This window comes from Nannospalax galili, unplaced genomic scaffold (genome assembly GCF_000622305.1).
Source record: "Nannospalax galili isolate Female #2095 unplaced genomic scaffold, S.galili_v1.0 scaffold752, whole genome shotgun sequence".
Classification (NCBI taxonomy): Eukaryota; Metazoa; Chordata; class Mammalia; order Rodentia; family Spalacidae; genus Nannospalax; species Nannospalax galili.
The window spans coordinates 1519261-1590494 of NW_008333404.1; the positions used below are offsets into that span (position 1 = coordinate 1519261).

General features: G+C 43.7%; 2 protein-coding genes across 5 annotated transcripts; one reads left to right on the forward strand and one right to left on the reverse strand.

Moving 5' to 3' along the window:
• The first annotated feature begins 4585 nt into the window (after positions 1 to 4585).
• Positions 4586 to 7560, forward strand: Cers2 (ceramide synthase 2). The gene is made up of 10 exons (XM_017796946.2): positions 4586 to 4762; positions 5145 to 5262; positions 5412 to 5530; positions 5703 to 5760; positions 5858 to 5908; positions 6083 to 6175; positions 6360 to 6488; positions 6660 to 6766; positions 6875 to 7028; positions 7216 to 7560. The coding sequence occupies exons 1-10, from the start codon at positions 4590 to 4592 to the stop codon at positions 7354 to 7356; spliced, it is 1143 nt and encodes a 380-aa protein (XP_017652435.1). The 5' UTR covers positions 4586 to 4589; the 3' UTR covers positions 7357 to 7560.
• Positions 7561 to 7785: 225 nt separating this feature from the next.
• Positions 7786 to 47394, reverse strand: Setdb1 (SET domain bifurcated histone lysine methyltransferase 1). 4 transcript variants are annotated; one of them, XM_029561191.1, is made up of 23 exons: positions 47218 to 47394; positions 45974 to 46242; positions 44391 to 44542; positions 36421 to 36455; positions 34628 to 34727; positions 33824 to 33949; positions 33462 to 33663; positions 32108 to 32181; positions 28545 to 28735; positions 26944 to 26997; positions 26656 to 26785; positions 25515 to 25662; positions 25272 to 25427; positions 23564 to 24196; positions 22445 to 22561; positions 14989 to 15158; positions 13278 to 13900; positions 11779 to 11807; positions 11381 to 11513; positions 10732 to 10897; positions 9583 to 9794; positions 9018 to 9106; positions 7786 to 8870 (listed from the first exon to the last, which is right to left on the reverse strand). In XM_029561191.1, the coding sequence occupies exons 2-23, from the start codon at positions 46231 to 46233 to the stop codon at positions 8753 to 8755; spliced, it is 3918 nt and encodes a 1305-aa protein (XP_029417051.1). In that variant the 5' UTR covers positions 46234 to 46242; positions 47218 to 47394; the 3' UTR covers positions 7786 to 8752. The 4 variants fall into 4 exon arrangements, with proteins under 4 accessions (XP_029417051.1, XP_017652434.1, XP_008826489.1 ...); XM_017796945.2 differs by having other exon boundaries at positions 25272 to 25430; positions 47218 to 47393; XM_008828267.3 differs by lacking the exon at positions 26944 to 26997 and having other exon boundaries at positions 8403 to 8870; positions 47218 to 47393.
• Between the last annotated feature and the right edge of the window lie 23840 nt (positions 47395 to 71234).

Here is a 71234-nt window from a genome sequence, read left to right on the forward strand (position 1 = left end):
AGGGCTAAGATTCCTATACCGTTATGGAGTGTGCGAGGCAGGCTTTAGGAGTAGCTGGTGAAACTGGCTTTCTGGGCGGTAACTTGCTGACTACTTGCCCAGAGGCCCTTTGGCTTGTTGGGTAACTGCAGGTTTCTAAGCTTGAGATTCGTTCCTGCATTGAAACCTGGTCTGTTATCTCAGTTGCCAGCCTCAGTAGTCTATAGAGGTTCTAAAGATCTGAGGTATGGAGCGAGCTGGTCTTTCCAGAGAACTGAGCTAGGGAAGGCCTCCACCGGTCCATTCCAGAGCCCAGGTGTCTCTGCCTGATTGCAATTGGTTAACCTTACTTCCGAGGAGCTCTTAAGGGTAAGGGTTTGTCTGCAGCCCTGCCTGATATGTCCTGGTCCTGACCATACAGTGTTTCTCTGTTTTCCAAAGTGTGTGTGTATGGCTTGGTCCTTGTCTCCATTGGTACCCCACACCCCTCTCTCCTCACTGGCCTCTGGCCAGATTTTGCTCTGGGAAGAAGGGTCTTTTTCTCTTGCCACTGGCCATAGGCTGGCTGATCCTGTACTGTGTGCCCTTCAACACCACCTCATCGACAGCTGCTGCTTCAACCCCTAAAACCCCTGTCCCTGGAGGCTGTATTCTTCAGTGTTTGGGTGGGTATGTGGGGGTTGGTCAAATATACAAGGTAAACTGTAGACCAGGGTTCTTTCTACTTTCCATCCTAATCATTCCTAGAATCTGACCCAAATTTTTGGACTGTGCTGCTGTCCGAAGCAGTGACACACCTCTTGATTTATTCTAATGCTTGTAGCATTCTTGAAGTTCATGACCAGTTACAGTTACGTCAAAAGAAAGCTTTCAGTGAGGAAGACTCTTCAGGACTCCTTTTTGGTAGTTTCTCAGACGAGTGGAAGCTGGCAGTCCATGAGACCTTCTCTCTTTCATTCTCTCAGCCCATGGCCTCTTTATGTTTCCTCCAAACTCTGAGCCACTAGGACTGTTGAGTCTGTGAGAAGTTTTTCCTCCCAGCTGAACTTCTACCTTTCCAACCTTTTGGGTCTACAAATTCCCGTGAGGCATCACTTTCCCATTACTTTTCATCCACTAGAGAGGGTCTTGGTGTGGGGGATCAGAGTTGGAGCAAAGGTTGGAGCTGGGCAGTGCCCTGCTCAAGTTGCTAGTAATACAATGCTTGTGAAATCCCTGCTCTACTGGCCCCCCTCAAGCTTATGCCTCAGAAAAGTGGCATCTGTCTCTGGGCAGGTGTAAGAGAGACAGACAGACAAAAAATGAACACATATTCATGTGTGCAGGTGGTATAATTTCTGTGAGTGGAAAAGTTATAGGTGTAATCAAGACTCTGGCCTTAGGGCTGAGGGTGATGAACAGGTGGGATCACCTGTCTATCCTGTGTGCACATCACCTTTTCTTGTCCTGATCTTTTGTTTATGGGATGCCTTGTTTGTCTTGGTGTGCTGGTGTGGTGCCAAGAAGCCACCAGGGCTGCAGCAGGGAGCGGACTCGTTCTGTGGGTATGTGTAAGAGAGTGGCTGGAAACCCTAGTCCCTTCCCCTCCTGTTGAGTCAGAAGTCCTGACCCTGCTGAATGTGGTATTTCTCTCTACTGGGCCTGGGTAGTGCTTCTCTGCCAATGGAAGTCCAGAACAGCAGGGGAGGGCTGTGGTCACAGAAAGCCTTAAACCCAGTGTGAGAGTCCTCATTAATCCCCACCTCCCTCTATCACATGCCTGTCTTCTTACTCTTCAATGCGTGGAGTCCAAGAGCGCTGGGCTGACTGCCTTGTTCTGGGGTTGAGATAGGAGACCTGCTGAAGTGCTTCCCTCAGCCATTCTGTGATACAGACTAGGGCTCCCTTCATTCTGTGACACCGACTAGGGCTCCCTCCAAAGCTCCTCACCTTTTTTGCTGGGGTAATAAAGGCACTAGACATTCCTGTGCCGGCAGGAGTCCAGGAGAGGCTCCACCTACTCTTTAGGCTCTTGGCTAGCCCTCTGAGCCCTTAACCCTCAAAATGCTCTAACAAGAGACACATCCCACTGATGGGATGGGGTGGGGTGGGATGGCCCAAAGTTTAGAACTGTCTGCTCCCTTGGTTTTAGGTCTCATTGGAGGAAAAGTTGGGCCACAAGAGATATAGTCAGATGATAGGGTCAGCTATTGCTCCTCATCTCCTATCAGGTTAAACACAAATGGGTGAGGAGGAAGAGGGGGAGGTGTCCTGCATTGCCTTCTCTGTCTTCAGTTTTTTTTTAACCTCTTTCCTTTCTCTATTCAATTTTCTACTTTTCTTTAGGAAGAATATGTGTTTGTGAGGGGGAAAATCCACTGTGGGAAGTTACTCAATTTTGTTCCGTTTGAGAGGCTTCCTTTTCTTTTAATGAATTAAATATTTATTCTGGCTAAGGTGGAGAGGCAGGGGCAGTGCTGGCTGTGCTGAGGCCTGGAATGTGTGACTAGAGGCTGGAGGGGGAAGGTGGAGCTTGAAGGTCCTTTATTGTCAGTGCTGACTACTGATTTCATCCAAAAGAGCAATGACCAGGAGTGGGGACGAGGGTAAAGTCCTTGAACTGGAATACTGACTGACCCCGTGACAGGCTGAGAAGGATTTCCCAAGTGCTTCTGTGGTGAGGAGGTGGAGCTGTTGAAAGGGCCAAGCACCCTAGGACCAGCCTAACTCAGCTGTGGGCTGAGGTTCCGCCTCCTCCAGCAGCTCCAGTTGGCATCCAGTGCCTGGTGCCTCTGTTCTCAGTGGCCAGCAAGCTACTGCTCTCTCTCCTGTCTCCCTGGGAGGAGACTACCTTTCTGTTGATGTACCTTCTTGTCTAGGTCAGTCTGAATGCTGCCGCCTCCACTCTGCCATCCCCCAGGAGGAGAGTTGAGAGGTGGGGAGCCCGGAGGATTTCCTTGGCTCTCCTGTTCATCAAGTTTTAGAACTGCAGGTGTTATGCTGGACCAGTGATCCTTCAGGGCCACCTGGCTGCTTCTCAGCTCATAGAAGCTGCTGTCGCCTCATGAGCTACAGATCATTCATTCCCTCCCTCTTTGGGTCCAAGTGGTCAGTGCCATTCTATTATCTTGCAGTGGAGGAAAGGTGAAAGGCAGAAGTTCTTTTCCTGGGCTGAGGGTGTTGGTTTCCTTGTAGATAGGTATTTTACGTTCTGGATGAGCCTTTATAAGAAATATGGAGTTCCAGGGTAACCAGGGGCTACACATTGAGACCGTCTCAAAAAAAAAAAAAAGCTATGTTATGCATGATGATGAGCTTATAGTTTTAGCACTTGGGCTGCTAAGGTAGTAGGATTGTGAGTTTGACACCAATCTGGGCTACATAAGTGAGACCCTGTCTCAAAAAAGCGAAGAAATAGCTGTACTAGATGTCTGCTGTCTAGATTCCCTGACCCCAGTCCTGACTGTATCTAAGGCTTCAATTTCTTTTTTTTTTATTATTATTTTTATTTTATGTGTATGCATGTATTGCCTGCATGTAGGTAAGTGCACTTGTGTCCTGCAATGCCCAAGGTCAGAAGAGGCTATTGGATCCCCTGGGACAGTTGTTAGCTGCCATGTGGGTTCTGGGATTCGAACACAGGTCTGCTGCAAGAACGGTCAGTGTTCTTAACCACTGAGCCATCTCTCCAGCCCCACTTCCTTCTGAGCAGAGGCTTATAGACTATGTTCTGCCTCACATGCAAGGACTGAGTGGCTTCGCATGGAGTGTCAGTCTTGTGTACAGTTGTTGGCTGCTCACTGACTGTTTTAGAGTTCAGCATCTTTGGGGACATGTGTTTCATTTTCTCCTGTGGATCTGCTAGCCAGTTGGGAAGAAGGTTTGCCTTGTCTGGTTTTGGGCTTATTACCTGCCTCCTGCCCCAAAGAAGCTTCTAGTTATGGGCCGGCTTTCCTGATTGTTGATCATAGCTTTTTTTTTTTTTTTTTTTTTTTTTTTTTTGGTCTTTTTGAGACAGGATCACCCTGTAGCCCCAGCTGGCCTGGAACTCACATATAGACCAGGCTGGCCTCAAACTCACTAAGATCTGCCTGCCTCTGCCTCCCAAGTGCTGGGATTAAAGGTGCAACCCTGGTTTGATCATAGCTTCTTAGTTCTGGTCTTGCTTGTCCTGCAAATTGAGATCTAAAAGGTAAGACTGATAAGAAATCAGGAGTGTGGCTGGGTGTGTTGGCCCATGCCTTTAATCCCAGCTCTTGGGAGGCAGAGGCAGGCAGATCTTTGTGAGTTAGAGGCCAGCCTGGTGAGTTCCAGGCCAGCTGGGGCTACAGGGAGACCCCGTCTCAAAAAGACAAAAAAAAGCAAGCTTTTTTTATTACAGGCAGTCAGGTCTGTGTGGTGTCAGCATTATCTAAGGTTGCTTTAAACTGTAAATGTTGAAACTGGAAAGCCACTGTATTTTGTATTACAGACAAGGGAACCACTCCTTCCAAGGCCATGTAGCCAGAACCAGAAGCCAAGGCTTGAGTCACTGGCCATTCTTTTTGATGTACCAAGAAAGCTTTCATTTTTGTCTTCCCTGCAGAGCTTTTCCACTTGACAGTCTCTTAACTTTCCCCTCCTCACTCAGGATGCTCCAGACCTTGTACGATTACTTCTGGTGGGACCGGCTGTGGCTGCCTGTGAACTTAACCTGGGCTGATCTAGAAGACCGAGATGGACGTGTCTATGCCAAAGCCTCAGACCTCTATATCACACTACCCCTGGCCTTGCTTTTTCTCATCATCCGATACTTCTTTGAACTGTGAGCATATCGTCACACCTTCAGTTGCCAGCTAGTCTATTGAATATGTTGGTCTCTTGATGTTCCAGTCCTGGACCCTGTTCTGGTTACCCAGGTCCCTGCCCACTATCTTTCTCCCCCAGGGCACCATTGTCTTCCTGAGGGCTCAGCACCCCCACGTTCTTCAATGGTTATTTGTTCTCTTCCTCCACCCGCCTCCTCTCCTGGCCACTAGTGAACATAGCAGCTTTGTCAGCTATGGGTAGCTCAGGAGGCTAAAGGAAAGGGGGTTACCAGAAAACTTGGGAAACTGAGGCCCAGAATTTGCCTGGGCCTTCTCCTCCCAGCTTAAAGGTTGGGAGTGCTCCAAACAAGCCAGACACTTCTCATGTCCCTTCCCCAGTTATGTGGCTATGCCACTGGCTGCCCTCCTGAACGTTAAGGAGAAGACTCGGCTGAGGGCACCCCCCAATGCCACCTTGGAGCACTTCTACCTGACCAGTGGCAAGCAGCCCAAGCAGGTATGAGCTGCAGACATGGCTCTGGGAGTTGTTTTGTGGGCCAGTTCTAGCCCTGGAGGGTAAAGGCATGGCAGTGGGCTGACTTGGGTTGTTATTGGGAGAGTTGGGGTGCTGCTGATCTTGAAATGGAATGACTCCATTATACCTAGGTGGAGGTAGAGCTTTTGTCTCGGCAGAGTGGGCTCTCCAGCCGCCAGGTAGAACGCTGGTTCCGCCGTCGCCGCAACCAGGATCGGCCCAGTCTTCTCAAGAAGTTCCGAGAAGCCAGGTTGGGGACATTGGGGCAATGAAACTGGGTTGTACAGTTCTGATGTGTCTTGCTGGGAGGGCAAGGTTGTGTGTAGAAGAATGTGAACTTAGTTATTGATGGTGCCCCAAGGGTACCTGGGGAGCTGCTGGAGGCTGTCCTCGCACCTAGCCTGCTCTGGTTCCTTTTGCAGCTGGAGATTCACGTTCTACTTGGTTGCCTTTGTTGCCGGCATGGCTGTCATTGTGGATGTGAGTGGGCATTGCTGGGAAGTGGGAGGACAAGCTCTGGTAAGGTGGGATAGGGCCACAGAATTTGGTCTTTCCTCCTTTCTTTTTCTCTCTGCAGAAACCTTGGTTCTATGACATGAGGAAAGTTTGGGAGGGATACCCCATACAGGTATGAAAAGAACCCCAAAACACAGAATACCAGGTTTCTTTCTTTGAATACAAGGCAGAGGTATTAGTCATGGAACTAAGAATCACTTGAGGGGGTAGAAGGGCTGAGTTTGGAAAGGTGAGCCCCCTTAGAACTAGTTGTTCTGGGGTCCCTTACCCCTCTTTCCTCTCCCAGAGCATCATCCCTTCTCAGTATTGGTACTACATGATTGAACTTTCCTTCTACTGGTCTCTGCTCTTCAGCATTGCCTCTGATGTCAAGAGAAAGGTAGGTGAAGAGTCTGTGCAATTAAGCCCAAGTACCAAACAAGGCCCTGGGATGAACCACCTTTCCTTTGTCTTCTGGGAGCCCAGGACAGAGCTGCTGGGATATAGGGCACAAAAGTGAAGGAGAGAAAAAGGAGCAGTGGGGAAACAGGGAAGAGTCCCTTGGAGCCGCATCTTTTCTGCAGGATTTTAAGGAACAGATCATCCACCATGTGGCCACCATCATTCTCCTCAGCTTCTCCTGGTTTGCCAATTACGTCCGAGCAGGAACCCTCATCATGGCTCTGCATGACTCTTCTGATTACCTTTTGGAGGTTAGGCTTCCCCCCCCTTTTTTTTTTGGCAGGTGGTGGTGGGGATATGAGTGGGCAATTGGCATTCATGGTACCACAGTGGGAAGGCAGTCAGTACTGGTAACTAGATGTGCAGATTATCTATATGGGAGAGTCAGGAGCCCATGATGACAGATGGGGCCATTTATGTAGTCAGCCAAGATGTTTAACTACGCTGGATGGAAAAACACCTGCAACAACATCTTCATCATCTTCGCCATTGTTTTCATCATTACCCGACTGGTCATCCTGCCCTTCTGGTGAGTAGGTGGCCAAACTACCCTCCCATCCTGATCTTGCCTTTGTCTCATTTACCATCATCTCTCACCCCAGGGTCTGTGTTTACAACTTCCCACTTGACTCCTCAGGATCCTGCACTGCACCCTGGTGTACCCACTGGAGCTCTACCCTGCCTTCTTTGGCTATTACTTCTTCAATTGCATGATGGCAGTGCTGCAGATGCTGCATATCTTCTGGGCCTACCTCATTTTACGCATGGCCCACAAGTTCATAACTGGAAAGGTGAAGGCTCTGCCTCCCTCCCTTTTGTAGGCCTCCCTATTCTTAACCCTAAGACTCCCCACAACTTTTTGTTGTGCCAGCAACCCTTAAAACAATTATGAGGCCCTGGGGATAGTATGAACACACACTTGAAGAAAGGCAGCTCTTGGGAATTTGAGGAAACAACTATTCTATCCTTTCTTCACAGCTGGTAGAAGATGAACGCAGTGATCGAGAAGAAACTGAGAGCTCAGAGGGGGAGGAGGCTGCAACTGGGGGAGGAGCAAAGAGCCGACCCCTAGCCAATGGCTACCCCATCCTCAATAACAATCATCGTAAGAATGACTGAACCATTGTTCTAGCTGCCTCCCACATTAATACACAAAGCCTAGAAACTAGCCAACCTTCCCTTTAGGGTCATTTTGAGCTCTGGGAAGAAAAGATAGAGAATCTACATTCTCTCTCCTTATTTGTCACCCAGTTTCTCTTAAAACAAACTCTAACCAGCCTATTCCTAGGTAGAGAGGAGGTTGGTTATATCCTCTTAGAGGGGGGATGATCTTATTTTCCCCTCTATCCTCCAAGCTACTCTATTAACTGAGACCCTTTCTCAGCTCTGAGGGTAGGGTTATAACTCACATTCCTTATTCTTAAGAATTTGGACCTAGCTGTTTGCCTTTGACTCCCTGACCTCAAGCCAGGGTTGTGCCTTACTGCCCCATCTCTGGGCCTCATTCTGCCAAAGCTGGACCAAGGTTCCACCTTCCTAAGCTCCCTAGCTCAGGCCAAACAACAAAATCTGAGCTACTTTTAACTTTTTCTCCTCCTAAGATACAGATGAATTGTGTGTAGGAGGATGTACTTACCCAACCTCTGCCAACAAGTGGGGACTATTCTAGGACCACTCAGCTGTCCCTAAAGCCACAGTTCCAAGATCTTACTGCCTTTCTCTGGCCTCTTCCCCTTTCCTTTTCAGCTAGACTAGCTGGTTTGGAATAGAATGGCAACTAGTTCTAATTTTTATTTATTAAACATTTGGGGTTTCAGTTGTAAAGCCAGAATTACAGCTAATACCTGGCATTTTGGTGAGGGACCATTTCAGACCAAAATGTATTGTTAATGGTTTTTTTTTTTTAATTAAAATATATTAAAGCTTAAATAAAACATGACAGTGTGTCAAACTATTAAATGAGAAAGAGTATCAACTAAATTAAGGTAGTCTTATGCCTTCCTTGTGGTTATGTAACATTTTCTGTTAAAATTTGCACATGACAAAATAGACGGTGCAATATAAACAATAGCTGCCCACTGGGGAATGGGAGCAGATCTCCCACTGAAAAAAAGAAAAGATGGAGTAAAGGGACAGAGGAGAGAAAACAAATCACAGTCGCCATATTATCATCTTGTTAAAAGCCTTCCAAGAAACCGTACAAACCAGGACGGTAGATACACAGCCCATGTTCCAGGAATAACAAGTGTGAGAGTCATGAACTAATATGGGGTAGGAAAGACCGCAGGCCTAGGTTAGAGTGGTAATCTCTACCCACCCTAGTGCCCTAGAAAGTCCACAAGGGACACTGCCTGCTAGCACCACACTGGAAGAGCTCTCCTGATCAGCACCCCCATATCTACTAGGAGCTGAGGAGTAGCTAGACCAGAGACTTGGGTGTCAGAGTTCAACAGTCAGGAAGACCCAGTTCCTGAAGGGGATAGTTCAAGGGTTCTGAAGTGAGGAAGGGATTCCTCTAAAGAAGACGCCCTCTGCACTCGATGGCCCCACAACAGCACAGCAGCTCTTTGCCTTCCACACTGCCCACTTCGTAGTTGTAGTCCCAAGTAAGTTCTGTTCCAGCCCGGATCCTCCTAAATAGGAAAAATGATGGGGTGTGGTAAAAAGAGCAGGTGACACAGGTATTTGGGGTTAGAGTGTATAGGTGAGGCTCGACTAACAGGAAGGAGGCCCCCTTAGAATTTCAATGGAACTTGCCCCTCCCAAATTATCCCTCTTACTTGCTGGCGAAGAAGGCCACCCAGGGGAAGCGAAGATCATGGGTATCCACAAAGACATTCTGGACAAACAGGTTGGGGCTGCAACTATGCTGTAAGTTTAAAGATAGCCGTTAACTTAGAATCAGGGAAACAATTTGGCTTTGCCTGGAGAGTTGGAAAATGGTATCTGACCCTCAACCCGTCATGCATTGAAGTAGAGATTTTTTTTTTTTTTTGAAAGCTATCTCTGGGGCTGGAGAGATGGCTCAGTGGTTAAGAGCACTGACTGCTCTAGCAGAGAACCTGGGTTCGATTCCCAGCACCCACATGGCGGCTACAAACCGTCCTTAACTCCAGGTCCAGGGGAATCTGAAGTCCTCTTCTGACCTCCACGACATTGCATGACACAGGTGCACACACATACATGCAGGCAATACACTCATAAAATAATAAAAATATTAAAAAAAAAAAGCTACCTCTTTAAAGATATTTTGAAATCAACCTACAAGAAAATGTAGGTTTAGAGTATGCTAAAGCTAGAAATCTGAGGATGGGATAATCCTGCATTAGTCGGGGAGTGTCTCACATTGAGGTAGCGGCCTAAGTTGCCTTCAAGCTTGGCATCAATGATGTAGCATGACTCTTCACCATCATAGAATTGGCGTGTGTTCTTGCGAATTGGTGCACTCTCTCCCTTGTCCACGGAAGCCATGTTGGTTGATTTAATGGCAATCCCATGGGTTGATTTAAGAGCAAAGCCTCGGGTTGATTTTACTGCCACCTGGCGCTTCATTGGACCTGGAAAGCAAGAAGAATGAGATTAGGACTCATTCCAACTCATGATGGACATTCTGCCTCCTTCACTTTAGCCCAAGCTGGCCTCAAGCTTGTGATACTCCTGCCTTATTCTCCCAGGTGCTTGGACTACAGGTGTGTACACCACACTCAGTTTCTATTCCCATTTTTATTATACCCATTCCAGTTCAGGAATACCAAACAGGTACCAGGTGAAGACTCAAAGTCACCTTTTGTGAGACAGGGTCTCATGTAGCTCAGACTGGCTTTCCTGATACATATTTTATCTTATTTTATAACTCATGATCCTCCTGCCTCAACATCTTTGGTGCTAGGATAGGATGGGTATAGGCCACCATGCTCAGCTTTTTTTAAAAAAATTTATTTTTATTTTATGTGCATGAGTATATTGCCTGCTTGTGAGTGTACCCTTGTCGTGCAATGCCATGGAGGTCAGAAGAGGGCTTCAGATTCCTCTGGAACTGGGGTTAAGGACGGTTCATAGCCAACATGTAGGTGCTAGGAACCTGGGTCCTCTGCAAGAGCAGTCAGTGCTCTTAACCACTGAGTCATCTCTCCAGCCCCCATGCTCAGTTTTTTAGTCACACATTTTTGTTTGTTTGTTTGAGACAGGGTCTCCCTGTAGCCACAGCTGGTCTGGAAATTCACTATGTAGACCAGGCTGGCCTTGAACTCACAAAGATCCACCTGCCTTTGCCTCCCAAGTGTTGGGATTAAAGGCATGTGCCACTATGCCTGGCTCATTCACACTTTTTACAAAGCAGGATTAGATATGCTGAGGGGAAGGAAGGGTACTGGAGAGAGAGGAAGGGTACAAGTCCGTGTAAGTTTAGCTGAGTCAGAAATTATTAAGTTAAAAAAAAAATCGCTTTCCCTACTTTGCTAATATTTCTTCCTACTGCTCCCCAAACTAGAGTACCAGACAAGTTCTTCTTGTCCTCAAAGTCATCGCCTTCAGAGCCAGAAGAGATGGTCTGGATATCATCACTGTCAACTGCTGTGGCTGAAGTCTGACCAGCAGTAGGCTTTCGGCTGGTTCCACTTTCCCCCTCACTTTCTGTGCTGCTGGACAGTGTCAGGACATCCTGGGGCAACAGAAGGGTGGGAAGGAAGAGCTCATGGGAAGGCTGCTTCAAATGCTTGCTTTTACCTTTGATTTGGGTGAGGATATAGCAAGATTAGATGTTGGATAAAAGATAACAAGGCTGGGCTGGAGAGATGGCTCAGCAGCCTCTTGCAGAGGACCCGGGTTCGATTCCCAGCACCCACATGGCGGCTACAAACTGTCCTTAACTCCAGTTCCAGGGGAATCTGATGCCCTCTTTTGACCTCCACAGCATTGCACGACATGGGTGCACTCACATACATGCAGGCAATACACTCAAATATAAAATAAAAATATTAGAAAAATAAAAAGATAACCAAGGCAGAAAATCAATGCCAGAGAAGCACAAAGAACCTTAAGAGTAATTTTAGTTAAGGACTTGATAAGGTGGGACTGCTACATGTTTCTTTACTTGGCCTACAAATAAAATAGAAGGCAGGGTAAGCTCAAGGAGGCCACTTACATCAGGGTTTGACTGGGCAGAAGACACCAGTCTCCGGCTCTGGTGCATAGAAGTTTTACTAGGTGGGCGGCGAAGCCCTTCAGGCTTCATGGGAGAAGGATTGTATCCATAATTACGAGCGCTTTCAGTAACTCTGATGGGAGGGGAAAGAAATGAGAGCAGTCAGTGATTCAGGTTACTGGCTGTCCTAGGCTTTTTTTTGGTCTTTTTGAGACAGGGTCTCCCTGTAGCTCCAGCTGCCTGGAACTCACTCTGTTGACCAGGCTGGTCTTGAACTCACAGAGGATCCACCTGCCCTTGCCTCCAGAGTGCTGGGATTAAAGGCGTGTGCCATCACGCTGGGCCCTAGGCTTCTTTTCATAAGCAGATTTAGAAACAGTCTAAAAGCAATCACTTACACTGATATCTTGTTTCGGTCATCAGGGTCCTGGAAAAGAGCAAGGCAAGTGTTAGATACTTTCATGGTCAAGGTAACAAGTCCAACAATTAGATTTTATTTCAACGAATCTCTAAAAAGCCTGGCATGGTGGCATATGTCTTTGATCCCAATACTCAGGAAGCAGAGGCTAGCCTCTGAAGACATTAACATAAGCCAGTGAGACGTATACTATGTAAAGTGGGGTGGTGTGAGGAAATCCCTAGGCAGCCTGATAATAACAATCATTCTCATTCAAGCTCCACTGAGAAGGGCCCTTAACCTCATTGGGACACAGGAAAAGAACACTGTGTGAGTTCAAGACAGCTTAACCAAGTGTTGGGGAGTGTTTCAAGATCAAAGATATACTCGATTAAGTTCCAGGACAACCTGGGTTGTATAATTTGGTATAATATTGGGTATTTCAAAAAACAAAACAGACTCCCCCCCCCCCCCCAAAAAAAAACCAACAGGCATCGTGGTACACACCTTTAATCCCAGAACTCTGTGGGCAGAGGCAGGTGGCTCTTGGAGATTGAGGCCAGCCTGGTCTACATAGTGAGTTCCAGGCAGCTAGGGCTGAAATGTAGCCAGTTTCTGGGCTAAAAGTCAAAATGTCCTTGGGCCTGTTAGCAACACTCTGTTCCAAAGGCCAAAAAATGTCAAAATGTCCAAAGTATTTGGGAGCTTGTCTCTAATCCTTAAAAGATTTTAGGGTTACCTGTTGGAGGGGAGGGAGTGAGCATGGATTTGACCAAAACACCTTATATACATGTATGATATTATCAATAAAGTTTTTGTAAAAGTTAAAAAACACCCAAATGAAAACAAAAACAGCAATGAAAAAAACCATACTGTATACTTGAAATCAATTTTTACTTTGTTTTTGGGGAGGGGGGTCTTGAAGCCTTGTGTTGCATAGCTGACCTCAACTTCCCTAATAGCTGGGACTATAGGCACATAAACCTGCCCATCTTTGAAATCAATTATTTCTCTACATTAGCAGAAGCAAACAATAATGCAGACAATTTGAAATACCACTAAAAAAAAAATCACTTGTAAATCTTTCTCATTCTTTTTTGTTGTATGTTTTGAGACAGTCTCACTATGTAGCACAGGCTGGCCTTGAACTCTCAGGGCTCCTCCTGTCTCTGACTCCTAAGTGCTGGGATTAAAGGTGTACACCACCACACCTGGGCTGTTTTTTTTTTTTTGATTTTCTTTTTAAGACAGGGTCTTACCACCTAGGTAGCCCAAGCCAGCCTTGAACTTCAGGAAATATTCCTGATTCATTTTGGGTTTATAGGCCTGTACCACATGCCCCATTAGCACCAAAGTAAAAAGCCATTGCTCCCAACACAGGCCTACTCTCTGACTCTTGTCAGGTGATACTTTGTTTTGCCTCAGGACTCCGCTGGCCAAGATTGCTGTAACCAGATGCAGCATTGCATCTCTAGAACCAGGAGTTAAGCCACTTTTTACCTCTTTCTTGGACTGCTTTATGTCACCTTCATCCTTGATGCTCAATCCTGAGGTGGAGGCTTTCTCAGTCTCCCCTCGACCTCCCCCTGCCCGGCCATCTCCACCTTCACTAGTCTTGAATGAAGATCGGCTGTCAGAGTCAGCAAAACCACCTTCACTGACACTATTGCAGCTCAGCCATGAGGCCACCTTGTTCTTGGGTGTCTCTTCAGAGGAAGGTGGATTGCAGCCTCCTACAGGGATGGAGGGAGGGATATGTGGGGGCCCAAGGTCTGGGGGGCGCGAGTCCTTGGAAGCCACCTCGGACAGTCCACTCTCCTTCTGACCCCGGGTCTGGCGCCGGGTGGCATAGCTGCGCCACACTGAGCTAGTGCTAAAGTCCTCATCCTTACAGAAGTTGTCATCTGAGCTGTCATCATTAGATTCTTCAGGGTCCTCTGAACCACTGTTGCCATCTTCCTGGTCCTTCAGGTCTACTCCACTGCTGTCAGAGGAAGTGGCGACATCACTCTCATATCCTTCCTTGAAGTTTTCCACACTCTCAATGTGGTCTAGATTTGCAAAGTACTCATCCCCCATCTCCAGGCCTTCCTTGTCTGCAAAGTCATCTGTCAGGATTTTTCCTGAGATCGAAGAGAATGAAAGGTTTTCTGGTGTTATGAGGACATTCCAGAGCTGGGGCCATTTCCTCAGTCCCCCAGCACTAGCAGAGTCCGTTGCTGCATTATGACGACTCCCTTCTTTGTTGGTATTACCTCTTGGTCTTAACTGGGAGCATGCACACACTTCTACAGTGGGTAATTCTGCCCTTTCAGCTTTCAGTTTTTTGTTTGAGAGCGCCTAGCCAAGCTAGATCTCTGAGTGGAGCATATAGGAGGAAACAATACAATGGGTTCTGAAGGCTGCCTCGCTACTCACAGAACCAATAGTGGCCACATGAGACCCCCTTCACTTCTTAGGGAGCACCTTTGTCCCTTTTGGTCCACAAACAGGTGTAATCACACCCTTTACAAAAAAAAATTCTGATTCCTCTTGTCAGTTCAAATGTCAAAAACTTTTAGTTTTTTTGTACTACTAGGGGCTAAATCCTGAGTCTCCTGAGTACTAAGCATGAATTCTACTCCTGAGCTTCACCTCCATGCCTCAAATACCTTATTTATTAAAAAACAACAAGCTGGGCATGGTGGCACACACCTTTAATCCCACACTTGGGAGGCAGAAGCAGGCAGATCTTTGTGAGTTCAAGGACAGCCTGGTCTACATAGTGAGTTCAAGGATAGCTGGGGCTACAAGGAGACACTGTCTCAAAAAAAGACAAAAAACAAAAAAACCCAACAACAACCTTATTTATTTTATTCTTTTTTGATCTTTTTGAGACAGGGTCTCTATGTAGCCCCAGCTGGCCTGGCACTCTCTATGTAGGCCAGAGTGGCACTGATCTCATAGAGATCCACCTGCCTCTGCTTCCTGAGTGCTGGGACCAAAGGCATGCACCACCATGTCAGCACTATTCTTAAATACTTTTTGAGGTAAGGTCTAGATATATAGCCCAGACTTGTCTCCTATTCTGGAATTTCCTGCCTTCACCTTCTGAGTACTTGGGATTACAGGTATGTGCTACCATGCTGACCAGTTCTTCATTATGTTCAGCTTGTCTCTGGCTGAACCATGTCCCAACCCCATAGGGCAACCTATATAGATGATCACCAACCTGCATAAATACAGACAAAAGAGCCTTTGGCGATGTCATCCAAGCAGCGAATACCCCAGCCCTTGTTCTGCGTCTTAAACAGCTGCAGTCGAACCTGTAGTCCATGCTGTACCAACCGATTTGTGCACATGTTTGGGTCACATTTGCAGCGTTTGTTACACTCATAAACCCTGGGAGGTTAGAATAAAATCAGCAACACAATCATTAGGAATCTGCAAACCGTGTCATGGATAAAAATTACAAGTTAGGTGATGCCTGAGTGCCTGGATATATGGAATATATATATCTATGCTCTGACTCATTTGGAAATAAAGACCAAGGAGTGACTCAGAGGAAGAAAAAGTGGTGGGAGAAAAGCTAAGCAAACAAGGATGTAAATACAGACTGCAGACAATTTATAAAAATGGTCTCAGTGGGTAAAAGCACTTGCTGCCAAGTCTGATAACCTGAGCTCAGTCCCTGGAGCCCATATGGTGAAAGCAGAGAACCAACTCCTGGAAAGCTGCCTTCTGACCTCCATACACAAGCCCACATAAGCAAGTAAATAAGTAAAAAAATTAAATCTAGAAATAGGTACAGAAGATCAGCAGAAGCCAGTCTTACATATATTGAAAGGAAACAGAGTAAAGGAGTGAAGACACCTGACATTGATCTCTGGCTTCTACAGATGTGTGCCCATACACATGAATACATACACACAACAACAAAACCAAAAGAGGGTAGAGGATATAGCTCAGCCTAGCATGCAGGAGGCCCTTAGATTCCCAGCACTACATAAACCGGGTGTGGGTGGCATATTCCTGTAATTCCAGTATCTGGGAGGCAGAGGTAGGATTATCAGAAGTTGGCTACGCAGAGTTCAAGGACAGCCTGGGGTATCTGAGACCCTGTCTCAAAAAACAAAAACAAACAAATGAATTCATTTTTTCTGTTTTTAATTTTAAAAAGGATTTTTTTTTTTTTTTTTTTTTTGTGGTACCGGGAATCAAGCCCAGGTCTTTCCCGTGAGGCAAAGGCACACACCTTTAATCCCAGCACTCAGGAGGCAGAGGCAGGCAGATCTCTGTGAGTTCACTATGGTCTCCATAGTGAATCCAGGCCAGCTTGGGGCTACAGAGAGACCCTGTCTCAAAAAGACCAAAAAAAAAAAAAAAAAAAAAAAGGTTACTGAGGGATTAAGCGTGATACAGAGAGGAAAATATAGAGGACTATAGTTCAAGGTATTTTCAGGAACCAAGTATGTCATATCTCAGAATACCACATGAGGAAACAACTTTTCAAGGTCCCTTAAAAGCCTACTGGGAATTGGGGGGAGGAGCTATTCATGTAAATGGTCTCTGTTCACAGCTGATGAAACAACAAAGCTGTAAGGGGCACAGCCAGAATTAAAATTCAGGTTTATTACCAACATATGAAACGTTTACAAAGTGGCTAATACTCAGTATCATTCACTCTGCAAAATTTCTTTCAGTGGCTACTACAGTATTATGTACCAAAGTACTGTATTGTTAGCTGTTTGGTGACATAATGTGTGTGGCAGACAAAGAGACAGACTACGTCCCTACTCCTCATGGAGCTTACATTTGAATGGGAAAAACAGCAAAACTGAGTCTGTTGTTAGAACACACTGTGCCCAGCACTTGAGAAACAGGCAGGTGGATCTCTGTGAGTTTCAGGTAAGCCAGGGCTACAGAGTAAGACCCTGTCTCAAACAACAAAACAAAAAACAAAAATGAAAACAACAAACAAGCATAACTATGATACTGAATAAGAAAATTAAGGGAGTGAAAATGGCTTATTTGTTGGCCATGGTGGCCCAAGTCTGTATTGCCAGTATGTGAGATGTGGAGGCAGCAGGATCATGCTTGGCTGTATAGTTGAGTTGGAGGCCAGCCTGGACTATATATAAGACCCTGTCCAATAAAAAAAAACAAAACAAACAAAAACCCCATGGTGGTGGGGGGAGCAGACCTACTTTCAGAGTGCCTGGGGACCATCTGAAGAGAGGAGCCTGAAACCGAGATCAAGGTTAAAGAAGATGGCCAAACAAAGGGAAGTGGAAGGGTACCAAGAAGAATGCATAGAATGTCCGAAAACCCAGAGGTAGGCTGAAAAACAGGGTGAAATGGATCCAGGAAGTAACAAATACAAACATATATCCTATGAATTTGAAAGGGATGAGACAGTACAGTGTCTTCTAACTCAAGGGTCAGGGTTGGAATGAAGTCCAAATGCACTGGGATGCTATCAGTTTTAAGTAGATGAGTACCATTATTTCTGGTTATCCAAAACTATTCTGCCAGGTGTGGTAGACAGGCCTGTAATCCCAGCATTTGGGAGGCTAAGGCAAAAGTTGGCAAGTTTCAAGGACAGCTTGGGACATACAGTAATACTTCAAAAAAGAACCAAAAAAAAAATCCTTCTTCCAAGACTGGGTACACAGTAGAAGGCCCTACGGTTCTAGCCCCAACTCCAAACAGGAAAAAGCAAACAAACCAGCCCATTCAATAACCAAACATTTATAATATACTTTTTACTTTGACAATTTTTATTTTCTTACCTTTTTAATATTTCTCTTTGAAATATAGTTGCATGTAGCCCAGGCTGGCCTCAAACTATGTAGCCAAGGAATACCTTGAATTCTTGATCCTTCTTGCTTCTACCTCCAGAGTGGTAGGATTAAGGCCTTAACACGTGTATACATTCACATTTATTCAGTGCTGGGATTCAAACTTTGTCCCCAGCCTGCAATATTTCTTTTCCTGTTGTTTTTCCTTCTGTCTTATCTTTTTGAGCCAGGGTCTCCCTGTAGCCCCAGCTGGCCTGGAACTTGCTATGTAGACCAGGCTGGACTTGATCTCAGAGATCTGCCTGTCTCTGCCTCCTAAGTGCTAGGATTCAAGGTCTATGCTACCACACCTGGCTGTTTTCTTTATTTTTTGTCTTTTGATACAGGAGTCTCATTTTCCTGTAGTCCAGGCTGTCCTTGAGCAAGCTAAGTAGACAAGGTTGGTACGTGTATTTTTAAAAATATTTTATTATTTTTATTTTATGTGTATGCATGTATTGCCTACATGTAGGTAAGTACACCGTGTTGCAAAATGCCAGTGGAGGACAGAAGAGGCCGTTGGATCCCCTGGAACTGGAGTTATGGACAGTCGTTAGCTGTCATATGGGTGCTGGGATTCAAACCCCGGTCTTCTGCAAGAACAGTCAGTTTTCTTAACTGCCGAGCCATCTCTCCAGCCCATGCATTCTTTTTTAAATTTAATTTTATTATTTCTGTTCTATGTGTATCAGTTTATTGCCTGCATGCATGTTAAGTATACCTATGTCATGCAATGCCCATGGAGGTCAGAAGAGGCTGACAGATCCTCTGAAACTGGAGTTATGGATGGTTATTAGCTGCCATATTGGTGCTGGGAACCAAACCTGGGTCCTCTGCAAGACCAGCCAGTGCTTTTAACCCCAAGCCATCTCTCCAGCCCCATGGGTGCTGGGAATCAAACCCAGGTCCTCTGCAAGAGCAACCATGCTCTTAACCACTGAGCTATCTCTCCAGCCCCAGCCTTGTATTCTTGATCTTTTTGTGTTGAGGTAACAGGCATGTACCACCACTCCTGAATCTGTTGTTTTCTTTGATATAAGGTCCTACCGTTGTAGCCCAGACTAGCCTTGAACTTGCCATTATCTGCCCTCAGCCTTCCAAGTGCTGGGAGTACAGTCTAGCATGTATCATTATACCTGACTTGACAACTTTTCAAACATGCATAAAGAAGATACAATGAACATTTCTGTAGCTACCACCAAGAACTATTCAATCTAAACTCTGTAAGGTTCAGCCTACTGAATGCTGGGATGATAGGTGTACATTACCAGCCCAACTGTTTTCCTCTTTGTTTTCTGTATGTTCAGCACAAATTATCTTACTTCCCTAGCACTCTAAATCTTCTCTGGAGATTTCCATTAACTCATTTTTTCTAGGATGTGCTCTGCAGTCATTTACTCTGCCCAACACTTGGGTCTTCACACTGCTATTCTCTATATCAAGTGCACAAGGTGAGCCTGGGAGCCCCCTTCGCTTTTCTACCATCTGGGGTATTTCCACTCTGCTTTCTGATTGGAGCTCACTGTCTTCTTGATTACATACCTTACAGTTTCTTGGCTTTCCAGACCTCATTGTGGTAGACAGTTCTTAAAACTTTCTGAGAAGGGGAATAATGAAAAACTCTGAGATACTCAATGTCTAAAAAATCACCTATCTGAATATTTGGTAGTTTGCCTTAGTTTGGAATTGTAGGTTGTAAATATTACCATATAATTCTGAATAAATTATTCAACTGCCACCACATTTTTAGCATTCTATGGAAGCGGAAGTCATTTCAAATACTTGTCTTTTTACAGTTTATTTCTCTTATGATTTTCTCTTTGTCCTCTGTGTCCAGAGATTGTTCATAGCTCTTTCTAAAAAAGAGGATTTCGCTGGGCATGGTGGTGTATGCCTTTAATCCCAGCACTCGCGAGGCAGAGGCAGGCGAATCCTCTGTGAGTTCAAGGCCAGCCTGGTCTACAGAGTTCCAGGCACCTGGAGCTACAGGGAGACCCTGTCTCAAAAAGACCAAAAAAAAAGAGAGGATTTCAGCCAGGTGTGGTAGCGCATGCCTTTAGTCCCAGCACTCAGGAGGCAAAGGCAGAGTATCTCTATGAGTTCAAGGCCAGCCTGGTCTACATAGTGAGTTCCAGGCCAGCTGGGGCTGACCCTGTCTCAAAAAGGCCACACAAATAAATTAAAAAAAAAAAAAAATAGGGCTAGAGAGATGGCTCACTGGTTAAGAGCACTGACTACTCTTGCAGAGGACCCGGGTTTGATTCCCAGCACCCACATGGTGGTTACAAACCATCCTTAGCTCCAGTTCCAGGAGAATCCGAAGCCCTCTTCTGACCTCTGTGGCATTGCATGACACAGGTGCACTCACATACATGTAGGCAACACACTCATACACATAAAATAGAAATAATAAATAAATTTAGTGGCAATATATTTAAAAAGGAGAAAAGAAAAAAAAAAGATTTCGGAGCTGGAGAGATGGCTCAACGGTTAAGAAACACTGGCTGTTCTTGTAGAAGATCTGGGTTCAAATCCAAGTACCCAAATGGCAGCTAACAACTGTCTGTAACTCCAGCTCCAGGGGATCTGATGGCCTCCTCTGTCCTCCGCAGGCATTGCACGACACACGTGCACTTATGTACATGCAGCAATACACTAATACACATAAAATAAAATTAAAAAATAACTGCCAGGTGTGGTGGCGCATGCCTTTAATCTCAGCACTCGGGAGGCTGATCTCTGTGAGTTCAAGGCCAGCTGGGGCTACAGGGAGACCCTGTCTCAAAAAGACCAAAAGAAAAAAAGAAAGAGGATTTCAACAAAGCATGGTGGCACATGTGTTTGATCCTAGCACTTGAGAAATAGATGCCAGTCAGTGCTACAGAATAGTGGGATTACAGGAGTGTACCTGGATTACAGTATACCAGAGTACTGAACTTGATCTTAAAAAAAAAAAAGATGTAACATATATTTGCATATATTATATATAAAAATATAAAATATTATCTATATCTATGGACTGGAGAGATGGCTCAGTGGTTCAGAACACTTGCTGCTCTTCCAGAGGACCTGGGTTTGTTTCCCAGCACCGACACTGGGCAACTCACAACTGCTTTTAACTCTATCTCTGGAGGATCTAAGCACTCCTCTGGCTTTTCATACACATGGCATACATACACACATCCACGTAAATAAAAATTTAAAAAATATATTTTTAATTCTCTCTGTGTATGCATGCATTTGAGTGCAGGTGTCCAAAGACATCAGAGTTGTTGAATCTCCCTGGAGATGGAGTTATGGGTATTGGCTCTCGTGGATCTTGGGAATACTACTTTTGTCCTCTGCAAGCGCAGTACATGCTCTTAACCATTGAGCCATCTCTTCAATTCCCCCTTCCTCTTTTTGAGACAGAGTCTCATATGTCTAGGCTGGTCTTGAACTCATTATGTAGCTAAGGATGACCACAAACTTCTGATCCTGGCCCTCACCTAGATATGCTGTGCTGAAAACTGAACCGAAGGCTTTGTGCATGCTAGGTAAGTGCTCTACCAACTAAGCTACATCTCCCATCTTTTAATTTCTTGCTCTCTCTTTGACTATGTCTTTTAATGAGTATCTATTTTGATTTATTATACCCTCAACCTCACTTAGAGGCGGAGAGTGAATTGAGGGCCTCATGCATGCTAGGCAAGTATTCTCAATCACTGAGCCATATTCCTAACTTAAGCAACCCTTTCAATTTGAAAATAGACCCTTTGGCTGGGCTTAGTGGCCCATGCCTTTAATCCCAGAGGTGGATCTCTGTGAGTTCAAGGCCAGCCTGGTCTACATAGTGAGTTCCAGGCCAGCTGGTGCTACAGGGAGACCCTGTCTCAAAAAAACAAAACAAAACAAAAAACAAATAAAGTGTACATACACACACACACAGAGACTAATTTAAAAGTGTTGATCACAGGGCTGGAGAGATGGCTCAGGACCCAGGTTTGATTCCCAGCACCCACATGGCGGCTAAGAACTGTCCTTAACTCCAGTTCCAGGGGAATCCGACGACTTCTTCTGACCTCCGAGGCATTGCACGACACAGGTGCACTTACATACATACAGACACTACACTTGTACACATAAAATAAAAATAATATATATATAAAAAAAATCACATCATCTAACCTATAAAAACAAACTATTCCTCTTGCATCAGGATTTTGAGCCTATGTAATCTGTTCTTATCTGTTTCTTTGAGTACATCCCATTTGCTAGAGTCAATCATGATCAGATCACCTATATAGCTGGGAGGCACTTTACTCCCAGCACTCAGGAGGCAGAGGCAGGCAGATCTCTGTAAGTTCGAGGCCAGCCTGGTCTACATAGTGAGTTCCAGACCAGCTGGGGCTACAAAGAGACCCTGTCTCAAAAAGACCAAAAACTGAAACACCTCCTTGAGACAGGGCCTTGCTGCATAGCCCAGGCTGACCTTGAACTTACTATACAGCCCAGGCTGGACTAAAAATCACAGTGATCTTGCTCCCTTAGCCTTCTGAGTTGCTGGAATTTCAGGCATATGATCTATCATTTTCAGGTAAGATTTTCTGCTTAAGAAAAGCTACATAGACTCCAATTACTACATAGACATCAATCAATCATTCTATTTTTTGAGACAAGATTTTAACTAGGTAGGTCTCAAACTATCCCACCTCAGCTTCCCAGAGGCAATACTTTGCCTCAGCTCAGAATTACAGCATGCATCACCACACTCAGGTTAATTCTTAGGTTTCTCATGTTCCTATAGGCACAGTGAAACAAGGGTGAGCTCCTCAGCTTCTGAGGTGCCACACCAACCTGACTACTTACCCTGTGGGTAGACACTCTTCTAGTCTCTTGTACTGGTAGCCAGAGTTAGGGTTGACTTGGCCCCCTGGGGTGCAGGCTGTAGCCTGGATGGTTAGCTGATGGCAGGCACACTTGGACCTGTATAAGACAGAAAGGAGTGACAATTAGAGCTGTGACTCTCTGGAAGCATGAAGGATGCGAGCTGGACACCATGAGGCATATCTGTAATCATATCACTTAGAAGTAGAGAGGCAGGAGTTCACTGTTATCCTCAGCTATATAGTGAGTTCCAGGCTAGCCTGAGCTTCATGAGATTTTCAAAAAAAGCCCAAACCAAAACAAAACCACAGCAAAAAGGATAGGATAAGTAAAGACAGTAGAATTTCATGTTTTTTTTTTTTTTCTTCTTCATAAAAGTAAATGAAGAAGGGGCTGGAGAGATGGCTCAGCAGTTAAGAGCACTGACTGCTCTTGCAGAGGACCCGGGTTCGATTCCCAGCACCCATATGGTGGCTATGAACCATCCTCAACTCCAGTTCCAGGGGGATCCAAAGCCCTCTTCTGACCTCCAAGGCATTGCATGACACGGGTGCACTCACATACATGCAGGCAATACACTCATACACATAAAATAAAAACAATAAATAAAATATTAGAAAAAAAAAGTACGTGAAGAAAAAAGCAACAGTAAGAGTAAGGTAAAGGTAGAGAATCAAAGTGGCACTAAAACAACAGAAACACAGGAAAAGAGGAAACAAGCAAAGTGGGGACAGGATCAGAGAAAGACACACAAACACATGTAACCAAGGGTCATTCACAATGACCGAATCACACACCATCCTCTCTGCCTCATGATTTTCTATTCTTTCCAACAAAGTCTCACTATGTAGCCAAGGCTGGCTCATAACTATTTAGATAGCCCAGAACTCAAGATCTTCCTGCCTTAGCTTCTCAGAATCTAGGTTTAAAAGAGACATGGCTACCACACTCAGGTTCCACCTCAATCTTATAGAGACCTTAGGCCTGATGGAAGAAATTCTAGATGGCGGAAGGAAAGGAAGATGGGAAAGCAATATACGTATAAGGAAGGCAGGCAACTATAGTAATGCTAGACAATCCCTGTGCATCCCACCAACTCACTTGTCCCGACACCCGTCCTTGCAGTCACAGCCAACCAGAAATTCAGGGCCTGTATTAATGAAAACACCCTTGCCAGGGATGCGCTCTTTGCTGTAAGCCACCTGGGGTGGGGGAGTTGTGTCAATCTCATTAACACATGACAGAGGAACATCTTCCTTGCCATAGGTGATGTCCAAAATATAGTAAAAAGGTTTAAAGGGCTGAAACTTCCTGTCTACAAGCACATATGGATCCAAACAGAACATCTCCAAGAAAAGGAAGTCACAGCCAGTCTCAAAAAGGTAGCGTTCAATTTCTTGCATTGTCCGAAGGCAGAGGCCACAAGGTGTCTTATAGATAACATGAAAGCCCATCTTGCGGTTAACTCGGCGCCGGGCTGTCATCCTCCGGAAGTCATACAGCAATGGGACCAACAGAGGGTTCTTGCCTCGGTACTGTTCACTCCTCATAGGTCTGACCCGAGACAGACATGTATAGCTGCAGACATGAGGCAAGTAGAAGAGCTTCTCCATGGGGGCGCGGTAGGAGGGCTCAGCTGGGGCCCGCTCTAGCATGCCATGGAAGGCTGGGGGGGCCAGAACCCCTGGAGGGGCTGCAGGTGCTGGGGCAGCTGGTGTCGAGGCCAAAGGTGATCTGCAAACAAAATATCAAAAATCAAACAGAAGATAACAGGCCTCTGTTGCATAATTATCCCTCTGGCTATATGTCTCTCATCTTACACACACACACACACACACACACACACACACACACACACACTTTTTTTTTTTTTTTTTTGAGACAAGGCCTCCCTGTAGCCCCAGCTGACCTGGAAATCACTATGTAGATCAGGCTGGCCTTGATCGCATAGGCCTCTGCCTCCTGAGCACTGAGATTAAATGCGTGCACTACCACACGCAGGTTATATATATACTTTTTTGTGACAGGGTCTCATTATGCAGCCCAGGCTGCCCTGGTACTTCCAACCATCCTCTGTAGCCTCCTTCAGAAGCAGCAATGGCACCACTCCAAGACAAGTTTTAATAAATGACTTTCTGATCACACTGTGTTTCCAGACATTTTTATTTTTTAATTTTAGTGGTTTTTTAAAAATTATTTTTATTTTTATGTGTATGTGTGTATTGCCTGCATGTATATAAGTGCACCTGTATCATGCAATGCCCATGGAGGTCAGAAAAGGGCATCAGATCCTGTAGAACTGGAGTTATAGACGGTTTTTAGCTGCCATGTGGGTGCTGGGAATTGAATCGAACCCGGGTTGTCTGCAAGAGCAGCCAGTTCTCTTAACTGCAAAATCATCTCTCTAGCCAAACAGTTTCTAATTCTCATTACCTGTGTCTAAGAAGTTTCCAAAGTTAAAGGTTTTTAAAAAGTTGAAGCTGGAGAGAGGGCTCAGCGGTTAAGAACACTGACTGTTCTTGCAGAAGACTGGAGTTCGATTCCCAAAACCCACATGGCAGCTAACAACTATCTGTAACTCCAGTTCCAGGAGATCTGACAGCCTCTGCTGTCCTCCGAGGGCATTGTACAACAAGGGTGCACTTGCCTTACATGCATAACACTCATACACATATAATTAAAAAAAAAAAAAAAAAGTTGAAGTTTCTTACTATGTAACATTAAAGTTCATTGGAGCCAAAGAGACTACCCTATATAGTGACCACTTGGTTATGCTGCTACCCTGCTACAATGCCTGAGGTCTCCTCACCTGTATGTCTGGCCAATTCCAGGTTTCCCACCAGGAACATTTTCACTGAGTGTGGGTGATGCAGGGGAGGAATGACCAGAGCCAACAGATCCTGGCCGGAATGATGTACTCTTCTTGGCTACCTGCTTCCGTGACTGAGCAAGCTGGCTTTCCAAGCTTCTAGGGGTTGAAAGAGACCACACAGTATAGGATATGGAAGATATGTGGGGGGAATACTAAGTAAGGAGAAGGAACAGCACTCACTCATTGTCACCTGCCTGGGGGGACAGAGGTGGATCAGGTAGGGCTGGTGGAGCAATGGGCTGTGAGGATACCATGGGTTTGAACTGGGTTCCAGTGCTGGTTAGATCCTGTGTGTATTGGACAACAGGACCTTTGCTCCTCACAGCACCTACAGGAAAAAGGAAGAGCAATGAAAAGATGATAGTGTGTTGAATGCACTTATTTAGACATCCTATCACCAACTAATGCAAAATAAAAATGCAGCAAGTGGGAAGGGTATGCACCTTTAAGCCCAGCACATGGGAGGCAGAGGTAGGCAGATCTCTATGTGACTGAGGCAAGCCTGGTTTATAAAGTGAATTCTAGGCCAATGGGGCTACAGAGAGATCCCCCTGCCACACACACACACAAAGGAGCAGCAAATGGGATGTAGCACATGGCTCAGTAGGTAAAGTACTTGCCACACAAGTATAAGGGCCTGAATTAGAATCTGCAGAACCAATGGAAAGCCAGGCACAGTAGCAGAATCTGTAATCTCAGTGCTCCCATGGCAAAATAGGAGGCAGAGAGAGGAAAATCCAGAAGCTTACAGGCCAGCTAGCCCTACACATGCAGCAACGAACAACAAAGAAACCTTGGCTCAAACAAGGTGGAAAATGAGAACCCCTATCTGAGGTTGTCCTCTGCCCTCCATATACACTGTGACATGCACACATCTGCAGTCACACACAAAAGTGAGAAATGGCAATATCCTAAGTGCTAAAATTGTCAGTTCTCATTTACAACAAGTGGATATACCAGTATACCCTGGTTTTGAAAAGACTTTTGTTGCTTCTGTTTTGAGGCAGGGTCTCATGTAATCATAGCTGACCTTGAACTCACTATGTAGCAAAAGATGGTCTTGAATTCCTGACCTTCCGACGTCTGCCTCCCAAGTACTGGGATTACAGATGTGCATCACCATGCCTAGCTTTATGTGGCTGTTTAGAATGAATCAGCACAGCAATATGGAAGCAGCCCCACAAATCTATCACCATTATCAGAAACAACTTGAATACATATCTCTTTCCAATGAGTGTTATTTGGTACAGCTTTTGTCTACATGATCTCCTTTACTGTTGTTCTCCATTTCTTCCCTTCCTTAGTATCTTTTAGGACATACCCATATTTGGACGGGTTCTGAGTTGCCCCCCTTGCTTCTTCTCCAGTGCAGAGGCTGAGGATGTTTTCATACTGAACATGGGTTCCAAACGTGTAGAGCCTCGATAGATCCATTCACATCTTTTGTCATCCTGGGAGACAGGAAGAAAGCCAAGACAGAGAGAAATGGGTTCAGGGTTGGAATCAATCCTGTCACTTGTTGAGAATATATACCATGAGCCACCTCTGGGATATCATCGTTTTTTAAAAAATTGTGCTTATTTATGTGGGTGTATGCCAGTTTGTTTACCTGCATACCATTCATGCAGTTGCCTTCAGAGGCCAGAAGAGGGCGTCGGATCCCCTGGAAATGGGAATTACAGGCAGTTGTAAGCCACCTTATATGAGTGTTGGGAATTGAACCTGGGTCTTCTAAAGGAGCAGCATGTGTTCTTAACTACTGAGCCATCTCTCCAGTCCATAGGACAATGTTTTTTAAAAAAATTATTATTTTTATTTTATGTGTATGAGTGTAATACCTGCATGTAGGTAGGGGCACCCGTGTCATGTGATGCCCAAGCTGGTCAGAAGAGGGCATCAGATCCCTTGGAACAGCAGTTACAGATGGTTGTTAGCTGCCATGTAAGTGCTGGAAATCAAACACGGGTCCTCCACAAGAGCAGACAGTGCTCTTAACTGCTGAACCATATCTCCAGCCTCCATGGACATCTTGATGAGCACTGAACTTATCCATTTAGTAATCAATACACCAGGATTCACAACAGGTATCACAAATACAATGACGAAATTTTGGGGCTATAGAGATGGATGGCTCAGCAGTTTGGCTACTCTAAAAGAGGGACCTGGGTTTGGTTTTCGGAACCTACTTGGTAGCTAACTGTCCATAACTCCAGTTCCAGGGGATCTGATGCTTCCATGGGCACTGCACATACTGGTGCACTTATATGCAGGCCAAACACTCATACACATAAAAATAAAAATTTTTAAAAAAGGGATTTTGGGGCTGGAGAACTCAGTGGCTAAGAGCACTGGCTCTTGCAGGAGACCCAGATTTGATTCCCAGTACCCACATGGTTAACAACCATCTGTAACTCCTATTCCTGGGGATTGAACGCCCTCCTCTGACCTCTGCAGGCACTGCATGACACAGGTGCAATGTACCTGTTTACATGTAGGGTACATGTAGGCCTAACACTCATACATATTAAAAAAAAAAAGATATTTTGTTTAAGAAGTTATAGGAGAGATAGGTTATCTGTGCAGAGAAATAACAAAGATCATAAGACCTTAGAACAAAGGGGAGTTATAATACAAAAATAGTATAAATCTAAAGAAGAAGGAATGAAAAGCAAGAAAAAGATAGGTATAAAAGACTGAAGAGTCTGGCCAGGTGTGGTGGCACATCTCTTTGAGTTCAAGGCCAGCCTGGCCTACATAGCTAGCTCCAGGCCACCTGAGACTACAGGGAGACTCTGTCTCAAAATAAAATAAATAAATAAAAAGAAATACCCCATAGAAACAGAAAAGGACAATATAATTTGGCCAAAACAGTAAGAGCAAAAACAGTAAGAGCAGATAAGAAGGTTAAAGGAGAAAAGTAGAAAATCATTCTTATTAGTGCCTCTCATGCCTGCCCACTAATCATTAACTTTTCAAGTTTTTTACATTTATTTATCTTGTGTGAGCATGCATGCAAGCACCACAATGCATATGTGGAGGTCAGAGGGCAACTTGCATGAGCTGGTTCTCACCTTCTACCATGTGAATCCCAGAGACTGAACTTAGGTTGTCAGGCCTGGTAGTAAGTATAACTTTACCCACTGAACCATTTCACCTACCCCAGCTCCCTAATCTTATCCCAACCTCTTCCAGAGTTCAAGGGAAGATTACCAGGAAGAGGATCCTGACTAGGCTGCCATCCACCTCCTCAACTCGGGACTTCCACCACGTGCCTTCCCACTCGGTCTTGATAAGTTGGCCGCTCTTGAGCAGTACCATGGGGCGGTTTGGGTAGGCAGTGATATATTCCTCTATGAAATCTCGGCAGGAGCTGTCTTCTATGTCCTCCCAAGTCTTTTTCACTGTCCCGGGAGAGAAACAGAGCTGAGAGGACATGCAAGAAGAACATGACCCGATAGGGAAAACAGCTGACAAGGACACAGTTGGTATTTTTTAAGTTGAAAGAGAGTAAAGTGAAATCACAACCTCAAGATAAACAAAATCAAGACCATCTTAAGTACTGAACCTAATGTGTAAACGCATGTACAAATCAAGTAAATATTAAACCACACACATACCTAAGTGATTCACTTATTTCACACAAATGGACATCTCATCTTATGAAAATTCAAATGGAAATTCTTACCAGTTGATATAAATTATTATGAATAAAAAAAGAATCATTGTTTTCTTCCTCTTTTGTGAGGCAGGATCTTGCTAAGTCACTGCTTTTCTTTTTTAAAAAATTTTATTTATTATTTTTATTTTATGTGTATGCATGTATTGCCTGGATGTAGGTAAGTTGCACCCGTGTCGTGCAATGCCTGTGAGGTCTTCTGCAAGAACAACCAGTGTTCTTAACCGCTGAGCCATCTCTCCAGCCTGTTTTTTGTGTTTAATTTTTAAAATTATTTTTATTTTATGTGTATGTGTATTGCCTCCATGTATGGAAGTGCACCTGGGTCATGCAATGCCCATGGAGGTCAGAAGAGGGCATCGGATCCCTCGGAACTGGAGTTGTTAGCTGCCATGTGGGTGCTGGGATTTTGAACCTGGGTCTTCTACAAGAACATTCAGTGTTCTTAACTGCTGAGCCATCTCTCCAGCCCTCTTCTTTTTTTTTTTAAAATGCTGGTGATCAAGCCCAGAACCTTGCACATGCAAGGTAAGAGCACTTCCTCACTGAGCTACACTGTTGGCTCTTCCTTTTAATTCTTTTTATGATTTTTGACAGACTGAGATGGCTCAGTTGGTAAATTGCCTGACACAGAATCAGGAGGACCTGAATTCAGACACCCAACAACCACATGGGCTGGGTGTTCTGGTGCAAGTCTGCAACCCTAGCACTAGGAAGAGATGAATCCTCAAGAGCATGCTGGATGGCCAGCCAGCCTAGACTACTGGTGAGCTCCAGATTCAGTGAGACACTGACTCAAAAAATGAGGTGGAGCCAGGTAAGGTAGTACACCTCTTTACTCTCAGCACTCAGGAGGCAGAAGCAGGCAGATCTCTGTGAGATCCAGGCTAGCCTGGTCTACATAGTGAGCTTCAGACCTCTGGCCTCCAATGCATATATCCAAGCACATAAACACAAACAAAATAGTGCTATGAATGGTGGTCCATGACTGTAATCACAGAAATTAGGAGGTGAAGGCAAGAGGATAAGGACTCTAACATCAGCCCTGGGTACATAGAGAGTTTGAAGCCAACCCTAGCTACATGAGACCCTGTCTCATTAAAAAAATTCTTTTGGAGGCAGGGTATGAAGGTGCACACCTTTAATACCAGCACTTGGGAGGCATACGAAGATGAATCTCTGTGAGTTCAAGGCCAGCATGGTCTACACAGTGAGTTCCAAGCCAGCTGTAGCTACAGGGAGACCCTGTCTCAAGAAGACCAAAACAAAAATAAAAACAAAAACAAAAACTAGGGACTGGAGAGATGGCTCAGTGCCTGCTCTTGCAGAGGACCTGGGTTCAGTTTCCAGTACCCACATGGCAGCTAACAAATTTCTCTGACTCCAGTTCCAGGGGAATCCGACACCCTCTTCTTTCTGTAGGCATTGCATAACACTGGTGCAATTCTACATGCAGGCAATACACTCATATACATAAAATAATAAAATATTTAAAAACCAACCAACCAAAACAAAACAAAAAACCCTAAAGTCAAACAGTTGTGGTTCTGGAGAGATTTCACAGTGGGAACGAGCTCTTGCTATACAGTGGGAAAGAGTGCTCTTGCTATTCAAATATGAGGACTTGAGTTCAAATTTCCAGTGCCCCCCAAAAAAGCTCGACATGGCTGGGCTGTAACTCTAGCATTAGAGGGTGGAGACAGGTAGATCCTGACTCTCTGGCCAGCTATCCTGAGACCCTGGTTCAAGGCAGTTAGGCAGAGAACAACAGAGGAAGACATTGTCTTCCCCTGGTGTCAATGGATGAGTGCACAGGTACATACACCTACAAACTCATATAAAATAAAAAGCTATGGAAGCGGGGAAGAAAATTCAGTTGGCAATGTGCCTACTGCACAACCATAAAGATCTGACTTTGATTCCCTATATAAAAAGGCTGGGCGGAGCTGGAGAGATGGCTCAGTGGTTAAGAGCACTAACTGCTCTTGCAGAGGACCTGGGTTCAATTCCCATCACCCACATGGCGGCTATGAACCGTCCTTAACTCCAGTTCCAGGGGAATCCGAAGCCCTCTTCTGACCCCCATGGCACTGCATGACACGGGAACACTCACACACATGCAGGCAATACACTTATACACATTAAAAAAAAAAAAAAAAGGCTGGGCATGGTGGCACACACTTACAATGTCAATGCTGAGGAGGCCAGATCCCCTGTCACTCACTGGCAGCCAGCCTACTCTACTGCAAGAGATCCAGACCAATGAGATAGTCTGTCTCAAAAAAAACAGAGTGAGCCAGGCATAGTGGCACACACCTTTAATTCCAGCTCTTGGGAGAGAAGGCAGCTCTCAAGGCCAACCTTGTCTACATAAAAAGCTCCAGCTCAGCTGGGGCTACAGGAGACCCTGTCACAAAACAAAGCTAAGAAAAACATAACACAACACCCAACAAGGTGGATAGCACCTGAAGAGTAATACCCAGAGTTGACTTCTGGCCTATATGCACTGGGACAGACATGGCTTCCACAGGAAACCCTATGCAGATAACATATTAGTAGAAATGTAGTCAAGCATGCGACCCAAAAAGAAACAGCCTATCTTTAAACCTATGAACTTAAAACACATCTATCAGGGGGCCTGAGAGATGGCTCAGTGGTTAAGAACACTGGTTGTTCTTGCAGAGGACCCGGGTTAGAATCCCAGCACCCACGTGGCAGCTAACACCTGTCCGTAACTCCAGTCCCAGGGATCTGACAGCCTCTTCTGACCTCCGAGGGACAGTCTCTCTGTCCTCCATGGGCATTGCACAACACAGGCGCACTTACCTACATGCAAGCAATACATGCATACACAAAATTAAATAAACAAACAAATAAACAAATAAAAACACATCTATCAGATGCTACCACTGAGGGTCAGTCAAGATCTTCTAGTATCTCATGCTTTTGCCATCTATAGCAGTGTCAGCTAATAATGCTGTATCTCCAACTAAAGTGGAGCACCAAAACAAAACTAGGGCTTTTCACCCAAGTATCTAAAGAAGAAATACAAGGTAGAGAAGGAAATTAGAGCTAGGCAGAATAGAGGGACACTTACGTGGTCGGCAAATGGGATATAGTTCTGACTGTGTGACATAGGAAGCGTAGCCATCATCAAAAAAAATCAGAAACCTACGAGGGAAGAGTGATGGCAAAAAGATGTGGGAGTTACAAAACTTACTTTATCACAGACATTATTTTATCATAGCTTCACTTCCCTGCATCACTACCTTCTTCCAAACCCCAAGATTTTCTCTTAATCTAATCAATGTATCTCCTCTTTTCCAAAAAATATTATTCTGGGGCTGGAGAGATGGCTTAGTGGTTAAGAACCCTGGCTGCTCTTGCAGAAGACCCATGTTCGAATCCCAGGACCCACATGGCAGCGAACAATTGTCCCTAACTCCAGTTCTAGGGATCTGACAGCCTCTTATGACCTCCTCAGGCATTGCACGATATGGATGCACTTACCTACATGCAGGCAATACAAACATACACATAAAAATAATAAATAAAATATTTAAAAAAATATTATTCCTAGCCCAGCGCTTGGGAGGCAGAGGCAGGTGGATCTCTGTGAGTTCAAGGCCAGCCTGGTCTACATAGTGAGTTCTAGGACAGCTGAGGCTACAGGGAGACCCTGTCTCAAAAAGACCAAAAAAAAAAAAAAAAATTTTCCTAGCTTGGTGTGGTGGCATAAGCTTTTAATCGCAGCACTTGGGAGGCAGAGGCAAGAGGATCTGTCAGTTCAAGACCATGGTCTACACAGTGAGATGGTGTCTAAAAAACAACAAACCTCCAAAACAAAAAACAAAAACTATTATTCCTGCCAGGTGTGGTGGCACATACCTTTCATCCTAGTACTCCTGAGGCAGAAGCAGATGGATCTCTGTGAGTCTGAGGCCAGCATATCTACACAATGAGCCAGGAATACAAGGTGAAACCCTGATTCAAGAAAAAAAAATACTACCCCTCCAAACTGTGCATTCTCCATTCTCGTTCCTTATCACATTCCTGTGGTACTAACCATTTAGTCTTTATTTCTTCCCTCTCTGAATTTCCTATTTTCCTAACCATTAATAAATCTTGACTTATCTTCCAGTTTCTATCAGATGTGGGGACACATTTCTCTAATCCCAGCATTCAGGAGGCAGAGGTAGGAGGTTTGTGAATTTGAGACCAGTCTGGGCTACACAAGGATGTGAAGCCAGCCTAGGCTACATATAGAGATGCTGGCTCAAAAAAAAAAAGGGGAGGATGTTTTCAACCCACATGACTTGTGTTGCAAAGAGAAATGGTTTCTGAAAAAGGGACTAAGAACACAAAAGCTAATTGTGGAACTGTGACCATGGCATGAACAGGGTAGGAATGCTCCCAGTTTCTCCTCCCCTTAGAATCTCCTGCCCAGGTACCTGAGCTTGTTTTTGACGTTTGGTGTTTCAGCTACAATGCCAGCATAAAGCCAGACCTGATTTCCATCTTTGTATTTGGCCACCACTCGACTGCCCACAAACAGCTTGTCAGCAGGAGGGTGGTAATCATAGGCAATATGGTTCCCCGACAGCAGACTCTTTCCTTTGTTGTCGAATTTCACCTTGTATTTCTTTCCTAGTCCTGAGTAAAAGGAAAGACAAACACAATTTTTAAAAACAGTTACTTTCTATGCAAGCCCTGGGTGCTACGTAAGAGATATAAAGAAAGACTAGGGGAGTGGGGGAATCAGCAGTGGAGACCTACAGGTTACCTTGTCATTCCTTCCTCTAGTCTGACATACCAACTGTCTGGATGGCAATAAGGGTGCCCTTGTGCCATGTCTTAGTTCTCTTCTTGCCCAGAATCCGCATGCTGACTATCAGGTCACCATCTTTGCTCAGTTCTCCAGACATCTGACCCAAGGTTCCTGTGGAGGATACATAGAGTTGCTATGAAGAGTGACATTTTAAGCTAGGTAGAAAAAAGGAAAGGTGGAGGGAAGTAGGTGAGCTGGGGATGTAGCTGCTAGCAGAGTGCTTGCCTAGCAAGCATAAAGCCCTAAGTCTGAACCCCAGAACTGCATAAACCTGGTGTGATGGTACACACCTATAATCCTATGAACTCAAGTAGGGAAGGCAGGAGAACTGCAAATTAAAGATCAGTAGGAAGGCAGGAGAATTGCAAGTTAAAGATCATCCTAGGCCACGTTAAAGATATCTCAAAAATAAAGAGAGTAATACGGAAATCAGGGAAACTGAGGTATCCTGTAATCATCAGCCACTTTTGTAGAACTCTTGGACAAAGGAAAAAAAAAAACCACAAAACAACTCAATTCTTTATGTTAACAGAAACTTGAATATAATACAATGAAGTTCACATGTAATTCAAGAACATGCCATCTTACTCAATGTTTCTAACTTCTTATAAACAATAACACTAATAATAAGCCTGAGCTAACACATCCCACAAGGATCTCAAGATTGATTGTGGACAATGCTGTTAAACTGACAGGTAGAAAAGAATTCTGAAATGCAAAGATATTGAGATCAATAACACCTCTGAAAGATTCACCTCTCATCTCTACCTAGGGACTCCTTGACTCTACCTTTATGCAGATCCTGGGAACTGCTCTTCTTGTTGACAGCATCCATGAACTTCTGGACATCCTGAGCTGATTTTCTTAACGCAGCCATAGCTTCACGGAGCTGGAGGAAAACAGAAGATTGAAAAAAAAAACAAAAAAAATTCAGAGCCATGAGTTAGAAATAACTTGAGAAGGCTGGGTTGCATCTGTAGCACTACAGGGGAAAAGAAAATAGAGAAAAGTACCTGTGAATAACTTGGCTCCAATAATCAAAATAGATTCAATTATATTTGGAGGCCTGAAAACAGAAGATTGAAAAAAAAAACAAAAAAAAATTCAGAGCCATGAGTTAGAAATAACTTGAGAAGGCTGGGTTGCATCTGTAGCACTACAGGGGAAAAGAAAATAGAGAAAAGTACCTGTGAATAACTTGGCTCCAATAATCAAAATAGATTCAATTATATTTGGAGGCCTGGGGAGATGGTTCAAAGGTAAAAGCACTTTGCTGTTCAAGCATGAGGACCTGAGTTCAAATCCTCAGAACCCACATAAAAAGCTGGGCATGGCTGGGAGTGCCTGTAACCCCAGGGTGTAGAACTGTCAGGCAGAGACAGGCAGCTCCAAGAGCTCATCGACCATCTAGTCTAACTGAAAAGAACTTTAGACTCAATGAGAGATTCTGTCTCAATGCAGAGGAGCACGAGAGGAGTGCACAGGCACACAGCCCTCCCAAATACAAAAATAAAGAAATGTATTTGGAAGCCTATGGTTACTTTAGCAAGCAAAAGGTGTTGGTTTTTTGTTTGATTTAAATAAATCTGATTCAGAAATCAACTTCAGGAAGTACTTCTTGATTAAATCTCTCCTGGTTGAACTCTGCTAAGTTTAATTACCATAAAGTACTCCATTGCACACATCTATCTCTTGGTAACTTTTTTTTTTTTTTTTAACATTTTGTGTATGGTACATGCAGGGGTATGCTGGTGCATGTGGTTGTATGCATGGGGAGGCCAGAGCAGGCCGCTGAGTGTCTTCCTCTATTGCTCTCTGCCATACTGTTTTGAGACAGGGTCTCTTCACTGAACTGGAGATAGGGTCCCACTCATTGAAGCTTGTTATTTTGGCTGGTGAGCTTTTGGGATCTACCTGTCTCTTATTCTGCCAGGGCTGGAATTATAATCACACAGTCATGAGCAAGTTTTTTCTTTTTCTTTCTTTCTTTCTTTCTTTCTTTCTTTCTTTCTTTCTATCACCATCTGTTGCATGAGAAAGCTTTGTTGGGGAGAGTTGAGAGATGCACTGATATTCTTTCCACCCCCTGGTCCGCTATGTTCCCTGAGACGTAAGTGTAGAGGTTGCATTGTAGATATGTCACTTGTAGCTGGGCACCTCACGAGACACTTATTCTCTGTGTTTGACCAGTTGTGGATCTTTTTTGGTCTTTTTGAGACAGGGTCTCCCTGTAGCCCCAGCTGGCCTGGAACTTGCTTTGTAGACCAGGTCTTGAACTCACAAAGATCCACCTGCGTCTACCGCCTGAGAGCTGGGACAAAGGTGTGCATACCACCATGCCTGGCTGATTTTTTCTTAAAGTTTTATTATTTTTAATTATGTATCTATGTGAGTGCCCCATGTGTGCAGATACCAACAGAGTCCAGAGGGCAGGTATCTGATCTCCTGGAGCTGAAATTACAGCCAGTTGTGAGCCACCCAACAGGGTGCTGGCTCCTCTGGAAGAGCAGTGTGCACTTTTACCCCCTAAGCCATCCTTCTAGCCCAAATTCCTATTTCTTAATCTCCCACAGCCAACTCACCTTCTGGTCTTTTGGAGTTCTGCTCCCAGCATCACCTAAGGAAGAACAGAACTCTAATGAGTATAAAAAAAGATGTAGGCATAGAAATTTTTACAAAATCAGTAACTAAATGACTCTGAAGTATTATTAGGAAAGCATTATTGATAAATACAAATAGTTTGAAAATCTGGGCTTTGTGGTAGAATGTTTGCATAGCATATGTAAGGCCCTGGGTTTAATCCTAGGCACCCAGAAGTAAAATAAAAATGTTCTAAATAAAGATAAATACATGAATGAAAGCATTTAAAGGAACTAGGGATGGAGTCACGGTCTTGTAAACTCAGTGACCGAGACTGAGGCTTGCCTATGCTAGAAAACAAGAACTAGGCCAGCCTGGGCAACTTATGCCCTGTCCCCAAATAAAAAGTAATGTAGGGCACACTGGTGCTATAGAGGCAGAGGCAGGAGGATCATGGCTTGTTTGAGACCAGCCTGGTTTACACAGAGAAGTAAAGGTCAACCAGGGACACATAATGAGGTATCTCAAAAAACCAAAAACTAAACAAATGAAAAGTTGTTGTTGGTGTTTATTGGCAGCATATATGAGTCCCTAGATTTGATCCCCAGCACTGGGAGTCAGGGGATAACTGAAAAGAGTTTGGAGGAAAAAAAAAAGTAAATGACAGTGTTTACCCCTGGATGAAGAACTGGGAGGGTGGTAGTCGATAACATATTAGGGTTTTTACAATAGTTCATTTACCTATTACTCATGTAACTTAAAAATAAGATGTGGCTAATGAGCTTAAGCAAAATACTTATTTTCAAGAAGCACTGTGCAAGGGAACTGCCAATGATGACAGAAATGTCCTTTACACTGTCTACTCCATTAACATTTGTGGAGTTAGTGCACATGGAATGTGGCCATTGTAACTAAGGAAATAATTTCAGTTAATTTAAAAAATTTTCAATTAAGGTATAATCCACATGCACATATGTTCAATGGTTAAAATCTTTAAAATTTTTATTTTATGTGTATGACTGTTTCTTCTGCATGTATATACATGTACCCGGATTGTCCAATGTCCATGGAGGCCAATAAAGGATGTCAGATCTCCTGGAAATGGAGTTACAGATGGTTGTTAGCTATCATGTGGGTGCTGAGAACCAAATATAGGCTCTCTGCAAGAGCAGCCAATGCTCTTAATCGTTGAGCCTTCTCTACAGCTCTAGTCTAGTGGCCTTTAATCCAACAATTAAAGATTATGCAAGTATCTTGGCTGATTTATTTTCAGACCATTTTCATCAATCCAAAAAGAAACTCCAGGGGCTAGAAAAATGGCTCAGAGGTTAAAAGCGCTTACAATTCCAGAGGACCTGGGTTCAGTTCCCAGCACCCACATGGTGGCTAACAGCCATCTTTAACTCCAGTTCCAGGGGATCCAATGCCCTCTTCTGACCTCCACAGGCATTGCATGACACAGGTGTACTTACACACATGTAGGTACCACACTCAGACATATAAAATAAAATTAACAAATATTAAAAAAAAAAAAACCCAAAACCAAGTTGGGCATGGTAGCACATGCCTTTAATGCCAGCACTCTGGAGGCAGAAGCAGGTAATCTCTGTGAGTTCAAGTCCAGCCTGGTCTATATAGTGAGTTCTAGGACAGCAGGGGCTACAGGGAGACCCTGTCTCAAAAAAAGACCAACTCCCTCCCCAAAACAACCCCCCCAAATCAAACACCCCCACACACACAAAAAAACCCCTCCATGCCCATTAGCCAGCATTTCCTTTCAACTTCCCTCAAGTTAGGCAACCAATCTACTCTCTATCTCTATAGATTTGCCTGTTCTGGACACTGTATATGGAGTCAAACAATTTGTGGTTCATCTTTCATAAAATATATCAGTACTTCAGTGTGGGAGACAGGCTTGAGCCTAGAGTGATACTGCAACTGTCAGGTTCATGTGGTTTCCAGGAATCCAGGTTATGCTAATAAGGTATCCTACTTGCTGTACTGTGATAGGATGCTAAACCTGTTATGCTAATAAGGTATCCTACTTGCTGTGCTGTGATTGGACCACTACCCCATATAAGCTTGTGCTTTCCTGCAATAAAGCAGACCTGTGTCACTGAACCTGGTCTCCTGTATGTGGTCTCCTGTGGCTCTGCTGACACAGTCCCCTCACCAGCCCCAGGGGTCTGGGACCGGGCAGAAGCAGCCACGACAGGAGGCAGCACAGGGCAAGCAGAAGAGCAGCCTCAGCCCAGGGTGAGCGGAGGAGCAGCCTTGATGCCCATGAGAATGGAGGAGCGGCCACTGCTGGCAGTGACCGCACTTCAGGCCTCTCTCCGGGGGGTTTATACTGAGTTCAATATTGTATGACTGTATTAATTCAACTGAACCTAAAAATTTACAGCCACCTTTGAAAGAGATGTATCCTTGCTCTGGAATATGTTTACTGAGTATGTTAAAGCTGTAATGAAATGCTTCTTCTAATCATGTGGTTATTAAATTAAAAAAATAAACTTAAAAAAAAAAGAAAAACATTTTTTAATTATTTAAATTTTTTTTTTATCTATATGTGTGTCTGTGTGGACATGTACATGTGAATGTAGTGTCTGCAGAGGCCAGAAAAGGGTGTTGGATCCATGGGGCTGGAGTTACAGGTGTTGCGAACCTCTTGCCATGGATGCTGGGAACTGAATTTGGGTCCTCTGTAAGAGCTGTATGTATCCTTAACCACTGAGCCATCTCTCCAGCCTCTTATTTTTAAATTATGTTTAATTATGTTTATGTTTAAATTATGTATATGTGTCTGGGTGGGGGTATGAGCATGTGAGTGCAGGTGCTCACAGAGAAGTCAGACAACCCCCTGAAGCTAGAGTTACAGGTGGTTAAGAACTATCTGATATGGGTTCTGGGAACTGAACTAAGGTCCTCTGAAAGAACAAAACATACTCTTAACAGCTGAGCCATCTCTCTGACCTCAGTACTTTAGTTTCACAGTTGAATAATACTACTCCACTGTATGCTGATTCTGAATATCTGGTTTACCCATTCATCCGAAGATGGGCACTTGTGTTTCTACTTTTTAGCTAGTATGAATAATGCTGAAATAAACTTAAAAACATTTTTTTAGTGTTTTGCCTTCATTTATATAAGTGTACCCATACTGTGCAACGCCTAGAGACCAGGTGTCAGACGCCCCTGGAACTGGAGTTAGGGGGCAGTTGTTAGTTGACATGTGGATGCTGGGAACTGAACAAGAGCAGCAAGTGCTCTTAACTGCCAAGCCACCTCTTCAGTCCTCAAACTTTTTTTTTTTTTTTTTTTTGTCTTTTTTGAGACAGAGTCTCCCCGTAGCCCCAGTTGGCTTGGAGCTTGCTATGTAGACCAAGCTGGCCTTGAACTCACAGAAATTCACCTGCCCCTTTAGTCCTGGGCCTAAAGGCACGCACTACCAGGCCAAGCTTTTTTTTTTTTTTTTTTGGTCTTTTTTGAGACAGGCTCTCCTTGTAGCCCCAGCTGTCCTGGAACTCACTATGTAAACCAGGCTGGCCTTGAACTCACAAAGATCCGCCTGCCTCCCAGGTACTGGGATTAAAGGCGTACGCCACCATGCCCGACTCCAGCTTTTTTGTTTGTTTTTGAAACAGACTCACTATGTAGCCCTCAGTAGCCTGGAATTCATTATGTAGATCAGGCTTGCCCCAAACTCATAGAGATCTGCCTGCTTCTGCCTCCCAAGTGCTGGAATTAAAGTCATGCACCTCTATGCCCAGCAAAAAAAATTTTTAATTTAAATAAAGTAGGTTTGTGTTTTGATGGTTAAACTATAAGAATTTGATCTTTTTGAGACAGAGTCTCCCTGTAGCTCCAGCTGTCCTGGAACTATGTAGACCAGGCTGGCCTTGAACTCACAGAGATCCGCCTGCCTCTGCCTCCCAAGTGCTGGGATTAAAGGCGTGCACCACCATGCCTGGCTCAATGACAAGTCTTTTATATTGTAATTCACAAAACAATTTGTTATAGGTGATGAGTTAAGGAATCCTTTCACATTTTCCAACTTTAAAATAAGAGATTCTTGAGGCCCTCTGGAGAGAGCAGTGAAAATAAGACCTTGTTGTACATGCCTGGAGGAGAGCTGGGTTCCACTTGGTGAAGGGTTGGCTATAAACCTCATACCAGGGATCATGCCACCTTACCCCAGGATGCCAAGCATGCTGAAAGCATGCTGAAGTGAGCCTCTTGAACAGAAACTTCTTTTTCTGTTATTACTCAACACAAAGCTAAATGGCTAAATATAAAATGTGAAAATTGCTTTCTTTTAACAGAAGATCAGATCCCTCCAGCTTTGCAAATTTTTAAATAAAATCCTATTGAACCAAAAATTTTTTTTTTTCTAAATTCTAGATTATAGTAGACCTTTTACAATTTCACTTTTTGTTTTTATGATCACCTCACTCTGCCACCCAGGCTGTCTTGGAATTACATAGTTCAGGCTGGCCTTGAACTCATAGTAATCTTTCTGCCTGGACTCATGAGACACTGTCTCAAGAAAAAACAAAACAAAGGGGCTGGAGAGGTGGCTCAACAACTAAGAGCTCTTGTTGCTCTTAGAGAGAACCAGAGTTCAGTTCCCAGCACAAACATCAAATGACTCACAACCACCTGTAACTCCAGCTCCAGAGAATCAAACACTCTCTTCTTATCTCCATACGCCCCACATATACATGCATGCATACACATACACACACACACACACAAATAAATCTTAAAACAAAACCACAAAAGCAAACCCTGTCAACAACAAATAATGGCAAAGATGTGGAGAAACTGCAACTCTTATATTCTGCTAGTGAGAATGTAACTTTGTGTGTGTGGTACTAAGGATTAAACCCAGGACCTTACACATTTCTAGCCAAGTGCTCTACCACTGAGCTAATTCTCCAGCACTATTGAGAATGTAAAATGATGTAACCGCCTTCCAGAAACTATGGCAATTTTTTCTAAAATTCGAAACATACATCTACTACAATGCCCTACAAAAGACACATCAATAAAAATGTTCACAACATTTATATGTGTATGTTTACACACTTGTAAACAGTGGTATATGGTTGTATGTATGCAATAGTTATATACAGATACAAATAAACTCATGTGATAATTAAAAAAAAAAGTTCACAACAGCATTACTCATAACAGCCAAAGCTGCAAAGAATCCAAATGTAGGACAACTTTCAAGAGTTGGTTCTCCTCCCACTATCTGAGTCCTGGGGCTCAAACTCTTGTTATCATGCTTAATAAGTGTCTTTCCTTGAAGAGCCATCTCCAGCCCCATTCTAAACTTTGGTCAGAGAAGCTTTTTTTTTTTTTTTTTTTTTTTTGGGTCTTTTTGAGACAGTTGTCTCCCTGTAGCCCCAGCTGGCCTGGAACTCACTATGTAGACCAGGCTGGCCTTGAACTCACAGAGATCTGCCTGCCTCTGCCTCCCAAGTGCTGGGACTAAAAGCCTGTGCCACGCCCCGAGAGCAGCTTTTTTTTCTTTAAAGTAACAGACCTCTGCAGTTACTGCAGAGACTCACAACTGGTCAAAGTGCTGAATATAAGTGACTGTTAAGTGCTCAACCCTAAATGAGACATTTATATCACTCCCCTACCCTCAAGGCTCTGGAAAGATGGTGTGGAAAGCCAGAGGATGGGGAAGAATGCTAGGAAGGTTATCTTCTGGGCATGATATAGTCCTTGGACTCATGAACTCACAGAAGCTCTGCTTACATGGGCAAGATCAAGACAGACAACATTCCAGCAAGGATGGGGAGGGGCCTCATGCTATTGGCAGTTAATGGCTGCTGGGGGAGGGGCAGTCATTTTTCTTCAGGGCTGTTAAGTCTCCCATGACCCCACATCCAAGTACATCCAAGCAACCCTACTTAAACTCAATGGGTTATAAAATAAAAATTAAAAACAAAACAAAACATGAAAGAGGAGGGACAAGTTGGGAAGACCAAAGGGCATGGGAGAGGAATAAGAGAGGGGTGTATGTATGATCAAAACACATGTGCATGTATGAAATTATCAATGAATAAATTAAAAGTTATTAAAACAAACATTAAAGGCCAGTTTTGGTGGCACATACCTATAATTCTAGCACCTGGGAGGCAGATGTAGGATCAGGAGTTCAAGGTCATTTTCCAAAATACAGTGAGTTCCAGATTAGCCTGAGCTAGAACAGTGTCTCAAAACAAACAAAACAAAACCCCAAACTCAAAGCCCAAACCCAACAACAGCAGCAACAAAAAAAACCAAGCATGGTGGGTGGGGCATGCCTATAATCACAGCACTTGGGAAGAGGCAGGCAGAAAGATCAAGGTCAGTTTTTGTTATACAGTGAGTTTGAGGTCAACCTGAGCCTCAAGAGACCTTATCTAAAAACAACAACAACAAAAAAAAAAACCCCCAAACTAAAACAGAAACTATTCATTGTATTTATATGATGCATCTAGAAATGACAAAAGCATAGAGAAAAAAAGATTAGCAGTTGTCAGGGCTAACTGGAGAGACAAACAGGAGAGGGGACAAAAGTTTTCTAAACTTAGATTACTACATAAATGTACAAGAACTCAAATAGTATATTTAAGATGTATATATACATTTTTTTGAGACAGGGTCTTCCTGTAGCCCCAGCTGGCCTTGAACTCACAGAGATCTGCCTGCATCTGCCTCCTGAGAGCTGGGACTAAAGGCATGCACCAGGCTAAGATGTATCTATTTTATGGCACACAAATATCTTAATAAAACTTAACAGGCCGAGTATGGTGGCTCACACCTTTGATCCCAGAATTCAGGAGGCAGAGACATGAGGATTTCTTTGAGTTCCAGGCCAGCCAGGGATACCTAGTAAGACAGTTTCAATGAACAAAAATACCACAGAAAAATAAAAAGAACCCTGGTTATGGAGTCCATACATAAATGATAAAGTTACCTATTATGTCATAAGTCACTGTATAACCTGGGTATGCTGGCTAACACCTGTAATCACAGCACTCAGGAGGCAGAGGCACGAGGATTGCCACAAAGTCTGAGGCTAACTTGGTTTATACAGTGAGTTCCAGGGTAGGCAGAGGTACATCAAGATCCTATCTCAAAACTCAGTGCTGGATAGGTGGCTCAGCTGACAGTGCTTACCATGCAAGTGCAAGAACTAGAGTTTGGAGTCCTAGGACCCACATAAAAGGCAGATGGGCACAGCAGCTGTCTACAATCCTAGGACTCAGGAAGCAGAGATTCATGGCCAACTGCTTAGTTACACTAGCTGGAACTGGCAAAGTTCCTGGTTCAGTGAGATTCTGTTTCCATAAAGTAGAGCTATATCAAGGATGACACCTGATGTCAACCTCTGAATTCCACATGCATGAGTACCCATACACGTACTCATGCTGTAGTTAATGTCAGGCTGACCGGATTTAAAAATCACCTCATAGATGGGCCTCTAGGCATGCGTATGAGGGATTATTTTGATCGTGTTAACTGAGGTGGGAAGACCCATACACTATGGATGGTACCATTCCCTGGCTGGGATCCTGGACTTCATAAACAGAGGAAGGGAGCTGAGTAGCAGCAGGACTCATTGGCTGTGGATACAATGTGACCAGATGCTTCAAGTTTCAGATCCTGTGAAACCTCCCACCATGATGGACCATAACTTGGAACTGTGAGCCAGAATAAATCCTCCCTTAAGTTGCTTTTACGAGTATTTTATTACAACAGAGAAATAAATAAGACACACAACCTCCACACACACACACACACATGAAAGAAAAAAAGTAGGAAATTCAGAATAGAGCTTATTTGAAATTGAGACAGTGACATAGCACATAGGGAACATTTATGGCATTAATAATATTTTTCTGTAATAAACAAATCAGGCAATTTGGAATATGGAGTTACAACAGTGGTTTTTCCTCTTCTCATCTCTTACCTGAATCAATACTGAGGACATCATCATCTTCATCAGGAATCTCAATTATTTCTGTAGGCTGGAAAGCTTCATCATCAGAACTACTGTCATGATACTGTAGTCCCAGCTTAGAGTAGAAGTCCTTCACCAAAGACTCACAATTAGTCACTGCCCTAATGTTGGAACACATAGAAAAGGTCAGTCAGCAAAGGAAGCAGAGGAGTTAAGAGTCATTAGAATTAGAAATTTGACTTATCTCAAATTTCCCTACATGTTCCAAAGGGTCTATTTATATACATTTAAATGTATATACATTTAAATATTGCTAAGTGTGATAGCTCACACCTGTAAACCTAGTACTTAGGAGGCTGAGGCAAGAGGACTACCTTAAGTTTGAGGTCACCTTGGACAGTATACGGAGTTTAAGGACAGCCTGGCCTACAGAGTGAGAACCTGTTTCAAAAAACAGTAATAAGAAATTATATATATTTAAGCATAGACTGTTCTCAAATCTCCCTACATGTTCCAAAGAGTCTATTTAGAATGTTTTCCCAATTGAATGTTTTCAATGGTGGCTTGGTTTCCCAACTAGTTTCTCACACGTAAGCCCAAAGTACAGTACTTTCATTATTTACCTTGTTATTTGAAATTGCAGTGACAACCAGAAATAGACCTTGGGGGTGTGGGGGGGATAATGTTCCACAGTTAAAGACAGCAATTTGGGCGGAGGGCGGGGGGGAACCTGGGGATATGGTTCTACTGGCAGAGTGACTAGCAGGTATAAAGCCCTTGGTTCTATTCCTGGCATCACATAAACTGGGCATGGTGGTGTATACCCTTAGTTCCAGCACTCAAGAGACAGAAGCAGGTGGATCTCTGTGAGATAGAGGCCAACCTGGTCTACATAGCAAGTATCAGGCTGGTTGGTTGGATACACAGGGGAGACCTGTCTTAAAAAATAGCCAACACAAAACAAAACAAAAAGGTAGAGAGGAAAGATCAGAATCAAGGTCATCCTCAGTTATATAGCAAGTTCTAGGCCAACCTGGTACTGGGGAGACCCTGTCTCAAAAATTAAGAAAACAAGGGTCTGGAGAGATGGCTCAGCGGTTAAGAACACTGGTTGTTCTTGCAGAAGACCTGGGTTCGAATCCCAGGACCCACATGACAGCTAACAACTGTCCATAACTCCAGTCCCAGGGGATCCAACAGCCTCTTCTGATCCCCTCTGGCATTGCACGACACAGGTGTACTTACCTACATGCAAGCAATACATGCATACACATAAAATAAAAATAATAAAGCTGGGCCTGTAGTCCCAGCACTTGGGAGGCAGAGGCAGGCGGATCTCTGTGAGTTCAAGGCCAGCCTGGTCTACATAGTGAGTTCCAGGACAGCTGGGGCTACAGGGAGACCCTGCTTCAAAAAGACCAAAAAGAAAAAAAGAAAAAAAGAAAACAGAACTCTCCAATCCTCACATCTTGAGTGATCTTACTAGAGAAAAGAAATAACTGTTCTAAAGTACAGTATGGGAATACTGTGATGTCATGAACAATAACTCTAAAATGTCTGTGGACATGTATCTACTTCCTATTAATCCTTACCTGGATGCATCATCAAACAGCTGGTCAACATGAGCCACTTCAGACTCTTTCTGTAGCACCCATGTCTCCAACTCTGCTAGCTGCTTCTTGCGTTGCTGTATACAATCCATCTTCTCCAGTTCTTCATCAATGAGCTGCCGAAGTTCTTCCATAGAGATACCCAGCTCTTCAACCACTGCCTTTTGCAGCTCTGCAATCTCTTCAGATTCCACTGCAGCTGTTGCTGCATCCAAATTAATGCACCCAGGGAGGGAGGACATACTTTCAACCTGTGTAGATCAATGAAGTAAAATGACTTTGCAATCACTATATCCTTAATAGAGATTTTTCAGTCTCATAATAAAACTCCTACCCTGCAACCTCTTATTCAAACAGTCTGTTCTCTTTCCTCCTGAATGTCATCCTGAGATTTGGTGACATTCCCACCTTCTGATAGTAACTAACAGGCCTGAAAGGCTTTAAAAGTTTGAGAGAACTTGCAGAAGCATAAACTAACAGGGAACTATTAAAAATGTTTCAGGAAACTGAAGAGTATCTACCTACAAAGAAAGATATTTCTGTGATTTAATGTGTTCCTTACTTAACTAATAGTACAAAGAATCATTGTCTCCTCACTGCCTAATCTGAAGTACCAAGTCCACCTCAAGAGAGTTGATCTAGAATCAACTAATTTGATGTTTTCTTTTTAATTAAAAAAAATTTTTGTCGGGCATGGTGGCGCACGCCTGTAATACCAGTACTTGGGAGGCAGAGGCAGGTGGATCTCTGTGAGTTCAAGGGCCTGGTCTACATAACCAGTTCCAGGATAGCTGGGGCTACAGGGAGACCCTGTCTCAAAAAGACGAAAAACAAAAAACAAAAAAAAATTTATTTTATGTGTATGAATGTATTGTCTGCATGTGTGTAAGTGCACCCCTGTCCACCCTTTTCATATTTAAGCATACAAAAGCCGCAGAAAAAAAAAAAACAACGCGTTCTGGAATAAACTGTGACCACCTAACATTCATAATCCAAATAACGCATACACTCGTCTAGACGCCTCTCCTGAAGGGACGGCACCAAAGCTGACAAGAAACGCCCTGCAGCTCTGGGGCCCACCCGCGCCCACTTGAGTGTCCCAGAGCCCATTCCGCGCGGCCCCGGCCCCGGCCCCGCTCCCTCTCCCTCTCCAAGTTTCTCCACGCTGTTGTTCGACCTCCTCCCACAAACAAAACAGCCCAGCTTCACCTCCGGTGTCCGCATACCTCACTCGGTACTCCACACACCTCCCTGCTGCCCCCGACCAGGGATGTTTTTCACCAGCTAGAACCCACGCTTCGACTCGGGTGGGCTTCGAAGCCAAACACACGAACTGCTGGCACAGGGAGCGGGGGAGGGGAAGCAGCGTGAGGGAGACAAGGGGAAAGCAAAAGGAAGTCCCGGAAGCAGATCGCAAGCGCCTTTCCGGCCAGGGAGACGGTAGCAAAAGCGGGTCAAAATTCAAAGCCTAGCGGTACTGGTTACAAATTGTAAAAAGCTAAGGAGATTGCGCATGCGTCAAGCAGGGCATTCCAGGGCACCTAGGAGAAGCGAATGATTGGGAAAGTAGGCCTTGTTAGGAATATTTTACATAAACTCGTCCCATTAGGGTTCACAATTGTTAATTTACTGTGTGCTCTTAAAAAATATTCTAAAATTTAAGCCGGACTTGGTGGCGCCCGCCTTTAATTCCAGCACTCCGGAGGCAGAGGCAGGTGTATCTCTGAGTTTGAGGCCAGTCTGGTCTACATAGAATTCAGGCCAGCTGGGGCTACAGGGAAATCCTGTGTCAAAAAGACCAGAAAAAAAAAAAAAAAAAAAAAAAAGGTTTATTTAGGAACTGAGAGATGATGGCTCAGTGGTTAAGAACACTGGCTGCTCTTGCAGAGGTCACGGGTTTGGTTCCCAGCACTCATTTGGCAGCTAAATTCAATGCCCTTTTCTGACCTCTGTGGGCATTGCACTTACATACTTACATGCAGGCAATACACTCATACACATAAAATAATAAGTAAAAAATTTTTTTTCTTGGTCTTTTTGAGACAGGGTCTCCCTACAGCCCCAGCTGGCCTGGAACTCACTATGTAGACTAGGCTGGCCAGGATCCCACAGTGATCTGCCTGCCTTGGCCTCCCTCCTGAGTACTAGGAATAAAGGTGTCTGGCCACCACACCCAGCTGTTGTTTTTGAGACTGGAACTCTCTATGTAGACCAGGCTGGCCGTGAACTCACAGAGATCTGCCTGTGTCTTCCTCCCAAGTGCTGGGATTAAAGGTATGAACCACCATTCCTGGCTTATTTATACATACATACGTACATACATACATACATACATATGTATATCTATTTTTTAAATTCTCTATATGCTTGTGTATCTGTGTGGAAGTATGTAGGTGTGAGTACAAGTACCTACGGAGGCAAGAAGAGGTTGTTGGATCCCCTGAAGCTGGAGTTACAAAATGTTGTGGGTAACCTGATGTGGGTGCTGGGAACATAATTCTTGTCTTCTTCTAGAGGAGTGTGGACTCTTAAGCCCTGAGCAATCTCTCTAGCTCCTATTCATTGTGTTTTTTTTTTTGTTTTGTTTTGTTTTTTTTTTTTGGTTTTTGAAACAAGGTCTTGCCATGTAGCCCAAACTGGCCTGGTACTTAATATATAGCTCAGGCTGCCCTCAAATTTGCCATCCTTCTGCCTCAGCCTCCTGAATGGTGTGGACCAACATGCTGGGTTTAAGTTCATTTACTATATTAAGCCTTAGTTGGCAAAACTCACTTTTTAATTTTGTTCTCTACATTTTATTTGTTTGTTTTTACTACATAACTTATACAAATTATAAAGGATATCAAAATATTTCAACATATATATTATAAAAGGAAGAGTTTATTTAGCTTCTTTACTGTGTGCCAGATAACCTTTCTTGGGCTGGTACCTCTCTCTATATGCAGTTCTCCATGGCAAATGTGTTACAGCTCTGGCATCTTGAATGTGTTCTTGGGGTCTGCACTCCCAACCAGGCTTTATCTTTCCAGTTTCACATAATGACCTATCCAGGGCCTCTTGGCCTGTCAGGGCCTTCTTTAGGAGGGACACCCGTGCTGCTCGCTGCCTGGCCTCAGTGGCTCTCTGACACTTTTGAGGAAGAACCGATGACCCCTTCACTCTTACACTTTTTATGCCAGCACCAGGTGAAGGACATTGCCAAGTTTGGTTGTAAATTTGGGATGGACCTTGGCCTGCTTCATTCACTTTTGAAACTTTTCTTTGCAGCATTTTCCCTTCACAAGTTGGAGTCTTGCCCTGGAGGTACTCTCTCCATTGTTTCAGTGCAAATATCTAGGTTTTTCCTTAATCACTTGGGATCCTCTCCTTCAGCACACATCTTGGCTCCCAACATTAATCTTACTAGTGCTCTTTTTTCAATCCAAACTGTACATTCTGCATTTCTTTCTGCCCCATTTGCTCTTTTTCACTATAGACCTGCATAATATTCACCATTAATAGCCACGAGACCAGAGACCATTTCTGTGTTACGCTCCCTTGAAAGATCCTCCACCAAAGAACTTAGTCCATTGCTTTCCAATGTAGCCTCAGGCAAGCATTTTGACTGTGGGAAGATGCCAGCCAGATTCTTTGTCAAAATATTCCAATTGTTGCTTAAGTCCTTATTTCCCTCTGGAACTACATTATTCTCAACACTATTTTCTTTCACGGACCTACTCGAATGGCCTGCTTTTAACTCTGCTTACAGTAACCAACTGCAGCCAAGTGTGGTGGCACATACCTTTAATCCCAGCACTCTGGAGGCAGAAGCAGGCGGGTCTCTGTGAGTTCAAGGCCAGCCTAGTCTTCATTGTGAGTTCTAGGCCAGCTGGGACTACAGGGAGACCCTGTCTCAAAAAGACAAAACCAAAACAAACAAACAAAAAAGAGTAATCAACTGCTTTTCTGGTCTAAACTTCCAAAGTCTTCCACATTCCTCCAAAAACCCACATGGTGAGGTTCTTCACACCAACAGCCCACTCTTTGATACCAATAATTGTATTACTCAATTTTCTGTTGCTGTGATAGAAAAACTATAACCAAGGGAACTTATAAATGGAAGAGTTTATTTAGCTTATAGTTCCAAAGGGGTGAGTCCATCATGGTGGGGAGGCATGGTGACAGAGGTGACTGGATTAGGAATAGAAGCTAAGCTCTTATATCTTCAAGCAGGCACAGGAAGCAGAGAGAGCTATATCAATATATTGTAGCTGGGTATGGTGGTATATTCCTTGAATCCCAGCACTCTAGAGGCAGAGACAGGCAGATCTTTGTGAGATGGCGACCAATCTGGTCCACATAATTCCAGGTCAGCTGGGGCTACAGAGAGACCCTGTCTCAAAAAAAAAAAAAATATATATATATATAAATTGTAAGAACCATGTGGTAACACCCCCTGTCCCATCACCATCCTGCTCCTTTGAGGTAAAACAACTGAGCTTTCTAGGGTTGTAATGTAAAATTGCCTTGGGAGGTAGAGGCAGGTGGATCTCTGTGAGTTCAAGGGAGTCTCTCTCTCTCTCTCTCTCTCTCTCTCTCTCTCTCTCTCCTGTGCTGGTGCTCAGAATCTCGGCCTTATACAATAAGTACTCTGCCACTGAGCTATATTTCCAGTCCTAAAACTTGTCTTTTTGACAGCTGCAAGGTACTTGATAGTATGGTTATGCCATATTTAGAAATAATAAAGAATACAAAAACCTGATATTTAAAAAAAGATTTATTTTGGCTGGGCACTTGGAAGGCAGAGGCAGGCAGATCTTTGTGAGTTCAAGGCCAGCCTGGTCTACATAGTGAGTTCAGGTCAGCTGGGACTACAGGGAGACCCTGTCTCAAAAAGACAAAAAAAAGATTTATTTTTAGTGTGCATTTGTGTGTGTGTGTGTGTGTATGTGTATGTGTCTGTCTGTCTGTCTGTGTCTGTGTCTCTGTGTAAATGTATGCCGCATGTTCAATCGAGTGCCTGCAGAGGCCAGAAGAGGGCATTGAATTCCTTGGAGCTAAAGTTACAAGTAGTTGTGAACTGTCTGACAAGGGTGCTGGCATCCAAGCTCAGGTCCTCTAAGATTAGTAAGAGCCCTTAATACTGAGCCATCTTTCCAGCCCTTTTTTTGTTGTTGCTGTTGTTGTTTTTTTTGTTTCTGTTTTTGAGACAGGGTCTCACTATGTAGCCTTGGCTGGCCTTGGACTCTCTGTGTATACTAGGCTGGCCTTGAACTCTGCCTTTGGAGTGCTGAACTAAAGGTGAGTACACCACACTCAGCCTTGTTTTTATTTTTGTTTTGTGCTTCTTTTTTTTTTTGAGACAGGGCTTGTTTTGTACTCTAGGCTGTCCTAGAACTAGAAATGTAGTCCAGGCTGGCCTCAACATGATAGTCCTCCAGAGTCAGTCTCCTGGGATGGAATTGTTATCATGAAAACAAATGTGGGGCTGGAGAGATGCCTCAGCGGTTAAGAACACTGGTTGTTCTTGCAGAAGACCCGAGTTCAAATCCCAGCACCCACATGGCAGCTAACAACTGTCCGTAACTCCAGTCCCAGGGGATCTGACAGCCTCTTCTGACCTCTGTGGGCATTGCATGACATGGGTGCACTTACCTACATGCAGGCAATACACACATACACATAAAAATAATAAATAAAAAAAGAAAACAAATGTTAAGGATAAAACAAGTGTTAGGCTTAAATGAATATTAAAATGTTAGGGTTAAAACAAGGTTAGCTGGGCATGGTGATGCATGCCTTTAGTCCCAGCAGAGACAAGCAGAACTTTGTGAGTTTGAGGCCAGGCTGGGCTACATAGTGAGTTTCAGAGGAGCTGGGGCTATAAGGAGATCCTGTCTCAAAAAGATCAACTAACCAAATAAGCAAAAACCTCCAGAAAAACAAAACCCAGCATGGTCAGGGACACCATGGATGAGAAATAAAAGGGCTTGCAGGAAGGTATAAGATAGTCCAGCTGACCAGATGACAGGGAGGCAAGGTACTGGGAAAAACAATGGGGCCAGTCTTGGCAGGTGACTGCTTTCAGGGTGTCTACCATGAGTGACATATGCAAGGCATTGTGCCCCTTCATGTATTTCATCAAATGTATCTAATTGCAACAGACTAAATTATAAGAATGGTGTCTAAGAAAGCCTTCACCTAAGCTGAAGAGATGGCTCAGTGGTTGAGATACTTGCTGCTCAGTCATGAGAACTAGCTGTGTAGCCTCACCTTTAATCCCAGCACTCTGGAGGCACAGGGGGTTTGTCTATGTGAATTTGAGGCCAGCCTGGTCTACATAGTGAGTTCCAAGCCAACTGGGGCTATAGGGAGACATAATATATGTATATATATTCTAAAAATAAAAAGAATAAATAGAATATGTATATATTCTAAAAATAAATAGAATGAAAGGAAGGGAGAAAAAGAAAGAAAAAGAAAGCCTCCATTTGTTAGGAAGAAATCACTCCAGACAGCCCCATAGACAAGGAATTAGGTATTAGGTTATTAGGTAACCAAGGAAAACTGCACAAGTATCTTGGTGGCTGATGGTCAGACTAGGCCTTTGTGGCTAAACATCCTTGAAGCTGCAGTTTGGTTGTTCCCATTGTATTAGAAACATATACATTAACAAAGGGTCCGTCTCCTCAAAAGACCTGATGTCATTATCATTTCTTGCATTGTAATTTTGACACCTTCCCTTTTGTGGGGATCATGGGGAGAAATATCTAAAAGGGAGCTCTATCATGTCTACCATGATTTGGGACAGAAAGGTCTCCTTTTCCCAGGAATATACCATTAACTTCATAAATATTCATAAAATAGTCTTTAAAATCTGAAGCACAGGATGGGTTGTGCTGCTCCTCGCCTGGGAGAGACTCCATTCTCTCTCTGGAGTGCTAGCTTTGTTTAACGTTCCTTCTGTTGATTTGCTAAATTAACTTCTGCTGAAACTGTCTATGCCTCTTGATTGAATTCACTGCTTCAGAAAAACAAGGACAGTCTAACATCTGCCACAGGATTACAAGCTTCCCTCACTCAAAATTTTTTGCATATGAGGGCAGAGGACAACTTGCAGGAATTACTGCTTTCCTTCCACCATGTAGGTCTTGAGTACCGAGCTCAAGTCATAGGGCTTGACAGCAAGTACCTTTGCTCACTGAACCATCTTGCCAACTCCTATCCCCACCACACTGTTTTTTTGGTACTGAGAATTGAGCCTAGTCTCCAACATGCTAGGCCAGTGCTCTACCACTGAGAAATGTCCCTAGTCCAAGCATCTTTTGGAAGTCATACTTTTATTTCTGTAGAACGGATTTCCCCAAATTAAATCTAAGTTTTAAAAAAATATTTATTATCTTTATTTTATGTGTCTGAGTGTATTGCCTGTATGTATATAAGAACACCCATGTTGTGCAATGCTGAAGGAATTAGAAGAGAGCTTCAGATTCCATGGAACTGGAGTTATGGTTATTAGCTGCCCATGTGGTGCTAGGAATCAAACCCAGGTCCTCTGCAAGAGCAGCTTGTTCTCTTAACTGCTGAGCCATCTTTCTGGCCCCTAAATCTAAGTTTTTAAAAATGCTTCTCTTTTTTTTGCCGGGTGTGGTGGTGCACACTTTTTATCCCAGCACTCGGGAGGCAGAGGCAGGCAGATCTCTGTGAGTTCAAGGCCAGCCTGGCCTACATAGTGAGTTCCAGGACAGCTGGGGCTACAGGGAGACCCTGTCTCAAAAAGACCAAAAAAAAAAAAAAGCTTTTTTAATTTTTTTAATAGCGTCTGATGTCATACTGCTTTTCCAATAAAGTTGTAAAAATCATTACTTCCAATATAAAAATAATCATTACTCCCACTGAAAGTACCTGTTTTCCCACATTTTCATTAGATCTGCATTTGTATGTATGGTGGGGGTTGTTTTTATTTTGTTTTTGTTTTTTGAGACAGGGTCTCCCTGTAGTCCCAGCTGCCCTAGAACTTGCTATGTGTACCAGGCTGTCCTCAGTCTCACAGAGACCCACCTACCTCTGCCTCCTGAGTGCTGGGACTAAAGGTTAGCACCACCATGCTCAGTTTGTATTTTTTGAAACAGGGTGCTACTGTATATTCCTATCTGGTCTGGTAATCACTATGTAACCAAGACTGGCCTCAAACTTAGTGTTGATCCTCCTTCATTAGCTTCTTAAGTGATAGAATTACAGACTTGAGTCACCATGCCCAGTAAGGACTGATGTTGAATATCCTTTTAAAATTTTTTTATTTTATTTATTTATTTATTTTTGGTCTTTTTGAGACAGGGTCTCCCTGTAGCCCCAGCTGTCCTGGAACTCACTATGTAGACCAGGCTGGCCTCAACTCACAGAGATCTGCCTGCCCCTGCCTCCCAAGTGCTGGGATTAAAGGCCTACACCACCACACCCGGCATGTTTATTTTATTTTATGTTTATGAATATTTTGCTTGCATGTGTGTTAGTGCACCAGTCTCATGTAATGTTCATGGAGGCCCGCAAAGGGCATCAGAACCCCTGGAACTGAAGTTAAAGATGGCTGTCAGCCACCATATGGGTGCTGTGAATTGAACCTGGGTCCTCTGCAGGAGCAGCCAGTGCTCTTAACCACTGACTGTCTTTTAAATTTTATTTTTTAATATTTTTATTGAATTTTTGTGTATTCCATATAACAGATCTTAATCAGATTTAGACCCCCCTCATATTTTGGAGTGCCTTTTTAATTTTAAGGATTTGATAGATGCTAAAATAGTACTAGGTTATGTCATAGAAACAAAGAGCTCCAAACTCTGAATAGCTGAATAGCTCAAAACAAAATAGATGCAGCTGAGCATTTTGGTGAATGCCTATAATGCCAGCACTGTGGCGGTAGAGGCAGGAGGATCAGGAGTTCAGGGCTGGCCTCTGCTACATAGTGAGTTCAAGGCCAGCCTAGGCTTCATGAGACCCTGTCACAAACAAAATAAGGCAGGTGTGGTGTCACATGCCTTTAATTCCAGCATGGGAGGCAGAGGCAGGCAGATCTCTGTGTAGGCCAGCCTGGTCTACATAGTGAGGTCCAGGCCAGTTGGGGCTACAGGGAGACCTTGTCTCAAAAAAATCAACCAACCAACCAAAGAAACAAAAGTATTTCTTGCTTATTTTATATAATCATCACTTTAATGTTAAGAGAAGAACCCAGACTGTTGACTAATTGTGCCAGAGGGAGAGAATTGTCAGGGACTCACATAGATAATTAAAGTGATTAGTAACACTTTCATTTACAACTTAATGACCTGAATGATTCATAGAGCCCCACCCAATCATAGAGGGGCAGAAGGAGTATTTGTCAAAGCAGTACTTTTAAGTACCACAGAGTCTTGTTATTGCTTTAATTTGTTTAGTGGTCTTCACTTACACTAATTGTTCTAGCTACTGGATCTAAGCACTTAATTTCACTAAAAAAGTTCTAATGAGAACCTTATATGGCAGGCTGGATACAAGTTCTAAACAGTCTGGGCTATCAATGCCTTGAAATCCTTTTACACTGCCACATTTTTTTTCTTTTTACATTTTTTTTTTTTTTGGTTTTTTTGAGACAGGGTCTCCCTGTAGCTCCAGCTGTCCTGGAACTCACTATGTAGACCAGGCTGGCCTTGAACTGACAGAGACCCGCCTGCCTCTGCCTTCCAAGTGCTGGGATTAAAGGCGTGTGCCACCACGATGCTTTCTTTTTACATTTATTGATTGATTGATTTTATGGTATAGCACACATATTCAGGTCAGAGAATAATTTTCAGGAAGGAATTAGTTCTTTCCTTCTACCATGTGGGTCCCAGGGATAAAACTTGGGTCATCAGGCTTGGAATCAAGTGTCTTTACCCACTGAACCATCTGGTCTGTCCCTTGCTGACATATTTTTAACCATGTGTGTTGCATTCAGCATGAGGGGAATGCCACATAGTAATGGTCGAATTAAGAGTCTTTTATGGCTGGGCATGGTGGTCCACGCCTTTAATCCCAGCACTCGGGTGCAGACGCAGGCCGATCTCTGTGAGTTCAAGGCCAGCCTGGTCTACATAGCGTGTTCCAGGACAGCTGGAACTCAGGGAGTTCCAGGGATACCCTATATCAAAAAGACCTCCACCCCCCCTAAAAAAAGAGAGTCTTTTATTAGCAGTTGAGAGCCAGCTAAAGCCAGAAAGAACTATTGAGCCAGATGAGAAGCAGAATAGGTTTTATAAAGCTTGAAACTACGATTACATCATGCCAGGGGCAAAGTCAATAACCAAGATTACACCATACCAGGAGAAGCTTAGTTAACAAAAAATTTCTAAGTTTTGGTTAGGAAAAACAAGTTTCTCAGAATTGCAGAAACAATGGACCCTTGGACCTGCAGGTATACCTGGGAGAGAGCGTTCTGCCTGACTGGAGGTAAGTTTCCCAGTATAGTAGAAACAATAAACTCCCTGAAATGCAGGTGCAGCCTTCATGGGGTCATTCTGTCTGTCTGGGTAGCCAACAGCAATTGAGGTACAATGAAAGAGTCCTTCAATTATTTGAAATTCTGTCTAACCTCCAGTTCTGTCTGTAACTCCAGTTCAAGGGCTTCTAACACCCTCTTCTGATCTCCATGGGCATTATAAGACATGGGTGCACTTATACACATGCAGGAAATACAGTCGTACATATAATAAATATAAATAAATATTTTATCTATATGAATGTTTTATATACATATATAAGTGCACTGTGTGTGTGCAGTGGCAGAAGAGCACATCAGTTCCCCTGGAACTGGAGTTGCAGACAGTTGTTAGCTTCCATGTGGGTACTTAGAACCAAACCCGGGTCTTTTGCAAGAGCAGCCAGTGCTCTTAACAACTGAGTCACCTCTCCAGCCCCTCAACACACTTTTTTTTTTGGTCTTTTTGAGACAGGGTCTCCCTGTAGCCCCAGCTGTCCTGGAACTCACTATGTAGACCAGGCTGGCCTTGAACTCACAGAGACCCACCTGCCTCTGCCTCCCGAGTGCTGGGACTAAAGGCATGCACCACCATGCCTGGCCAGCGCCCCCCACATATTTTTATGTCTTCCCCTTCCGCATCTTCTTCCTCCTGCTCCTGTATTGACAGGGATTAAATTTAGGACTTTGCACATGCTAGGCAAGTGCTCTACTGCTGAGCTATATCCTTTCATCTTCTTTTTTTTTGAAAAAAAATATTTATTATTTTATGTGTATGTGTGTATTGCCTGCATGTAGGTAAGTGCACCTGTGTCATGCAATGCCCACAGAGGACAGAAGAGACTGTCAGATCCCCTGGAACTGGAGTTATGGACAGTTGTTTGCTGCCATGTGGGTGCCAGGATTTGAACCTGGGTCTTCTGAAAGAACAGTCAGTGTTCTTAACTGCTGAGCCATCTCTCTAGGGCCTCATCTGCTTTAAAAAAATTCATTAAAAAAGGTTCAAACTAAACTCTACAGTGTACTATTTGAGGCATTTCATAATTTGGTCCCAATTTACCCCCTAGATATATTTTTTCCATTCATCCTTTCACATTCTTGATTGTGGGCTGTGTTCACGACCTCTTTATGTATTTTACATCTTCATACCTTTAATCATCAGTCTATCTCCTAAAATGTCCTTTATCATCCTCTTCTAGAAAAATATTTTCTCTCTTTGTGTGTGTTGTTGTGTTTGCATGTGCATGTGGAGGATGTGGGGATCTGAACTCAGATCTTCATGCTTGCGTGGCAAGTTATTTATCAACTGAGGTATCTCCCCAGCCCCTGCATGTGTGGTGTTCCATAATGCATAATAAACAATGGCAGAATTTTTGCTCTATTCTGGTTGGATTATATTTTCATTGGTTAAATTCTTTCTTTTTCCGACATTGGAATACTGGAAGGAAAGAAGTTGCCATTTGGGGGTATCATATTCAGGTCTGACTTCTTCATTGTTCCTAAGAGTGTTGGTCAATCATGGTTTTTTTTCAATTTCTTAAATTTTTTATTTTATGAGTATTTTGCCTGCATGAATATAAGTGCACCTGTGTCATGCAATGCCTGAAGAGGCCACAAGAAAGCACTGAATTCCCTCTAACTGGAGTTAATAATGGTTGTTAGCTGGCATAGGAACTGAACCCAGGGCCTCTGCAAGAGCAGCCAGTGCTCTTAACCGTTGAGACATTTCTCCATTTCATGCTTTTTTTTTTAGATATACTGGAATTGCCAGTGTGACGAATCTTGGGCTTTGAGTCCAGTATTACATAAAATAAGAATCCCTTTAATGAAGTATAAGAAACAGCTAGTGTATGTATGTGCTGTATACATACTTTGAGCAGGATGTGGTGTTTCATAACCTTAAACTCTATCTGAAAGAAAGAGAAAGAAAGAAAGAAAGAAAGAAAGAAAGAAGGGTGATTTATATTCCCTTGGAAACAATAGAAAAGCATCAGATTTCATCATACCACTCAAATGGCATGGAATTGAAAATGGATTGTTTATTTTGAAAAATCCCCATTTACTATGTTTGGATCAAGGTTAAGTGAAACCACAAGTAATTAAAACTTCAGAAAGTGAAACCATGGGCTGGTGAGATGGCTAAGTAGGTAAAGGCACCTGCTGCCAAGCCTAATACCTGAGTTTGATCCCTGGGACCTACATGGTGGAAAGAGTCCCCAGGAACTCTTGTACACAAGTACATAGGCACACACACACCATAAAGTAAATAAATGCAATTTAAACTTTTAAAATTAACTAATTTAAGCTGGGCATGGTGGCGCACGCCTTTAATCCCAGTACTTGGGAGGCAGGCAGATCTCTGTGAGCTCAAGGCCAGCCTGGTCTACATAGCTGGGGCTACATCTAAAAAAAATGACCCCCCCAAAATAACCAATTTATTTTATGTGTATATGTATGCCTCTAATGTATATATGTGTACTGTGGTATGCAGACAGTTGTGAGTCACTATATGGGTGTTGAGAACTGAATCCAAACCCTCTGGAAAAGCAGTAGGTGCTCTTAACCACTGACCATCTCTCCAGATCCTAAAAACTTTAAAAAAAAAGAAGTGAAACCATGACGAGGGGACAGTAGTTGTCTTCAGTGTGAGGGGGATTGGCTCTAGGACCCCTGAGGGTAACAGAATTCATGTCTGCTCAAATCTCTTATGTAAAATGACATCGTACTTGCATATACTTATGCACAACCTCCTGTATACTTTATTTTTTTTTTGTGTGTGTACATGTTTATGTGTATGTGTGTGTGTGCTTGTGCACATTTTTGTGAGCATGTGTGGAGGCCAGAGGCCAATTTTAAGTGTCTTCTTCATTGCTCTCTGCCTTACTTTTTTTTTTTTGTCTTTTTGAGACAGGGTCTCCCTGTAGTCCCAGCTGGCTTAGAGCTTGCTATGTAGACCAGGCTGGCCTTGCACTCACAAAGATCTGCCTACCTCTGCCTCCCAAGTGCTGGGACTAAAGGCATGTGCCACCCACCACACCAGGCTTACTTTATTTTTTTGAGACAAGTCTCTCACTGAGCCTGGAGCTCATCTATTTGGCTAGACTGGCTGGCCAGCAAGCTCCAGGGATGCTCCTGTCTCTACCTCCCCAGCAATGGGATTATAAGCATGTGCTCCCAGGCTGACTTTTCATGTAGATGCTGTGGACTCAAACTCAGGTCCTCATGCTTGTTCAACAAGCACTTTACTTACTGAGCTGTGTTCTCAGTCCCTGTTTATTTATTTATTTATTATTTTTGAAGTAAGGGCTCATGTAATCCAGTCTATCCTCAAACTCAATGAGGATGACCTTAAAAGTTCTGATCATCCTGCTTTTACCTCTCAAGTACCTGGGATTACAGACTAGCATGCCAGGTTTAATCAGCTGAGAACTGAACCCGGGACTTCATGTATGCTAGGCAAGCACTCTCCCAATGATTTATACTCTGTATACTTGAAATCATCTCCGGATTACTCATAATACCTAACAGAGAACACTAAATTGTTGTATTGTGGCTCAGAGGTTAAGAGTACTGGCTGTTCTTGCAGAAGACCCAGATTCAAATCCCACCATGCCACATGGTGGCTAACAACCATCTGTAACTCCAGTTCTAGGGATCCAATGCCCTCTTCTGTCCTCTGTGGGCACTGCATGACAGGGGTGCACTTATACAGGCATAACACTCATACACATAAAAATAAGTAAATAAAATATTGTTGTATTGTACTGTTTAGGACAAGAACAAGAAAAAAAATCTGTGCTTGTTTAGTACAGATACCATTTTTTTTTGTATTTTTGAAACAAGGTCTCCCTGTAGCTCCAGCTGGCCTGTGGAACTTGCTAGGTAGACCAGGCTAGTCTCGAACTCACAGAGATCCACCTGTTTCTCTTCCTGAATGCTGGGATTAAAGGTGTGTGCCACTGCGCCCAACCAGATACCATTTTTTTGTTTGTTTGTTTTGATGCAGGGACTTATATAGCCTAGGTTGGTCTTGAATTCTAGATCCTCCTGCCTCTGGCACCCAAACTCTGGGATTATAGGAGGTGTGTACTATACAAGACATAATTTGTTTTTTTTCTAAATATTTTGATGTGCAGTTGGTTGAATCCTAGGATGTGGAACCAATGAATGTGGAGAGTTGACTATTATATTGCTGTTAAAACCTGGCCCAATGAGGCTCCAAGAACACATCCCCTCTCAGGTGATTGACTACTTGGGGTCAAATCACTGCATGAGCCAGGTGATGTACTGCACTCATACTCCATGATCACAGATCTCAATTCACATTCTCATCGCAGCTTAGTATCACCTAGAGTATTTGGTCAATGTGGCTGGACATGAACGCTTTCATGTTCCCTTAGTCCTCTTCAGCCTAACCCTTCTTGAGCAGCAACAGCCTAGGGACCTCCTTTCTAGTGAATTTCCTTGTGGCCTTTCCTGCCAATTGCTCTGTAACCCAGTCTTATTTTATTTTTATTATGCTGTTGAGACAAGGTCTCCCTGTATGTAGTCCTAGCTGGCCTAGAACTCCCCATGTAGAGAGATCCACCTGCCTCTGCCTCCTGAGTGCTGGGGTTAAAATACTGGATTACACATCACCTATAATTCAAGGCCAACCTGGGCTATATGAGCACCTGCTACCACACCCAGCTTTAATTTTCTTTAACTTCAGACTTTGGACAGTGGGCACTCTGGATTTCTTTCCTTTCTGTTAATGGTCTCTAGAATGCTGATGATAGTCAACATTATATATTAGTTTCCTATAATTATCATACAAATTATCATACTGGGTGGTGTAAAGGAACAGAAATTTACTCTCTCAATTCTAGAGAGCAGACATCCATAGTCAAGGTGCTGAGGCCAGCAAAGACTCCTTTTTTGTGTCTTCTAGCTTCTGGTTGTTTTTGGCTTGTGGTTGCATGACTCAAATCCCTGTTACTGTCTCATGTGACATTTCCCTCTACCTGTTCTCATTCTCTGCTCTCACTCCCCAGTCTCCTTTGGCCCAAGCTGGCTTTGAACTCACTATGTAGCCCAGGCTGGCCTTGGCAATCCTCCTGCCTCAGCCTCCAAAGTACTGGAATTATAGGCGTGAACACCTCATCTAGTTTAAGGTTCTTAGTTATTATGTTTATAAAGATTTTCCAAATTCAATCATATTCCTAGTGAATTAGGATATGAAAATATCAGAGGGGGTTCCATTCAGCCCACTCATTATATTATAAATGAGGAAATTTTGACTAAGAGAGATTAAGAAACTTACTCAAGGTTCACCTCTACCACAGAGTTCTACCTTTTTGAGAACAGCAGATTTACATACTGAAAAGGTTTTGTTAGAATTAACATTTTTGCTTACTTTACATTTACAAGCAACAATTCAAGCTGGCCACTTCCAGGTGAGCTCTAGTTTCAGACAGGCCTTACCAAGCATAATATTATGTTACCTTACATCATAACATGATGATCCAGGGGCTGGAGAGATGGCTCAGTGGTTTAGAACACTGGTTGTTCTTGCAGAAGACCCGGGTTCAAATCCCAGCACCCACACGGCAGCTAACAACTGTTCGTAACTCTAGTCCCAGAGGATCCAACAGCCTCTTCTACCTCCGGGGGCATTGCATGACATGGGTGCACTTACCTACATGCAGGCAATACACGCATACACATAAAAAAATTAAATTAAAAAAAGTTTTATAAAATGATGATCCACTCCCATCCTAAGGGCTTTAGATACTAGACAACTGAAACTCATGGCCTCATTCTAGCCAGTCAGTTCAATGTGTCTCTCTCTCCCTACAGTAATGATTTACCCAAAGAAGAATGATAGGAACTGTCTTGTGTTTCCTCTCTGGTTATTATTCATAACTCATTCTTATGATCTCATTGTGGAATGCAAGAGTGGGAAGGCTGAGAAATGGGGAGATCAGAAAATGTAGTCTGGATCATAAAAGTCAGTATAAAATATTTCAAATCTTGTGCTGGTGTATGCCTTTAGTGTCAGTAGTTGGGAGGTGGAGGTAGGAGGATCAGGAATTCAAGGCCAGCCTTGGCTACATAAGACCTTATCTCAAAATGCACCCCTCAAAAGATTTCAAATCTCTTGTAAGAGTTGTCTATGAGATTTGTCTTACTTCAGCATAGAGATGGCTCTGTGGCTGTGGAGCTGGCCTCATAGGAATTCTTCACCAACTTTGCACACCGAAAAACCATCACTATTAGGAACAGAAAAAGAAAAACAACAAAGGCGATTGCAAAGCCTTTGTCCACATCAACATCGTTGGAGAGGCTCGATTCCTCCATGGAAACACACCTCGTAATGTCTTCTAGACTTCGCTAGCTCCTCAGGAATGTCTTCTGATATGTCATATTCCTGGAAAAGAGAGCATAAACAGGTTCTCTTTTGGTTTGTGTGTATTTCCTTAATAGTGCTATGTGGAAACCCAAGGGATCAAAGGTTGAAAAAATGATCAAGATTTGTTTAAGAAGCATGAAATTCATAAAGCTGATTAGATGACAATGCATGCAAGACACAAGAGCAAACTGTATCTGGAGACTTACTCTAAGGTGGAACACAAATGCTATGACTGGATTATGTGTTCCCTCAAAGCCCATGTTTTTGTAAAGGCTTGGTCCCCAGGTTGGTGGTACTGAGAGATGCTACAGACCTTGAAGAAGTAAGTCCTAGAGCTGGGGAAAGGATTTGTGGTTAAGGTGTAAATATGAGGATCAGAAGTCAGCTCCCCAGCACCCATGTAAGAAAGCCAGGCAGATATGGCAGCCCACCTGTAATCCCAGACCCTGAGTGGTGGAGACGGGATCTCCAGGGCAAGCTGGCTAGTTATACTAGCTGAATGGGTGAGCTCCATGTTCAGGGGAAGATGAATTCACTGGTGCAATAGTAGTATGACTGTTATGGGTATAACCAATTGCTTAAATTTTTTCTTAGTTTGCTTAAAGTTTTTTTTTGATTTATCTAATGTGTATGAGTGTTTTATACGCATTTATGTAAGTACACTACATGCATGCAATGCTGTGGAAGCCAGAAGAGTGCATTGGATCCTCTGGAACTGGAGTAGAGATGGTTGTTAGTGGGAATTGAACCCAGGTCTTCTGCAAGAGCAGCCAGTGGTCTTAACCACCGAGCCATCTCTCTGGCCCCTATTTGCTTTGATATAAGGTCTTATGATGTAGCCCTGACTGACTTGGAACTTGCCATGTAGAACAGACTGAACTCTTTGAATTTCTCTTGCCTCAGCTTCCTGAGTGCTGGTATTACTGCCATACACCACCTTAAAGATCCTCTTGTACTTTTACTTTTTTCACCTAATAATAAAACTTGGAAGGACTGGGAATGTGGTTTAGTAGTAGGATGCTCACCCAGATAGTACAAGGCCCTGGGTTTGACCTCTAACAATGCCAAAAAGGAAAAAAAGTCAAGCATAATTCCTATAATAAGCTACTGCTGTGGTTGTGTCCCCACAGCCTTGCCAACAAAATTTGTTTTCTGTGACCTGTGTCATCTGTAACTCTATGACAGTACTTGTTTCACATGTGCATGGTCCTGGGGTTGTATTCCTTGCATTATAACAACAAATAAAAATGTTCTTTTTCACAATTTACAATTTTTGCCAATATAGATAAAACATCATATACTGATATAGATTTAATAATAGTATTTTTTAATCTCTTTTTTTTTGAGACAGGGTCTCCCTGTAGCCCCAGCTGGCCTGGAACTCACTATGTAGACCAGGCTGGACTTGATCTCACAGAGAGCCACCCATTTCTGACTCTCTCTGCTGGGATTAAAGGTGTACACCACCACATATGGTCAGGCCTGTTTTGTTTTTAACATAATGAAAACCATGAATTTATTTTTCTCAGTACCGGAGAGATGAGATGGCTCAGTGGTTAAGAGCATTGCTTAGGAGCACCCACATGGTGGCTAACACCCATCCTAACTCCAGTTCCAGGGGTTCCATACACTCTTCTGACTTCCACAGGCATTGTACAACACAGGTGCACTTATATACTTGCAGGCAATATACTCATACACATAAAATAAAAATAATAAAGAAAATATTTAAAAAATCAGGTTATAGAATTCACTCATGTTCTTTTCTATTGTTTTCATGGTTCCATTTTTCCCATTTTAAAATTATCTGTGTATGTAAGCCTCGAATGGCGGGGCATGCCTTTAACCTTTAATCGCAGCATTTGGGAGACAGAGGCAGGCGGATCTCTGTGAGTTCAAGGCCAGCCTGATCTACAAAGTGAGTTCCAGGCCACCTGGCGCTACAGGAGACCTTGTCTCAAAAAGACACCCCCCCCAAAATGATCTGTGTATGTATGATGGATGCATGTGTGTGCATGTGTGTTTTCATATGTGAATGCAGATGCATGCATGCCATGGCACACATGTGGAGATCAAAGGGTAGCCTCAGGAGTCAAGTCATTGCCTTTCATCTTTGAGATAGAGTCTCTTGTTCATTATTGCTGATGGCAGGCTAGCTAGACTTTGAGCTTCCTTGAATTCTTCTGTTTATAGACCTTCACTACTATGCTCAGCTTTATGTGGATTCTGGGAACTCGAACTCAGGTCCTCACACTTAGACAGTTAATGTTTTAGCCACTGAGCCATCTCCCCCAACTCTTGATTTTTGGTTTTAGATACCTAAGTGTTTGGAGTTTATTTTAGTGGATAAGGTGAAGGAGAGTGCCCCTCAGACCCCCCTCCCTGTCCTCTGAGAAAGAGCTGCCCTCCACCTGACTCTGGAAATCCCCTAGATTGTTCAAACCCTTTCCTGGTACATCTGTTTATGGTTTCTATGGAAATGGTCTGGGGCAGGAGAGGAAGAACCGTTCTGCCCCAGGTAAGCTAGCCAATGGCTGTATAGGTTAAGGCTCTGGAAATCAGCCCTAGATTGTTCAAATCCTTTCCTGGTTCTTCTGTTTATGGTTTCTGTAGAAATTCCCTGCTCTGCAGTTTTTGTGCTTAAAAGTCCTATGTTTCCACAGCTGTGGATCGCAGTGCAGCTCCTGAGCCTGCCTGTGTCCCTGGCTGGTCTGTCTCAATAAAGCAGCTAAGTTTTCCTGAGTCTCTGTGTCCGAGTGGTCAATTCAGGGAATTTTTCGGACCCCGAACAAAGGTAAGGAATAGTTGTAAATTGGAGAGTTGATTTTTAACTCACAGCTGAAAACCTTTTCAAAAGGGGCCAGCTAAAGCAACCTGTAGCAACACAGAAGACTGTTGGCTGGGTGTGGGTATGGGTCTTGCGCTGCTGGGCGGGTCTCTGGCTCTCTGCAGCTGCTGGGTGCCAGCGGCTTTGCAGATGGGCGGTCAGCGGCAGGGAGTGCAGGTTCTGCGCCAAGGCAGGCTGCCGGGTGCTGGCAGCTCTGCTGGTTGCTGCAAGCTGCCGGGTGGGCTGCGCCAATCTGCAGGGGGCTCAGGCTAGCTGTGGGGCACTCCCCCTCGCTCGTGGGTAGTTGGCCACCGAACCACGAGGGCGGGGGAGGTGCAGGAATGGCGAACACAGAAGCTTCACAAGTGAATGTTGAAGGGGGACAGCTCCTCCGGGGAGACTGAATCACAGGCTGGTCCCAGGTGCAGTAAGACACAGGATACAGCTCAGTCAGACTCAGTGATACAGCTCCACTTTATTAGGTTGAAACTAGAAGATTTATAGTGTAGAGGCAGTAGCAAAAGCCTCAGCTGATAGGTGCTCCTAGAATGCTTTATTTACATGAGGTGGTGGGCTTCTATGCTGTCAGACAGTGCTCAGACAGTGCCTGATTATCACATAGAAAAAGCCCGGTAGTTTCTATACCAGAGGTCATGTTTTAGATAAGGCATCTGTGACGGCCACTTCAAAGTGAGCCAGGAGGAGAGCAGGAGGCGTCCTGCTGAAAAGGGAAGTTTCTCCATCAAGCGCCGAGCCGTCTCGCGGCTATCCGGACATGGAGAGACTGCGACCCTAACAGCAGGGGTCCCCAACAGAAGACAGCAGAGTTGGAACTGAACTGAACATGGAGGATATTTTTTATCTCAAGGGCCAGATAATAGAGACAGTTGAAGAAACAAGATCACACCCAGGAGAGCATCCAGCTAGGGTTAAATTACCTCAATAGAAAGTAGCTGGAAGGAATTTAATGCATTCTGCATTTTATTTATTTATTTATTTATTTATAGACAAGGTCTTCCTGTAGTACTAGCTGGCCTGGAACTCACTATGTCTGACCTCAGTCTCATAGATATCTACAGCCTTCAGTCAGCATTTTAAAGTGCCTGTAATGCTAGCACTTAGAAGGCAGAGGCAAGAACATCACCTCAATTTCAAAGCCTCCTAGTCTGCACAGAAGATTCTGGGCCAGAGCTTCACTCTGCAGCCCTGTCTCAAAACAAACAAAACAACTCTCTTGTTCAGTGACATACACCTTTAATCCCAGTACATAGGAGACAAAGGCAGGTGGATTTCTGTGAGTTCCAGGCCAGTCTCACCTATAGGGTGAGTTCCAGGCCCACCAGAACTACTGGTGAGTGAGACCTTGACACAAACAAACAAACAAACAAAGAAACAAACAAACACACAAACTCTCTCTTAACAGAAAAGACCAACCAAGCTGGGCATAGTCTTGCTCCTTGTAATCCCAGCCCTTAAGAGGTGAAGGCAGGAGGATCAGGAGTTCAAGCTACATCAGAAGTTTGAGGCCAGCCTGAGCTAGGAGACCCTGTATAAAAAGAGAAAAGGGAAGCTGGGCATGGTGGTGCACGCCTTTAGTCCCAGCACTCGGGAGGCAGAGGCAGGCAGATCTCTGTGAGTTTGAGGCCAGCTTGGTCTACATAGTGAGTTCCAGGCCAGCTGGGGCTACTGGGAGACCCTGTTTCAAAAAGACAAAAAAAAAAAAAAAAGAAAGAAAAGGGAATGTGGGAGGGGGAGGGGGAGGAGGGAGGAAAGGAGGGAGGGAGGGAAAAAGACCAACCAAGCCAGTCAGATGGCCACATGCCTATAATCCTATTGTTACTGAGGTGGAGGCAGGAGGATCACAGAGATTTCTAGGCCAGCTGGGTTACTTTGGGAGGCCTTGTCTCAAAATACAAACAAACAAACACTAGCCATGAAATACATTGATTCAAAGGGATCTGCAGTTAGATCCCCTTATCAGAATTTTCAGAGGAATACATAGAAAGTGTATCACAAGAGATCTGCTAGAAAAGCATTTAATGAATCTTTTAGTTTCACATAGTTTTTTTTTTTTTTTTTTTTTTTTTTTTTTTTTTTTTGTCTTCTGTAGACAGTTTCTCCTTTTAGCTCCAGCTGTCCTGGAACTCACTATGTAGACCAGGCTGGCCTTGAACTCACAAAGATCCACCTGCCTCTGCCTCCTGAGTGCTGGGACTAAAGGCGTGCGCCACCACGCCCAGCTCACATAGTTTTTTTTTTAAAGTATTTTATTTATTATTTTCATTTCATATGTATGAGTGTATTGGCTGCATGTATGTGAGTGTACCCGTGTCGTGCAATGCCACAGAGGTCAGAAGAGGTCTTTGGAGTCCCCTGGAACTGGAGTTAAGGACGGTTTTTTGCTGCCATGTGGGTGCTGGGAATCGAACTCAGGTTGTCTGCAAGAGTAGTCAGTGCTCTTAACTGCTGAGCCATCTCTCTAGCCCCTCACAGAGTTTTAAAAAAATTTTATGTATTACTTTTATTTTATGACTATGCACGTATTGCCTGCATGGAGGTAAGTACACCTGTGTCGTGCAATGCCTATGGAGGTCAGAAGAGGCTGTTGGAGGTCAGAAGAGGCTGTCAGATCCCCTTGGGACTGGAGTTACCGACAGTTGTTAGCTGCCGTGTGTGCTGGGATTCGAACCCCAGTCTTCTGCAAGAACAACCATGTTCTTAACTGCTGAGCCATCTCTCCAGCCCCCTGTTTCACATAGATTTAGTATAGGTAAAGTTGAAAATTTGTTTGATAAAATGCTAATTGGCTTTGAGAATCAGGAGTTCAAGATCATCCTCACCAACACTGTGATTCATAGCCAGCCAGGGCTACATGTGACCGTGTCAAAAATAAACCAAAACAGGTAGCTCAAAACAAAACAACGTTATTCTCTCTTTGTAAAACAAGGAGTTAGCACTCTTTTCCATTTGGGAAAATAATAAAACAAACCACAAACAAACAACAACAACAAAACCCAGAGTTGGTGAGATGGCTCAGTAGGTAAAGTTGCATACTGCACAAACCTGGTGATCTGAGTCAAATTTTCAGATATAAAGGTGGAAGGAGAGAACTGACTCCACAAAGCTGTCTTCTGATCTCCACATGAGCACCATGGTGCATATACATCATGTGCATGATTCATACACTAATAAAATTTTTTTAAATATTTAAAAATATTTTTTATTTATTATTTTTATTTTATGTGTATGAGTGTATTGCCTGCATGTATGTAAATGCACCCATGTCATGCAATGCCCACGGAGGTCAGAAGAGAGCATTGGATCCCCTGGAACTGAAGGTTGTTAGCTGCCATGTGGGTGCTCAGAACCAAACCCAGGTCCTCTGCAAGAGCAGCCAGTGCTCTTAACCTTAAAAAACAAAAACAAAAACACCTTAAAATATTAAAACAAACAAACAAAAATGACAATTGAGATGTTGAGGTACTAAATTGCAATGTGAGCAACATCAAGAGTGGTATTATAAAGCTGGGCTTGGTGGCACACGCCTTTAATCCCAGCACTCAGGAGGCAGAGAGGCAGGTGGATCTCTGTGAGATCAAGGCCAGCCTGGTCTATATAGAGTTCTAGGCCAGTTGGGGCTACGGGGAGACCCTGTCTCAAAATGCCAAAAAAAAAAAAAAAGAATGGTATTATGGTAATGGTCAACATTATACCTTGCCAGAGAATTGAGCTGTTATGAGCCTCAGGCCTTGAAAGAAAATTGGCCTGGAGTGCCACCTGATGGTTGGGAGATGCAGGAAGCAGAGTAGATGTTTGTACCACCCTCAAGGTACATATATTATTTACACATACACATTATTCAAGTGCCATGTGCTTTCTAAAGTGCCTTTTCAGAGCTAAGCTAAAGGCATATGCTTCTTGTGTGGTCTAATTTTCTATGGTTTCTGACTCCCTATACATATTTTTAATTAGTTTTCAAATTATCATACAAAGTAATGGATTTCTTCTGTTCATTTTTCTTTATTTATTTTTATTCTATGTGTGAGAGTGCTTTGCCTGAATGTATATAAGTACACCCATGATATGTATAATGCCCACAGAGGCCAGAAGAGGGCATTGGATTCCCTGGAACTGGAGTTACAGAAGGTTGTTAGCTACCATGTAGGTGCTGGGAACTGAACCCAGGTCCTCTACAAGAGCAGCCAGTGCTCTTAACTGTTGAGCCATCCCTCCAACCCCTCTTTTTTTTTTTCAGCATTACCAACCCCTCTTTTTAAAAAAATTATTAGAGTTAAAATATTTTATTAATTCTTTGAGAATTTCATATAATGTATTTGCTCATATTCACCCCCAGCTCCACCCATAATGGTTTATTTATGACAATTTTTTTTGGTCTTTTTGAGACAGGGTCTCCCTGTAGCCCCAGCTGTCCTGGAACTCACTATGTAGACCAGGCTGGCCTCGAACTCACAGAGATCTGCCTGTCTCTGCCTCCCGAGTGCTGGGATTAAAGGGCATGTGCCACCACGCCTGGCTCCTTTATGGCAATTTTGCATATACTTTTTAAAAATTATTTTTATTTTATGTGCAGGCATGTATTGCCTGCATGTAGATAAGTGCACCTGTGTTGTGCAATACCCAAGGAGGACAGAAGAGGCTGTCAGATCCCCTGGAACTGGAGTTATGGACAGCTGTTAGCTGCCATGTGGGTGCTGGGATTTGAACCTGGGTCTTCTGCAAGAACAGTGTTCTTATCTGCGGAGCCATCTCTCCAGCCCCATACTTTTTTTTTTTTTTTTTTTTGAGACAGAGTATCCCAGGTTGGCCTTGAACTCTATATAGTTGAGGTGACCTTGAATTCCTGATCCTCCGGCCTCTACCTCCAGAGTGCTTGGATTATGGGTATACCACCATCCCTGGTTTTATGCAATATTGGAGAGGCTAAGCCCAGAGTTTCATGCATGCTAGGCAAACACTCCACCAACTGAGTTACATCAGGGTCCCTGACCTTGAACTCTTGAACCTGCTGCCTCTCCCTCCTAAGTACTAGAGTTATGGGTGTGGGCCATAACTCTAGTTTTTGTCTTTTTGAGACAGGGTTTCCCTGTAGCCCCAGCTGTCCTGGAACTCACTATGTGGAACAGGCTGGCCTTGAACTCACCTGCCTCTGCCTCTCGAGTGCTGGGATTAAAGGCGTGCGCCACCATGCCCAGCGAGCTTCCTCTTTTGAAGAACTGTCAACTTAGTTCATTAGTCCACTTATTGATTGGAAAGTTTAGGGTTTGGGGTGTTTGATTTTTGTAGTTCTTCCTGTATTCTAGATATTAACCTCATCTGAAGTATAAATTTCCCCAGTCTGTATGATGTCTACATATTGGAATGTCTTTCCTATGCTTTCTTCTATCAGTTTCAGGTCTTATATTAAGGTCCTTGACCCATTTTGAATTGATTTTTGTGTAGAGTGAGAAATATGAATCTCATTCAATTCTTCTGTATGTGGATATCCAGTTTTCCCAGCATCATTTGTTAAAGAGGCTGACTTTTTTCCAATATATGT

Coding starts and splice junctions, on each gene's coding strand:
- Cers2 (XM_017796946.2), top strand. CDS start 4,590: ATGCTCCAGACCTTGTACGATTACTTCTGGTGGGACCGGCTGTGGCTG. Junction 5,263..5,411: donor GTGGCAAGCAGCCCAAGCAG/GTATGAGCTGCA, acceptor CATTATACCTAG/GTGGAGGTAGAGCTTTTGTC. Junction 6,767..6,874: donor CTGGTCATCCTGCCCTTCTG/GTGAGTAGGTGG, acceptor TTGACTCCTCAG/GATCCTGCACTGCACCCTGG.
- Setdb1 (XM_017796945.2), bottom strand. CDS start 46,233: ATGTCCTCCCTCCCTGGGTGCATTAATTTGGATGCAGCAACAGCTGCA. Junction 36,456..44,390: donor TGTCCTCAGTATTGATTCAG/GTAAGAGATGAG, acceptor GTTCTTCCTTAG/GTGATGCTGGGAGCAGAACT. Junction 25,663..26,655: donor CAGAACCCGTCCAAATATGG/GTATGTCCTAAA, acceptor TTTTTCCTGTAG/GTGCTGTGAGGAGCAAAGGT.